This window comes from Artibeus jamaicensis, unplaced genomic scaffold (genome assembly GCF_021234435.1).
Source record: "Artibeus jamaicensis isolate MK-2021 breed Jamaican fruit bat unplaced genomic scaffold, CSHL_Jam_final contig_2170, whole genome shotgun sequence".
NCBI classification, from domain to species: Eukaryota; Metazoa; Chordata; class Mammalia; order Chiroptera; family Phyllostomidae; genus Artibeus; species Artibeus jamaicensis.
Window position 1 is genome coordinate 3,105,926 of NW_026521445.1, and position 72,089 is coordinate 3,178,014.

The window sequence follows — 72,089 nt, forward strand, 5'->3', positions numbered from 1 at the left end:
AATAGAAGCAACTTGTCCATGTCTAACAGGTTGGGCAAAAGGACTTTCACGTGTTAGGGGAACAAGGCAATCTAGTTCGAGATCCTGAAAGGGAGAGCGAATAGAGCGTTCTCTTTCTTCATAATTGTTCGCATTTAATGGCATTACAAGGGCACGTTAGCTATTCCGACAGAAAGCAATTTAATGAAAATGTATGCATATCGGTGGCATTGATATGTTAATGCTGGGAATGAAATATAAACCTTTGGGGAAACAAATGTTAAAGAGGACACCAAGAGGCTTTGTTCACCAACTCACTGGGACTTGGGCTCCAGAGAAGAATAACCTGGAATAAGTTCTCTCTTCCTGCAACCTACAGACTATGGTGCTGGGAGCACAGGTGGATGGAGAGATTGTCGGCTGGGATCTCCATGACCCGAACCACCACCTGAATTTACCCCTGTCCTCAACCCCAATCTGGGTCTTCATAGGCCTAAAAAAAATGTCCAATCCATTTTCAGCAAGTCTTCCCTTAGGCACCCCATGCAGACTGGTCACTCCACTTGGGTTGCGTCTCACACATGTTGATACCTTGCTTCAAAGAAGACAATTAGTTGATATATCGTTCCAGATCATTTCATCTGGGTATTTTTGTATTCGTGTGAGAATTCAGGTGCCTGGAATTGGTCCCTCTCATTTGGGAATTCAGGTATAAAGTCAATTTTCTATAATTGTTGGTGGCACTCTTCCCAGAAGGGGAACTCTTGGATGACATTTCCATCAGAGATGAACACTGACCAGCCATTTTGTTTAAACATTGCTTGGTCACTGCAATTCCGACTCGGTTGGCATAATTTGTATTGATTCCTTCCATATGTTTCTTCATCAATTCCCAGTTATGGCCGCTTCCTCCTCCTGCCCCGGCATCAGTCAGTTCTGGACACACGCACGTCTGCCCGGAGGCCATCAGTTCTGCTGCCAATGAGGAGTTTCACACTCACATACACAAAAACAAAAACAAAAGTCTAAAAGACACTAGGAAAAAAAAAGTAGGTAGGTTTTGACGTATTTCCTTAAGGCTTTTGGGTGTGCTTTCTATGAAATTCGTGGGCTGACTTCTTCTGGTTTGCAGATAGGCAGGACATGTGGCCACTTTTTATTTTCATGGCTGACTGGTCACCTTCTCATAGGAAACCAATGGCCTGCCTCTTAGAGAAACCTGGACCCCCTTCAGCAGCCCCCTCCTTACATTTTCATCTCTACCTGCAGATCTCAGGAGGGTGGTCCAGACTGTGAACCAGAAGAGCAGCGTTGAGGGTGCGCGTGATCCAAAGTGGTGATAGCAGGCGGCACCTGGAGCGGACTCCAAGGGCCTCGGAGCATCTTCAACGTCAGCTTCTATTCATTTTCCCGCAGGAGGAAGCACATGACATGCACCACCAGAGACAGAATAGATCACATGGGCCCATCCCCTCCTTCTCTCTCCCACTCTCTGGCGCAACCTCAAATTCCGTCCCCTCAGGAAGGTCTCATGAGTCCCCACTCAGCCACACCTGGAGCACACGGCACCTGTGGGACTGGAGCCTCCCTCCAGACCATGTGCTCTGAGGGGAGAGACGGGGTCTCCTTAGGATTTTATTCCCACAGTTTCCAAAATAGCATCAAAAATAGTTGTTCATGGGTTGCAGGCCAGTTCCCTGCAGGCCAGTTCCCAGCAGGGGACGCAAGAAAGGCAACCGTACATTGATGTTTCTCACCCTCTCTCCTTCCCCTCTAAAAGATAAGTAAATAAAATCTTTTTTAAAAAATAGTTTTTCAATAAATATTGAGCCATCTAAATAGTCAACTTTTAAGGGACTATGTCTTCGCCACCTACTTTGTGAAATAGCTCAAGAACACTGCCTCTGGTCCAGTAAGTGGAAAGTCAGTCAGAATTTGGGGTACGTGGAGGCTGGGGGTGAAGCGGGGGATGTGAAACACCAGAGGGATGGAAGAAATCCATCCCGTCTTTCCCTCTCCAATTCACCCTAAGCCTCTGATCATCATGAAAAGCAAAAGATTTTTTCTTCTTCTAAGAGAAGAGAAGAGGTGGTCCCTAAGGTCTGACTTCAGTGTAGGCGGTGGTGGAATGAGGATGGAAGAAGGACAGGCAGGGATTGAACCCAGCCACTTGCTGTCAGAGTGGACCGGGCCTAGGAGATTCCCTCAGTCCAACTCCCACACTCACCCGAGGAGGAAAGTGAGGTCTGGGGAGGGTGAATGGTTGACTCTGGGCCATAGAGCTGATCCTGGGCCAAACAGGGATTCGAATCCAGGTTTCCTGACCCCTGCTTCTACCTTTTGAACTCTCTAAGTCTATTAACTATCTCTCTTTCACTAACATGGTATTAATCATAAAAGGGAATGTGTAGAATTAACCCATTAAAAGCTGGAGATTCACTAGTCGAATTTTTTAACCACCTATAACCTCCCTATGAGAGACACAAACAGAGTGACCTAGGAGACTACAGTAAAGTAATACAAAGGGGCAGCAAGGCCTACTCATGGGAGGGTGCACTGCCAGAGGGGCCACCTCAGAGAACTGGTCAGCAACACCTGGTCAAGTTGAAGGTCACATTCCCTTGAATGCTGTGATTCCACTTCTAGGTACAGGAACTCTCACTCCCGTTCATGAGGAACAAAAATGTACATCCACGCGAATGACATTAGAAATGACAAATAAAAGACAGCACTGTCAGAGTTCGGTTCACCGGGAAACAGACTCGGGTGCCCGCGTGCAGGGGGGTGTTAAGCAGCACCCTTGGGAGCAATACCTGTGGGAGAGCGAGGAAGGAGGACTGGGCAGAGGGGGAAGTGGAAGAGCACCACAGTAGTAACACGGGCCTCGGCCAACTGCAGAAATTTCTAGAACTGAGATCGCCCCTTAAAGCTGTATCAAACCGAGGCGAGAAGTCCGGGCCTTTGTGTCCCTTATCAGCCTGCCAGTGGATGTGAGCTGCCCTGGGACCCAAGCAGGGGTGGGACGGTGGGAAAGCAGCTCTGTTTGGCTGAAGGACTGGGCTGTGACCCAATAGTAACCAACAGTTTCTGCACGGGGTTGGGGGGGGGTGGATGTCTTGGTCCTGAAGGAAGAACTTGGCAGCACACCATACATCCACTACACACCCCTCTACCCCCAAATGTGCAGCAGGAAATTTACACACGTTATGAAAGCTATTTGATTAAAGGAGAAATGATGTGCAAACAATAAACTGTCTAGACGTGAACAACAAGTGGAATACGATATACCAAAATCAATGGCATGTACCCCAAATCATAAGGAACTTCATGGTCTTCATACATTTGATAGACAATCTAATTGTTAATTATTGGACTAATTAAAAATCTAGAAAGTGAAATAGAAATAAACCAGATAAAGCAGAAAGAATGAAAAACCCAGAGATTAATGAAAGATATCTTTTAAAAGCAATGATCAATAAAATTAAGAGCCAAGCCTTTGAAAAGAACAAAAAGAAAATTATACTGGCCAAGTCTGGTCAGGAAAAGAAGAGAAGCTACAAGTAAATGGAGAAGGATATTTAAGTATGGCTTTTTTAATTATTAAGAGAAGTCTACATACAATATTAGGCCAATAAATTTGAAACAGATTAAAAATAATGATTTTTATAGGAAACTATAAATTAGAACAGCCTCAAAAAGAAATATAAACATCAATGAGCCAATAACCTTTGGAAAAATTCTACCACTCAAAGAACAGGAAACAACCAATTTATACCAAATGCTGCACAGCATGGAAAAAGCTGGAAAGCTACTAAACTCACTTTGTAAAGCTAGCGTGACTCCAATACCCAAAATAGATAAGTCCCACACAAGAAAACAAAGCTCTAAGCCAATATCACCTGGGAAAAGACACACAAGAGTGCTAAATAACTGCTTATTAGCAGCATATTAAAAATAATAATGAATCATAATCAAGATAATTCATCCTATAAATATACAAATGGCTCAAGCTTAAAATAGCTATTAATGTTACTTGTTGCACTAATATATTGAATGAAATATCAACATAACTTTTTCAATAGATGCCCCCCAAATCAATTCCAATTTATAATGTTGATTATTCATGTTATCAGTGACTACAGTGGCCTACGGTGGCTTAAAAGGCTCATAAAGACCAAGACAATCCAGCTTCCTATTCTCTCTCAACTTCATCTTTTCTAGGTCACTGGATAGAGGAAACAGAATAACACTAGCGGTCCCCACAGTGACTGAAATGTAGGGAGCAGAGTTTTAAAAATAGAAGAAACTGGAAAAAAAGAGCCCCCAAGATCTGCGTAAAAGTCACCTCGAGAGCACATGTCCAACTCCTGAGGGTGAGACTTCAAAAGACCTTACAGATGACAGTCCTGGGAGGTAAGGAAGTTTCCGAGGTTGTCTGCTGCAGGGCAGGTGCGCTGGTACTGGTCCAGCCAAAGTGGGCAGGTCCGGTCAGCATCTCCAGCTTTCGGCCCCACGGCCGACCAGCAGTTCACTGGGGGGGGGGGGACTGAAGGCAGCCTACACAGGGTCCCACTGCACTGTTTCTTACAACTCGCAAATCCACGAAGGTCTCAAAATAAGAATTGTAATTAAGAAAAACGGAAGGCAAAAAGAAATGTTCTCAAGTAAGCCGACGCTGGGGAAAGCTGAGCAAGTTCACCACCAGCATGTAAGGGAAGTTCTTTGGGCCAGTGATGGTCCCAGTAAAGGCACAGCTATGCGAGAAGGAATAAGGTAAGTGTGGGGGTGGATATAAAAGGCATTGGAGAGCAGGAATACGAACAGTATCTAAACTAGCACACACACACACAGACCACCACCACCACCACCACCACCACCAGCGGTCACCCACGTCTCAGCGTCTGTCCTAGAAAAACGCAGCAACACTGTGCACACACACAAGGAGACACATACAAGGGCAGTCCCTGCAGCTTTGTCAGCGATGGCAGTGAGTCGACAGTACCTGAATACCCATCAACAGGGGCTGGAGACGCACATTTTGCTGTGTACATACAGTGAAAAACTGTGTGATGGTTAAAAAGGCAATGGGGTGACCATATATTTAAGTGTGCTAACAGGGAAAGAGTTTTTAAAAAGGAAGCAAGAGAAATGTATACACAACGTGACACCACGTATATCACACGTTATAATTTTCTAGGGCACATATATGTGTATATAACGCTCTCTGTCAGTCCACTCTGCCAGACACTGTTGCCAGAGCTTGACACAAACGAACTCTTGACTGTGTAAAGATGCTATGACGTAAGTGCTAGTGAGAGAGAGAGAGAAAACTGAGACATAGCATTAAGTACCTTGCTCAAGTCACTCAGCGGGTAAGTGACAGGACTGGAACTGGAACCCAAGCAGGTGGCTCCAGAGTCCGCGGCACTCCAATTGCAGCCCAGAAAGGGGCCCAGACAGCGCACCCCACACTGTAACGGTGCCCCCTCTGGTGAAAAGGCTGAGTCCGTGGCGCTGGTCCAGGGGACTTCAGCCTTGTCTGCACGGGTTGAATGTGTATCAAGAATAAACTTGAGTATCTTTCAGGAGTTTATAAACAACTAAAATTGAAAAGCGAAGTGATGAACCTTACCGGAAAACAGTTAGAAACAAATTTAAAAGTTTAATTCATTTGGTGACAGAAGATGACGACTTTGAGTGGTGGATACACGATGCAATATACCGATCACGTATCAGAAATGTACACCCGAAATCTATATGATCCTGTTAACCAATGTCACCGCAATCAATTTCCATTTTAAAAGTTTAATTCAGTGGTGGCCTGCTTCTACACCCCAAAAATGTGCTCTCTACACAGAAATATATGTTATACATAAACACAAATAAAAGCAATTTGTAAAGCAGCTTCAGGGGATACTGTTATAAAAACGTGGGGGGGTGGGGTGGGATGGGAGAAAAAGATTAAAAAAATGTACTTGAAAAGTAACTAAATAAAATTTAATATTAAAAAAAATCTCATCACATTAAGAGATAAAATGTTTAATTAAATTAAAAAGTTTAATTTTAATTTAAGATAAAATGAAGAGATAGAAATTGGAAAGTCACAAGATAAGAATGTGGCGCTGGAGAAAGCCAGGAAAGAACCCTGCAAACATTGTCACAGTTACGCATTTGGGGACTCACACAGGTCTCATCCTATTCAAGAGCCGATCGTATTAACACATATTCAAATCCAGAAGGTAAGCTGTTGGTCTAATTGTTCCTTGGAGTGCACACACCGACAGTACATTAAGGTCACCCACCCCAGATCATTCCAGATCCGTGGAGAGTGCTGTACCTTCTGCTTCACTCTGCAGAGTGGCCCCCGGCCCTTACTTGCGATTTTGCTTTCCATGGTTGCAGTTACTCATGGGCAACCAAAATATCAAACGGGAAATTCCATAAATAAACAAGTTTTAGACTGTGCCCTGTTCTCCCACCATCCGTGGTATCCACAGTGTGTACACTCCCCACCAGCTAGTCACTCGTGGCTGCGTGGATGATCTGGTCAGCCGCCACAGTACCACAGTGCCCCAGTGACCCTTGTTTCACTTAGTAACAGCCCCAAAGCACAACGGTAGTGATGCTGGCCACTCAGAGATGCCAAAGAGAAGCCATAAAGTGCTCCCTTTCGGTGAAAGGGTATGTATATATAGGGAAATACATATATACTTCAGGCATCCACTCAGGGAATTGGAATGTACCCCTAGAGATAATCAGGGACTAGTTACTCTGAGCCAAACCTGGGAACTCAGTCATCAGGCCGGACTCTGACGAGGTGGTTGGCTGCAGAACTGAGCTGCCCAGTCAGCCATGCAGAAGCACTGAAGTACAGAAACGACCATGTGAAGGACAGAATCTGCTCAGTACCAGAGGATGCCTGGGAAGCCCCTAATGAGTTAACAAATGGAGGCAGGAGACCCCTGGGAGGGTTCATCAGCTCCACACGCCCACGGGCCTCCCTGGAAGCCCAACAGTCAAAGCGAATCAGAGGAGCCCACCAGTGCTGTTCTGGAATCCCCAGAGCACCGGCCGGCCAGCTGGCCAAGGTCCTGCGTTGCCCAGGGTGGTGGGGAGCTGGAGGTTTCTCACTCAGAGCCCAGGGCTCCGGAGGCAAAGGCTTGGATGGAACACACACAGCTGGAACCGACAGACCAATCACAGCCGGAATCTTGGGGCTGGATCAGACCTTGAGAAGTCATTTAACTCTTCCCCTCGGGCCCTCACAGATGAGGACAACCTCCCCACCCCCTTTTATTACAGTTACTATTATTTTAAAGGAAACATTCCACAAGCTCCCTCTGTCGGCAAGCGCTCCCTGAGCTCCAGCTCAGATTCTCCTCGGGGTATTTTGCAACTTGTTCTATCCCTAGAGCAGTTAGAGATGAAAGGCAAGTCCCCCAAAACGCACTAACACAGTCCCTCCGGCAAAAAAGAGATTTGCACTCAGTGTGAGAAACTAATATGAATCTGTGTTCTTATAAAACAGCTGGGTTGTGGGGACAAGGGGTAGGTAGAGAAGGGAAGGTATGTTTTAATGCTACAAAGGGAGGCATTTTTAAGTGGGATTATTTTATGATTCTTGAGGGTGAACTGCCATGGTATACTTTAGTGATTATTTACAGAAGAGCAATGGCTTCAGAGACATTTTAGTAGGTAAATCGAAAGCTAAATTACCCATTGCCCTATGTATCTGTAAATCATGAAAATGCACACTTTTGTGGGTTCAGCGCTCCATGACCCACCCAGAGCATGAGTTCTATTGGGATCTCCATGCAGCAGTTAGCAGGGGGAACTGCGGGCCTAGTCAGGGAGGCCAGCAGTCAGCATCAGAACACCCAGAGAAGGGTGATAAATGGAGATATGTGTTCAGAACAAACAGGAGAATCGAATACATCCAATTGCCAAACAGGTGTATCATTCTGCTTCCTGGGAGGTCTGTCTAGAACACAGCCAGGGCCCGGCACACAGGAGGTAGGGTAGGGTCCACCCTCCTTAGCTGAACACCCCAGGCACCAGACACTGAGGCAGACGCCCGACAAGAAGACATCCTGCCGGGGAGGCATGGCAGGTGCCAAGGTCTGTGCACAAACTAATTTCAATGTCACAGACCGGAAGAGATGGGCACCTCGTCTATATTCAGGCTTGGTTCTCACTGGCTGTGAATTTGCTGATGGCGGATGCCTGCTGGGGCTGAAGCAGGTGGTAGCAGTGGTAAGGGACCCAGTGTGAAGAGATTTTATCATCAAGTTGCAAAGAGTCTCATAGACACAGATGGTTTTTTAGAGATTATTCTATTCAGTGAATTTTGGACTCTGGGCTGAGACCCGTTTGCAGGTGAAATTAGTGGCTCTCAACCCACCACTTTTTAAAGTTTTCTCGTGAATGCCGTGGAATGGAGCAGAGTGGGTGGGTGGGTGCAGTGGCATGAAACCAAGCGCATTGCATTTAGCTCTAAGGCTAAAGTGCATTTAGCAAGGCTAATCACTGTTCAGTGAACGTTTGTCAGGTGTGTGTGTGTGTGTGTGTGTGTGTGTGTGTGTGTAACACAGAGAGAGGCAGAGACGAGAGAGAAGCAGAGAGACACAATGTGATGTAGACGTAATTTCCACTGTGCGTCCCAGTTAAAAAAACAGTGTAGTCACTGAACAAATCAACCCCCTTTGTTTTACAGGTAAGTAAATTAAGGACCAAGAAGAGGAAGAAGCCACAAAAGGAGCAGCGTCGTCTGAATCCTTTGACCAAGCCCACCTGCAGAGGCCACACCCTCTGGACCAAAAACTTCAGGGCACATGACAAATTTATTTATATGAATACTCCTAACAGATGGCAAATCAAATTACTTTTTTGTTGTGCACTTAACAAATTGTGCTCATCGAAAAGAATAAAACTGCACAAAACAGGACTTTCTCAGGAAAACCTCAGCTATTTGGTTTCTAACTATAGCCGATAACCTCTCAATTATGGTTACTAAAGTTATAACCTGCAGCTTGCTTTGCCAGCCCCGTAAAAAAGAAACAACCTAAACCTGCAATTTAGATATTTGGCCTCTAGGTGTCAGGCCATGGAGACACATTCTGAACAATAAGGCTCCAACATTTTCTCTTTTGATGAAAAAATAAAATTTGATATTAAAATTCGTAAGCACAACACAGCTCCAAAAAAATAGATGATTGTTTTAAAGCCAAAAAAACATTAAAAAGTCCTAAGATATAATTTAGTATTTTTCTCTCTGATCCTTACTGCAATTGTATCAGTTCACCCTAAATTTTAGCTTAATTGAAAGCCCCGGTAGGGGGTTTATTCTCAGGTCCTAGGTTTATTCTCAGCTCCAGGAGCAGTCCCCACTTCTGGGTCCCAGACAGAGCACCTAAGGAAGTGACCTGCCCCAAGGGTGAGGGGCAGACATTTTTTGGGAGGACTGGCTGTAGCCTGCTGGATGGTGGAGAGGCTGGGGTCCACTGGGGTGCCGGCGAAGCTCACCGCAGGGTGGGTACCACCAATGGCCTGCAAGTCACTGGCCACAGGGCAGGAGTAAGAAGGAAGCAGCACACCAGCACCAGGAAGAGAAGCCCCTGCCTGCTGCAGTGTCCTTTCAGCACCCTCTACTGGCAAGGGTAATATTACACCAGCTGTCGAAGAAGCACCACAGACTGGGCAGAGGCCTGCGTCTGGAGATGAAACAGTGAATGGATGAGTGCCTCATTTCTTTGGAATTTGAGGGCAGTGCCCCAGTAGTAATGGAGGAGGATTATTTCCCTTTTAATGATGACACCACGAGCTGTCATAAGAGTGTAAAGACGATGGGAATTACAGACTAGGTCAGCTCTGAGGGAGAGGTGGGGAGCGTGCTCGGAGGGGCTGCTCAGAGAACCTGCTGCTGTGCCCAAGCAGTAGGGGGCTCATGGGTCTTGTTACATTATTCTAGTCTACACCTCTTCTTTTTCCCAATCCTCACCCAAGGACATACTTAATTAATTTTTCTTTAGAGAGAGAGGAAGGGAGGGAGAGAAACATCAATGTCAGAAATATCCATCCGTAAGCCTCACACATGCTCCCTGACCGGGATCAAACCCCCAACCCAGGCACATGCCCTGGTGGAGAAGTGAATCCACGACCTTTCAGTCCACAGGACGATGCCCGACCAACTGAGTCACACCAGCCAGGGCTAATCTACACCTCTTTGAATGTCTGAAATAGTTCATGGTAAAGACGAATGAATAAGATAATGATGATTAGTTTTAGACATAATGAGACAAAGATTCAGAATTGCTTCTTGGAATTCCTTTTCTTTATTATCTTTTCCTTAATATCTCTTGTAGCTCTCTAGTCCTTGGATTGCTCCTTAAAGCCTTTTCTCAGGGTCCTTGCCTTGCTCATTCCCCACTCTCCCTGCATGATTTTTATCTAATTCCAGGACTTCCTTCTCTACACAAATGATATCCAAACGTTGCATTTCTCACCTGGATAGGGCTCCCAAGCCAGAACCCCTTCACCCAGCTGCTTCTGGGACACCTTGGGGTGAACACGCCACAGGCACCCGAAGCTCCAGATGCCCAGGCCCAACTCCTTCCCCTGTACCTGCCCCTCTGTCTCCTGCATCGGAAGCTGGCGCTGCTCTCCACCCCCATGGCTCAAACAAGAGATCCAGGAACCGCCCTTAATGTCTCTCTCATTCTCCAAAACCAGTCCTACTTCTTAGTGTTTCTGATTTGTCCTCTCCATTCCCACTGTGACTTGCCCAGTCGTGACCACCACAAGCCCTCTCCTAGGTCACCCACCCGTCTCCCTCTGCCTCCTTCCTGCTCCCCTCACCCCGGTGTCCCCCCTGGAGTCAGACAAAACCTGCCTATGGGGCCAAACGACCTGGCAGCTCACTGGGGTGCCAGTTTATCAGACACCCTGGAACATCTCTCACGTAGCTCAAACACAGGGTGCCTGCTAACTCAGGTTCCCGTGAGCAACTTACATCATGACAAGACAGGAAATGGTCCCCATTCAGCCAAAGTGGATGGTGTCCCGTATGAGCTGACAACGTAATGCTGCACAGTATTCCTGACAGTCACCTAGGATTCGCTCACAGAAGACTAGGTCACATCGCCAACCCGAGACCAGCCAAGAGCAGGCCTGTGAAATCACCCAGCTCTGCAGGAGGTTTGAGAGCCAGTTCTTCAGGGTGGAGTAGCCTCTCCTCGCCATCAGAGAGCAGAGACAAGTCCAAGCACCAGGATACCAGTGTTCTGTCTTACCAAATCTGAAGCCTCTTACTAAGCCTTGCAGGAAGTTGCTTCATTCAGAAAATGACACATAGAATTTTTTAAAAAGGCTAGACAGGGAAAGGAGAAAAAAGAACTCAGGAAAATAAAATGCCTTCTCTGTCCATGAAGACCCCCCCCCCCCAAAATTTTAAAAATTATTTCACTGAGATTGTGTAACCACATCCATGTGAGCTATGCCTGTGCACAATGAACACACCCAGGTATTTGTATTAGTTTAGACAGAAAAAATTAGTCTAAACACGTTAAATTGGGTCATATTGGTGGGGGGAGAACTAACGCCTTATTTTGAACACAAGGAAAGAGATACATGGTTTTTATTCATAGAAAGTCAGTTTCTCTTTATCTTCTAAAAGTAAATATTAGACAAAAAGTTTTATAGCCCCTTGAAGTAGTGTCTGATTTCCTGGACAGCCCTAGGCACTGTCGATGATCTCCCTCAGGCTGTACAACTGGCAAAGTAGAGTAAATGCCAAGTTCTTACCGCCTGCACCAGAGTCTTCATGACCACGCCCCCTCCACCGCTCCCCTGTATCACCAGCCTCTCCCCCCTCCCTCCAGCCTGTAGCTCCGCTCCAACCAGTCTGGACTCCCTGCAGGGCCTCACCTGGCAACTCCCCTTCACTGGCCCTCAGCCCAGGGCGCCCCCTCTGCCCTGGATGCCCCTGATTCCCACCTTCACGCCCCATCTCTGAACAACTCCTGCTGCCTTTCAGGTGTCAGGTAAGATTTCCCCTCTTCTTCAAAGTCTTTCTTGTTTCCCCCAAGAAGTCTTCGCTAGGTAGCCCTACCAGGTGATCACGCAGCACCTGCTCCTGTCCCATCGCAGCCCTTATCCCACTCAGTGATAATCGTCTGTGGACACGAGTGTCTTTCTCACACGTGTGTAAGCTCCACCAGCTCCCTGGTGACTTCAGTGTTGTGTCCCCAGCCTCTAACATAGTACCTGGCATGCAGGAGAGATGTCATAGCTATTTGTTGAATAAATGAATCCATTTGTAAACTGTCTCTTCTTACCATCAGAGAATAGAAATGAGTCCAGATACTGGAGTCTACCTAGATGCTTTGAATGGATGAAAATAAAAAGCTAGAAAAAATGGCCGTGAGATGGAACAATGGCAGGACAGCCAGCTGTGTGAGGGTCACCTGTGTCGGATTCTCTTCCCCAGACAGATTTCCCTTCCACCCCAGCATGTTACTGGGGTGCAGTCCTCACCAGCAACCTGTGGGCGTGTTGGAAATGCAGAAGCTGTCCGCCTGCACAAGGCAGCAGCAACAACCACGTAAATCGGGCGTAGACAAATGGCAGGAGACGCACTGCAGAGCCGAGGAGAAATGAATGCTGGGTCAGCCCGCCACTCCTGCAGACAACTGAGAGTTACTCCTGTTTGGGGTCTGTTTGCTCGTGTGCTTTTGAATACTGGCCATGCAGCCCCGCCAGCCTGGGGGGAGAGAGGGGCCGGCAGGGCAGGGCAGAGTCTGCCCTGCAAGGAAGAGAGTAAAACCTACTGGCCATTGTTGCGATCTACTGGGTCAAGGACCCGTAAGGAATCTTTCTGCACCAAGTTCTTTCATTGTTTCCCTCAACCCAGAGGAAAAAAATAGAGCAAGGGCTACCAGCTATTCTGTCTGGGTGCTAGGAGCTCCCACCAAGAAGCAATAAAAATTTGAATGACAAATACCTTGTTTTCAGAGAAAACAGAAAAAAGGGGGGAAAGTGACCCCCCCACACCTATGTATGTATGCCAAGTCACAAATTTTAATTAAGAAGATAAGAATTGGGGGGGCGAGATTGGGTTGATGTGTGTGTATGTGTGTGTGTTTTCTAGACATGAGCTCAGAGGAAAGGAGAGAAATAATTCAAGCACAGAATTAACATCTTCTAATAATCTTAGACAAAACCCGACTCTGTTTGCTTTGGTTTGTAAATTAGCTCATGATTAAAGTGTCTCTTCAGCCTTGCGCCATTGTCTTCCCAGGCCTGTGTGCTGAACGCCACCCTGACCCCAACGCCCTTGTAGCTCGAGCGGAAGACTCAAGAGCATGAGGGAACAATTATTATAAAGCGAAGTACTTGCAGTTTTGCTGCAAAATCAATGAACTTTTCAAGTGATTTTTATCATACGCCGCAGCTGTTCTGTTGGCTTTTGAGTGGTTAGCACACCGTCAGCCCCCGTGTTTTAAAGAGCCTTGTTCATCTCTAAGCCTCCCCTTCTTGAAGCACAGCCGGCCCCGCCCCGACTGGAGAGGCTGCTCCAGTGAAGGACAGTGGTCCCTTCTGAGCCTGGTTCTCGCCCTACCTCTGGTTTACCTGGCTCACCTTAGAGACAAACTCTGAGAAATGCCATCTTGCATCTTCGAACATCACAGGCTGATGGGGGTAAAAAGCACTTCAGGGATAAATTAGCCTCTGGTTTGCCAATAGGAATGTGGAGATAGCTGGACTTGCCTACGAGAACCCAACATACTAGGACTGACTGTAAAGATGGAAGGTCAGCGTCGGCTCAGGGGTCGTGGGTGACTCGTCCAGGCCTGCCGAGTGGGAGCCCAGGGGAGAGTGGGCAGCTGCAGTCCACAGCAGCTGACACAGGAGAAGGACGGCCTGTTCTGTGCCCTCCTCCTGTCAAATGGGCTTGCAGACCAAATTCTGTCCTTCGGCCACGAGGGGAGCTGAACGGCGCTGAGGAAGTAAAATCCAACCGGAGTCTTTGCTCAAACCTATTTGGTCCCTTCTCTCGTATTCACTGAGAATCCAGGTGACCCACATAAAATGGGGAAGCTTCAAGGTACAGGTTTACTTAAGATGACTCTAAAATGGGCCTATTTCATAATGCGAAATACCACTATATTTAGTTGTGCTACCAAATTAGTGAGAAATCTGAAAATATGTCCAGTGCCCCCTTCCCCCCTCTTTGTTCTGAATTCAGGGCACTGCCACTCCATTAGAAGAATCGGAACTCGTGGTCAGGCTTGACCTAGGCTGAGTGCTCTTTTGAGAGTGGAGTATTTTCTCCAATATACATGCCCTAGTTAACCTAATGGTTGTGATCAACAACCAGTTAACCAGTAGATATTTCTGAAGCCTTTGCTATGGGCTCAGCATAGAGACATGTTCTCTGAGTTTCATAAAATAAGGGTAAAATTTAATTCCCTATTGCAAGGGAACAGTTAAGGACTAAATGCCATGATACATACTCTAAGATGGACCTTGATTGGCCTCTCAGGGTGGGTCAAATTTAGATAAATTGACAGAGAGAACATTTCAGAAGAAGGGATGGGCCCAAGAATAGGGGGGATTGAGGCAGGTGAGAGCAGAGCGGTCTACCTGGATTACTTTAAAGACTTGCCTGAATTAGAGCACCGATGGTGAGCATGGGGCTTTAACTCCACCTAAAGGTGCTCACGGGGGGGAGGGGGGGAGGAGGGTGAATCAGGAAGGGGTTTTTTAAGATTATCCCCAAATCAATGTCTATACGTTCAGTTATTGCTACTGTCTCTTAACCTGGTGGGTTTGAAAAGAACCAGTGATAAACCAGAAAACTCCCAAGGACTGGCTGGCTGTTGGGATAAGAAAGTGACCATGATACCTCCTGGCTGGTGTGGCTCAGTGGATTGAGCGCAGGCTGCGAACCAAAGGGTCGCCAGTTTGACTCCCAGTCAGGGCACATGCCTGGGTCGCCGGCCAGGTCCCCAGTGGGGGCCACATGAGAGGTAACCACATATTGATGTTTCTGTCTTTCTCTCTTCCTTCCCCTCTCTCTAAAAATGAATAAATAAAATCTTTTAAAAAAATGACCACGATAAGAACACAGGTGTGCGAGGATTTTCCCTATATTACAGGTGCTATACTGAGTACTTAACGTTCTTTGTCTCATTTAATCCTGACAAGTGCCCCATTAAGTAGGTGCTATTATTAGCTCCATTTCACAGAAGAGGAAGCTGAGTCATGGAGACGTTGAATAGTTTGCCCGAGACCGCACAGCTGGTAGGTGGCAGAGCAGGGGCACTAATCCAATGGGATGGAGGCCTTTATAAGAAGTGACACCGGAACGCATGTGCACAGAGGAAAAGCCATGGAGACACAGCCAGAAGGCAGCCCACCTGCAAGCCAAGGAGAGGGGCCTCAGGAGAAACCAGCCCTGCCAACACCTTGATCTTGGGCATCCAGCCTCCGGAACTGTGAGAACTAAGTTTCTGTTGTTGACACCACCCAGTCTGTGGTATTCTGGTATGGCCACCTGAGCACACTGATACAGCCGTGTATTGAGATTCTGTGGGCACAGACAGAAATCTCTGAGCAAGGATGTGGCTGGTGGTGTGGGCACTGGAACCTAAAGCAACCCCACTGGAAACTCTGGGGGAGCAAAGGGAAGGGCCTCCATTTCCCTGCCAAAATTCTAGCCCAAAGGCCAATTTAAAAGTTTCAAGCCACACCAGAACGATCCTGTGAGGAGCGCCTCACAGAAAGAGAAGATGACAACTCACAAAGGACATCTGTGATGAGTTATATAAGGAAACTGCTTCCAATATTGTCCAATCACCAAGACTTCCCGAGTTGAGGCCACTGGGATTTCTATAGGGAGCCGTAGCCCAAAACACAGCAGCAGTGAACCCTGGGGGTCAGGGACAAAAAAATCAATACACGCACTGCCTTTGAAAGCTCAAGATGTTCTATAAAAGCTTTGAGTGAGGACAAGAAAAAAATAGAGTTCCTTTGGGTCTAGAGATTTTTTTTTCCTTTAAAAAAAAAAAAACAGATTGTCTGTCTGTTCCAAGCGATGGAGATTGAAAGTCATATTCTCTGTGTGAAGGATCAGAGAAAATATCTTCAAAATCCCAGGATTCTAGAGGACTCACAAAGGGTCCCGAGCAGCAGCAGGGCCATGTGGAACTCGTGTTCTGGCCTGTGAAGGTGCCAGAGCAGCACAGGGCCAGCGTGGGCACTGGGGCGGCGACCGAGTGTACGCAGCTGCCCCGGTTACGAAAACCCTCCCGGGCCCGAGGCCCTGTCTTTGGACACACGGGGAATTTGGGGAATAAGATAAAAAGTAAATGAGCTCTATACTTTTGAGGGTTTGGGGACTAATTTCAGAAGATTCAGACTTGCCCAGAAAACATCAAAAGGCTTGTTAAACAACGGATGCTCCCCGCCCACCCTGCCCAGAGACTGCCCAAGCCACCCACAGCAGCGCTTTGCAAAGTAGCTCTGCCGAAGGACCTGTTTTTATTGACTTCCACTCTCTCACAATCTTATAAAATACAAGTACATTTCTAGAAAAATTAAACCAAAAACAAATATAACTCCTAATTTTTTATTATTAGATTCAATGGATGTAAAATTACTATCAAATCGCTATGAAACGTTGTAAAGTCTTGGTCGCAATTCTGGTTCCTGCTGCACCTTGTTGAGGACTGGTCACACCCCGCCTGTGACCGGGCAGGGGTAAGCCAGCAAATCGGATTCAGGGTTTGTTCTAGGTCACAGTGGCAAACACAAGGCCCGTGAGCCAAACCCGGCCCTCCACCTTGTTTTATCCGGCCCAGCACTTTGTTTCTACCTGGCGGCAGCACCGAGCTCCTTGTCCCCAGTTAAGCAGCAGTTACATTTAGTCCCAAAATTACATCCAGCCCTTTGAAGGCAACCGCGAGGCTGATGTGGCCGCTGGTGAAAGTGAGTGTGACCCCTGGAGAGTAAGGCCCATTGTCAACGTGCTGCCCACTCCACACCCAGCACTAACCATCCGGATGCCATGATTCAGGGGCTAAACTGGCAGGAACGTTGCTCTGAGTCTCTGCCAGCCGAGAAAGTAGCCACTAGCCGTATGTGGTGGCCACTGAGCACTTACCTGACATGGGGCCACGCCAAACAAATGTAGGCCATAACTATAACACCCGTGATGGATTTTGAAGACTTGGTGTGAGAACATATGTACAATGTCTAATTATAATTTTCACACTGACTACATTTTATAATAAAATTTGGATATTAGTATCTGGGTTTCTAATCCTCACCTAAGGATATATTTATTGATTTTTAGAGAGAGAGAGGGAGGGAGAGAGAGAGAAAAAAAAAAAAAAACATCCATCAGTTGCCTCTTGTACACAGCCCGCCCAGAGATCAAACCCGCAACCTAGATATATGCCCTGATGGAAAATTGCACCCACAGCCTCTTGGTGGACAGGATGACGCTCCAACCAGCTAAGCCACTGGGCCAGAGCAGTGTCTACTGTCGTTGTTGTTTTTTAATATGGCTACTAGAAAAATGTTATTGCACATGAGGCTGGTATTATGTGTGCATCGGACAGCCGTGCCCGTGAGTGCTGGTACACTCATTTCCTCATCTATGTGAAGCCCTGACTCTGAGCTGTGTGTAAACCAGACACGGGCTTGCCCTCCAGGAGCTGACACTTGGCACACCCCGTCTCTGAGTTCCCAGAGTGCACATTCGGCTCTCACTACCACATCGCCCTGCATGTGATGTATCCGAGTAGCAGATACCCTGGAACAAAGCACAGGGCTTCTGTTGAATCATCAGCAGACCAAAGCAAGTGGAAAATAAAAGTAACAGCAGTAGCTACGACACCAACAATGAACAGCGCTCACCCTGTGCTGGGTTCTACACTTAGCAAACGTTGTTTTACTGAATCCTCATAATGTTTCTAGGGAGGGTGTGACAGTCTTCTGCACCAGTTGGCTAAGTACTCCGTTACTTAATAAAACACTCGTCTAGGTGTTGCTGCGAAGGCATTTGATAGCCGTGGTTAACGTCTACAATCGGTCCTGGAAAATGTGGCAATTCTCGTCTAATCAGTGCGAGGGCTTAAGAGCAAAATCTGAGGTTTCCCAAAGAAGAAATTTAGCCTCAAGGCCGCAACATCAACTCCTGCCTGAGTGTCCAGCCTGCCGACACGCTGCCCCATGGATTTGGGGCTTGCCAGCTCCCATACTTGTGTCGGCCAATTCCTTAAAAAATATAAATATAAAAAATAAAAACGTATATATTTTATTATATACAAAATGTGTGTGTGGATAGTAGTGGTTCTATTTCTCCAGAGATGCCTAATATAAGGAGACGGTTTTCCTCTTGCATTTTATAGTTGAATTAGTGAATTTGCTCAATATCTCACAGCCAACACGCCGCAGGGCCAGGCTCACACATTCCCACAGGAGGGCAGTGGGCGGGAGGGGCACCGGGAAGGCGTGGAACACTGGGACTGCCCACTGAAGCTGCCCCTGGGCACCGTGGGATGCAGCGCTGGTCACTGCGCTAGCCGGGCGGGCCACCTGCAGGGGGGAGGGGTGTCTGCTATGCATTAGAGGACACTGTCACCCTGGAGACTCAGTCTCAGTGCCCAGAACCAAAGGCAGTCAAACAAGAGACACCCCTGTAGGTACCGGTACGAAGTCCCCCTGAAAGGCCCAGCCATGGCACTCTCAGGGCAGGAGCACCCATGCCCAGCCCCTGATCTGGGAGGAGGACCTGGGCAGCCACACAGAATACGGAAGATGGTGACTACAAGTCCCACCTCCTCCATCCAGACAAAGGACGCTGGAGGGGACTCCAGTGCCTGCTCACCTGACGGGCCCGCGCTATAGCGTGAAGTTTATCAAGTTTGAATCTTGCCTGTCCTGTGCATTTGTGTGTTCTAGGAGAAGACCTGGTCCATCCTTACAAATTTCTGTGTCCCCAGCTGTCCGTTAAGAGCAGGAGTCCTTCAGACCTAGCAGAGTGCTTGGCACACAGGAGGAGCTACGTATGTGCCAAGTAGGTTTAAGGGTGGATCGAGAAGTGAATGAATGAATATGAACAAAGAGGCTACACAGACAAATGTTATACACCAAACATGAGTGTAAATCCCCAACCCACACACTTATGTCCAGGATCTATACACTTTCACTTAAGTAATTCCAGGTGGACAAGAAAGTAAGGAGCAAAGGAAAACTCGGGCTGTGGGCAAAGGCCTGCGGGAACGCACAGAAGCAAGTCACTGGCTCACAGGTTCCCCTGGCAGCCGGGAAGCCCAGAGAGGGGAAGACATGAGGAATGGCGGTGGCTGGAAGCCGGGGGAAGTCACACGGGCCCTTCCAGCCCAGGCTCCTAAGTTTGGAATGATGCTCATTTCTGAGCGCAATCCTCTCCAGAAGGCTCCAGGAGGCAGCAGGGTCTGGGAGATAAAGCTCGGCTTTGGAAGCAGAAGACCTGGGATCGTGTTTGTGCCACCACCACCGACTCACCCTCTGCCGGCCAAGGTGGGAGGAGGCATGGGGGCGGCAAGGCCCAGCTTCCTCTCTGCACGGGCTTCTGGGTCTGGAAAATGGAGATAACACCTCCCATTAGGAAAGGCTTGGGAGGGCTTTGTGCACCGTGAATGCAAAGGGCTACCAGGCGCTTGCAGCCAGAAACAGGCTCCTTAGCAGTCGGCCTGCAGCAAAATCCTGACTCCTGTCGCTTCTCAGAACTCCTTCCCAGGAGGAGGGGTGGGCCACAATGGCGAGGGTGTGGCTTCCTCAACAACTTCTCCTTTCCCAACACGGCACAGGTTAGGCCGGTCCCCTCTCCGACCTCTGTCCCTCAAGGGACTGGCAGCCAGCTTGACCCTGCCGTGTGACTTCCCGAGCTCCAGTCCACGGCCCTTCCTTCCACAGAGCAAAGTATACTGAATTGGGTGAAATTTTTCATTTGTAAAATGGGGAAATCCAATACCTAGATCTAGGGCCCACACACTCAGCTGAGCCACTTTGAACATGGTACTTCATTCATTCATTCATTCATTCATTCATTCAACGGTTATCACTGACCATCTACAAGCTACCAGGCACTATTCTAGGCACCAGAAAACATCAACTAATAAAGCCAAGGTGATGGGTATCATCCTAATTCATGCCAGCGGTTTTCACATGGGGGAAATGTCAAAACACCATATGCCATCTCAAGGCCATTAGCGGCGCCCAACCCAAACAAGACCAGGAAATGCCAAACTCTGCTGTTCCATCAGGGGTTGCTGCATGAGCAGCGGGTAACCTTCCTGCTTCCAGGATGTCATTTTTATAGGTGGGTTAAAGACATCTTTAAGGTCACGTCTAACCCGGCTTATTGTCCTTAAACATAGTCAGTAATTTTCTGGACTTAATACTAATTTTTCTTTGTACTACTCACAGGGCATCAAAACCTTGCTTCCCTGTGAAATGCAGCCTTTCCTTTCTCGGACCAAAAGCTTCTGTCTTCTCACTTCAAGGAGTGTCGGTTCACCTTGTAGGTTCAGAGCAGTTCTGTTCCTTTGGCGAGCAAGCACGCACTTACCTGGTCCTCAAGGGCTTGCAGCATGGAAGGACAGAGACAAGCAGCCACAGGGGGCTCTGGGCCATGAGGGCAGATGTCTGACCCAGACAGCAACAGGGACGGGCCAGGCAGAAAGTGGCAGACACATTTCTGCCAAACGAACTGCACTTCAGAATGTGCCTAGAACTGTGCAAAACCGGGAGGAGTGAAAACCCACTGGGCTTCAAGTCATCCCACCAAAGGTTAGGGTCTGACCCCTCTGCTGCCTAGATGTGTGTGGAGAACCCTTCATTTCTCAGAGCCTCGGTTTGCTCACCAGATGCTGATCCTGAATGCGCATCTTGCACCCCAGCGTGTGTGTGTGTGGCCCTGAACCCAGCTCCCCTCCAGCACATCGGCCATTTGCTGGGCATGGAGACCACTACGTGGAGGCAATGCTCACACCAACACAGACACCTGAATTCTAGCAATAAGCCCAGGCAACTCTTATTAAGGGAATGAGCCATCAACCCAACTATGAGAAAGTAGTTTGCCTCAAGCCAATCTGCCAAAAAAATTATAAAACCAGGGAGAAAACAAACTATTTAAAGGTAACAGAGAGAAACCAAGGTAATGAGGATTTGAGGGTCCAAGGTCCTAAAGAAATGAGAAACACATGTTGAAGCAAGTGACACTCTTCTCTGCTGCTCTTTCCTGTAAGAGCCTTTGCCAGCTCAAGGCTCACGGGGCACAGAGGCGGAGCCCCAGGCCAAGACCTGGAACACACAGCCCCTGGTGCTGGGATCCAGGGACACCAAGGCAGTAAGGACTTAAGAAACCAAGACTCTAAAGGAGAGAGAACATCCACGAAATAAGACTAAAATTCTGTGCAGCTTTGCTTTTAAAAGCGAATCCTGAGCAGCCCTGAATAAACAAGCTGGGAAATCAAGCAGAAAATAGCTGCTAAGTGGCTTCGAATGTCTTTTTAAAAAATTACTTTTACCAGTTGTGCAGAGTGCAAAGACTGAAATTGGAATATGGGCCCACCAAGGAGGAGTGGCCTCGATTACACACGAGCATTTGACACCAAAAGGAGAAAGCAGAATTTAAGCCATCCACATGGAGAGAGCCCACCTAAAACCTAAAACTGTCCTGACCATCTTATACTGATTGAAGCAAAGGAATCTGCCCCTAGCCTAATTGCTAGCCCATTTCAATCAATCAATCAATCAATCAGTCTCCTATGAAGATACATAACATCATCAGGACCCTCAGAATTTTTCAAATATATGTCCGGCATTTAACCAAAAGTTATGAAGCATGCCAGGAGATAGGACCAAAGCATTAACAATCTAAGGAAAAATAGACAACGAAACACTCACACATGATCCAGATATTTGACTTATCAGACATAGAACTTAATGATTGTGATGATTATGTTACAGACAATGTATCAAGATGGAAAGTTTGTCAGTGAATTATTTTGTATTGAACTTCTAATACATAAAAAATGCAATTACAGAAATCGGGGGCTAAAGAAATGCATCTAACGGCAGATTAATACATCGAAAGTAAAGGTTATTCCACTGGAATATAGAGGAGCAGAAAATATATTGGGTGACCAAAAAGATCATTTAGTTTTTTCCATACGATGGCTCTAGTAGTGCTTAGTTGTCTTCAAGTTCATTCAGAACAACTTTGTTAGATTGTATTGTGACAGCTGTGATATCTGCGTGCATTTAAAAAAAAAACTTAGCAAAGCTGGTGAATTTTTGTACAGCCATTTTAATATTGAAGAAGGAAGAAGGTACATAACATTTCCAGTGTATTATGCTTCATTATTTCAGGAAAAGTAAAAATGCAACTGAAATGCAAAAAAAGATTTGTGCTGTGTATGGATAAGGTGGCTGATCGAACATGTCAAAAGTGGTTTGCAAAGTTTCTTGGTACTCTTGACATTTTGGCCAAATAAGTCTTTGCCATGAGGCTGTCTTATGCATTGGAAGATGTTTAGCAGCACCTCTGGTCTCGACTCACTAGAAGCCAATAGCAGGAGATAGCCAACTTACTCAAAACATCCAAATCAATAAAATTATTGGTGAAATTGGAAAATGTCTTTCATTCTATGGAAATGAAACTAAACAGAATTTTTGGCTGACCCACTATAAAGATAGGCACACAGATGGAAAAAATTATAAATAACCCAGGGACCAAGAAAGAAGTCAGAATGAAAATCAGAAGACAATTTGAAAGGAAAGATAATAAAATACAACATTATCAAAACTTGTGAAATATAACTAAAGATTGTTTGAAGGAAATGTTATAGTTTAAATTTGCATACTAGAAAATAATGAAGATTGAACATTGTCTTAGCATCCTGCTCAAGAAGCTAAAAAATATAACAGCAAATTAAGCACAAAGTACAAAAAAAATTCCAACAAATGGACAAATTTTAATTTAAAAATACAACTTAGCAAAACTGACACAAAGACAAATGAAAAGTCTAAATAGCTTATATCTATTCATAAATTAAATTCATAATTAAAAACCTATAAAGCGAACTCCAGGCCCAGAAAACTTTCAGTTAACTTTTCCAAGCATTTAAGAAAGAAGTAACACCAATCTTACACTGGCATTTTTCCAGACCATTAAATAAAATTAGCAAAATCTTGGTAGTAAACCCAATCAGTGCATCATAGGAAAAATATATAGGCCAATGTCTCTAATAAACATAAACTCAAAAGTCTTTTTTTTAATCTTACTCAGCAAAAATATGGGCAAATACAATCTATCAACACCTAAAAAGTAAAATACATCACAAACAACTTATTTTAACCCAAGAATAAAATGTTGATTTATGATTTGAACATCATCAATGTAGTTTATCACATTGACCAAAAAACCCCACTAAAACATGTAATCATCTCAACAGATGCAGAAAAAGCATTCTATAACATCCAACATACTACATCAAAAGTCATACTAGAAAGAAAAAATTTTTTTAATCAACCAGGAAATATAAAGGGAACTTCCTTGATACAAGAAGGGGTATTCTCCCCAAAATCCTATCATACATTATAATTAATGGTTAAATATTAAAAGTTTTTACTCTGAAGATCAGGAACGAGATAAGAATATCTGTTACCACCACCACCATTTAATGGACTTCTAAAAACTATAAAACTTCTAGAAAAAAATACTAGAGAAAAATCATTGTGATCCTGAGTTAGGCAAAGCCTTCTTAGGTACAACAACAAAAGTAAATCTATAAAAGAACCAATTGGTAAATTTGGATTTGCCAAATTACATCTGCTTTTCAAAAGACACTATAAGAAGAATAAAAAGATAAGCCACAAGCTGCAAGAAAACATTTGCTTATATATTTGAGAAAGGACGTAAGCCCAGAATATTGTTTAAAAACTCTCAAAACTCAATAATAAAACAAATAATTTTTAAAGTGGGCCAAAAATTGAACAGACATTTCACCAAAGAACATCGACATACCTGGGAGAACTGCGGTTTGGTTCCAAATCACCGCGATAAAGCGAGAACTCCAACAAAGTGAGGCAGAATCTCCCTGCTGCAGGGGTGTCTTGCCTTCTAGTTTAAAAACCGCAACACCTGTGTGGCAATTAAGCAAAGCACAATAAAATGAGGTATGCCTGTTTATGGATGGCGAGCACATGACAAGATGCTCAACATCATTAGTTATTAGAGAAATTCAAATTAAACCACTACATGCCAACTAAAACAATAATAATAAAAAAGATAGGCAATACCAAGTGTTGGGGAGTATGTGGAAAAGCAATTGGAACTCTCTCCAACTAGTGGTGAGAATGTAAATGTTAAACCGCTTTGGAAAACAGTTTTCTTAAAGTTTAAATACACCTACCACGTGATCCAGCCACCCCACTCTCAGGTTTCACCCACGAGAAACCGAGGCCTGAGGACCCCACAGAACAGGCAGAAGGGTTCACCCCACCCGCCTAAACACCCACACGCTAGTCCCTGGCACTTGTGAACGTGTTACCTCACAGAGCAAAAGTGACTTTGCAGTAATTAAAGTCACGGACTTGCAGATGAAGAATTACTCTGGATCTTCCAGGTGGGCTCTGTCTAACCACGTGAGTCCTCAAATGCAGGGAATCTTTCCTAGCTGTGTGCGGTCCAAGACAGATGTGGCAACACTGCTGGCTCTGAAGACAGGGCTGCGGGGAACGCCAGCCAAGGAATGTGAATGACCACTAGCAACTGGAAACGGCCAGGAAGTGGATTCTCCAGTGGGGTCTTCAGAAGGGAACGTTAGCCCTGCTGACGCGTTCCTTTTAGCTGAGACTCCTGTCAGACTTCTGAGCCACACCACTAGGCTTGCAGTCATTTGTTCTGGCAGCAGTGGAAAACTAATACAGGTTTTTTAAAGCTGTATTTATAGTAGCACAAAACTGAAAAAAAAAAAAACAACAAAGTTCATCAATAGGTGAGTGGATAAATAAATGGTAGCATATCTACACACTGATATATAATCCAGCCATACAAAGGAGTAAAATACACTCAACAGGATCAATCTCTAAAACAATCATGCTGAAAGCCAGGCAAAAAAAAAAGATAAAAAGAGTGCATGCTGTATGATTCTTTTTATGTAAAATTCTAGAACACGCAAACTACAGTTACGGAAAACAGAGCAGAGGTGGCCCAAACACAGGGAGAGGGGTGGGAGGGGACCGCTGCAAAGAGGCACAGGGAAACTTTGGAGGGTGATTGATATGTTTATCGTGACTGTGGCTGTGCATCTGTCAAAACTTACCCGACTGTATGGTTTAAAATGTGCAGTTCATTGTATGTTGATGACACCTCAATGGAGCTGTTGAGAGATAAGTAGCTAAGTGAGGCTATTGGTTACAACAGTAGTGGGTAGTGCAGTTCTAGAATGGAAAATAAGAGAATGTACGCATGATGCTGAATGTGTGTAAAGAGCTCTTAAACTGAAAGCAAAAACTATAGAAGAGACTGAAGTCAACTGTATTTCATTAAAATGAAGAAGTAAAGCTCAGAAAAATACAGCATTAAGAGAATGGAAAAGCAAAAGAAGGGGAAGATATTCGATATATAAATAGTAAATAAATGTATGTATATGATGTGTCCAGAATACACAAAAATCAATAAATCAAAAAAGGAAAACAGAGGACCTAATTTTTAAAAAACAGACAAAAGTCTTGGTCTAGGACCTTTTAACAAAAGAATACTCATGTAGCCAGTAAACAGATGAAAAGGTGGTCATTATATCCTTCCTTATCAGAGAAATGAAAATTAAAACTTCAGTGAGATATAGTATACCCCCCCCCAGTGACACAGTTAAACTTGTAAATAGAACAGATAATACTAAATGTTAGGAAGACATCAAGTGATTAGAATTTCATATACTGAAGGCAGGAGTAAAAATTGGTTCAACCGCTTCGAAAAACTGCGTGGCCGTCTCTACCAAATCTGAGCAAACACAGTCCCTACACATCAGTAATTCACCCTTGGTATATGCCCCACGCAGGCACACAGTATGCCCAAAAAGGCATGTGCACAAATGTTCATAACACCACTATTCATAAAAGCCCCAAACCGTAAACAATTCAAATGCCTATCGGTAGTAGTAGAATAGATGAGCAATGGGAAATACGTAGACACATACACACAAAGCGAATGCAATAAAGTAATGAAAATGAACAAAACACCGCCGTGTTCTGCATGAAACACGAATGAATCACGCAAACGTAATGCTCATTGGATAAAAAATAAACAAACAAAAGCCTCCCGAAAGAGTGCATGCCGGATAATAAATGGCGACGGAAGTAGAAATAGCAGCGACCTCTGGGGAAGAGGAGGTGAAGGTCAGAAGGGGTCCAAGGGGACGTTCGGGGAGGCTGAGCTGAGACGCTTCTGCCTCTTGCCAGGTGTGGTGGTCATTACACAGGTGTGTTCTGTGTATGAAAAAAACGATCCTATTGTACAACCATGAATGATGCATGCATGTTGTACCTGAATTGAATGTGTGTGTCTATGCACTGTAACTTAACTTAAACTTCTACTAACTGTTATCATTTAAAACATTTTAAAGAAGTCTACATAAAGTTCTCCATCAAGGTCCAGGTGGGAGCTATTGCACAGCAGACGCCCATCCTGACCAGCCAGCATGAGCCTGCCCTCCCGCATGTCAGCTCTCCAGGTCAGATAATCAGCATCTTCACCAGAGGGAATCATTGCAGCCACGCCATTTTTGACTTGAGATGCTCCTGTCTTTATACCTAATTGAACCGGAAGGCTCTCCTCCCCCTCCCCCCGCTCCCCAGCCCCTCCCCACTTCTGCGTGCATTTCACTCGCTGAAACAGTGAAGAGCAGATTCAGGTAGAGAGTGCAGGCAATTACAAAAGAGATACTTGTAGAGGCATCACTGCCATTTGCGCCACTTGAAATATTATCCCTTATGAGTTTTCTCACTGAATTAGTGCCATTTAATGTGCGCCTATGGCCAAGGGGAAAATATAAAATTGATCAACGAGAACAAGAAAATTACTCCAGAGAATCTTTGTGGCTTTGTGAATTGTTGCTTGACACTGTGGTTTTACCAGATATAATGGCATGATTTACACTTTACAACAGGGCTTGGGGGATGCAGATGCAAACATTTTTACTTAAAATACCGGGAGCAGATGGGGAAAAAAAAATACAGACTGGACTGGGTCCAGACGCTGAGGATGCCGCGCATATTCTGACTCCTACATGATGGCATAAATAACACCAATCCCTCATCGTCCACGGAAACGCAAGAGTCCTCACCAAGGCAATCCACACACCAGATAAACATGAAATAATTTCTGTGTGTTAAGTTACTTTGGAGTCTCTCTGCTGTCGTCTGTGCTTCTGCTGGCTTCTTCTTTCAGGGATAGCTGATGCCCCAGTTATTCATGACATTGCACACCAAGTCGTGAAATTGCACCGTAAAGACAAAACTCCAGGGGAGCTGGGAAGCTAAGAAGTATCCCACTTCTCAGCCCCGCCCCCATATGCAAGTCTGCCCAGCCGTACATTCCACGTTGAAGATGAGCAATTTGACCTTTCGGACTGATAAATGAGATTGTGATAGGCTACCAAGATATCCAGACCCAGACCGTAGCATCAGAGCTTCCTCCAAGGAACTCTGTGACGTTTGACAAGACTTACCCCTCATCAAAGTCTTGGCTTCCTCACCAATAAACCTGGTGGGAGATGGTCAGACGATGGCTGAGGCCAACCTAACGCTGAGCAGCCTCTGTTAAGTTGAAGCAGAGTCCACTCTTCCTCTACGACCACTACCTTCCCCGGGCCTGTTGGCCTCAAAGTCATCATTTTCATTTTGAAAGCTTCAGCATTTGAGTTCTTGTTGAATTCCAATTTCAGGAGCAGATGGCAATGGTTATAAAAGCAATAAAGAAATTAAGTAACCAACAGAGATGTTAACCAAGAGACGAAAGCAAGATTTGCCAGAGATGAACTGCAACATAATCTACTTATAATCAATAGAAAGTTGGCTGTATTTCTAATGATCTGGGTATTAGTATGATGCTCATGTCCTGTGAGGAGGGACCTAGAAAGCGATGGGAGGACCATGGTTAGAGTTGGGGAAGAACTTCCTGAGGGTCGTTCAAACTGGAACTCGTCACAGAGTTCACACTGGGCCCCGTTTTATTGCGCCTGCCTGTCTGTCCAGTTTTTCCCAGCTCTGTGCTGGTGAGGAAGAGGTGACAATCAAATTCTGAAAAGAATTATAATTATTTTAAAGGTCATGTGACATGTGTAAATAAAAATGGAGGGAGAGAAAAAACAGGGTCAAAAACAACTTAGAGTTGTCTCCACTCTGCAAAGGACAGGAGCCCATGCAGCATGGAACCTCCTTCCCTGTGGGGGGTCCTTTGAGATCCGACCCCCTACGGGTCTCGGGAGAATAGTGACTGCGACAGGAGGCAAGTGGAAAATGAAGGCGTTTGCTGCAGGTCTGACGCAAACAGATGATTCTCATTCCCGCTAGACTGAGAGTGTGTCCCAGGCAGCTTGTTTCACAGGTTCCTACATGGGGCTTCCAGGGATCTGAGACCGACAACCTCTTCCCTGCCTTTCTGTGCTCTTTGCCGGAGTGAGAGGTGCCTCAGTCACTTCTCACCTTGACCTCAGGGCTATGCAGAGGCTACTGCAAACAGGGACTTCTTAGAGGAGGAGGAGCCCTGACTGGGCAGCTCTGATGAGGACAGAAGGGACGGCGGTACCATAACTCAAGCCCTCGGCACAGGAGCCAGAGAGCGCCTTCTTTCTCACCTCCGTCCCTGGGTGGGGTTGGATGGGCGCAGACAACTCAGCGCCCCAGACTTTCAGGGAAGACTGGGAAAGCTGTAACAGATATTAACAAATTACATGATACTTGCCAAAAAAAAATTAGGAAGTTGTAGCAGATCACAGGGTAAACTGGTTTCAGCAGATGTCATAGCTAGGGTCAAAACATCTGGAAAACGAAGCTCTGGACACAGGAAAGGTTTCCCGACCGTATTCGGTCCTGTGTAACTCGGACAAATGGCTGAGCCTAACCGGGCTCTGTTTGCAGCGGGACTTTCCCCACCAACTATGTAGGTATTTTACCCCCACAAACAGCATATGCTACCAAAGGATTTAAGAGAAATAAATATTTGCAGGAGTAAAGGCAAAGCAAAAATATAATTATAAAAAGAAAAATCATAAAGTTTCAGTAGCATTCACACAAAATATAAGACATGTAGTCCAATTAAACCAATAGAGCAGGGGTGTCAAACTCATCTTCACCGGGGGCCACATCGCCCTCACAGTTGCCTTCAATGGGCCAAATGTCATTTCAACTCCTTCACGGTTAAGGAGAAGTTACATTTACGCAGTCCCGAAATTATGTCGGCCAAGAATCCTGAGACTTTGCCTCTCACTTGCACAAAGCTTACCTTTCATTCACCACTGAAACTTCCATTAAGCAGGGACTATGCCCAATAGACATATGATCTATAGGGCCTCTCGCTGTAATACACACATAGTAGGGATTTTTTTTTAAATGTTTTTCTGGGAGTATAGAATAAATATGTAAATTTCTATTCTCAGCTTAATACTTTAGTATTAGCTATCAGCGAGTCTTTAAAATCATATTAAACTTTGGCTACAAAAAAATACACAAAAGTAAAATTCATCACTGTGTTAGCCTTCGAAGATTCCATTTTGCTCTGCTAACCTCCTCTGTAAATAGCAGCAGCCATGGGCTAAATTAACCAACTGTTAGATGGTGAATCCCAGTATCGTGCAAGCACAGTTTATTGACTTGAGATAGACATTAAGTCATTAGACATTATTAGCCATGTGTGTCCAGTTGGTCTCAAAATTTTGAGCTGGAATCTTTTGTTCCAATAAAATTGACATGGAAGGGTGCAGAAAATACAACCGAGCTTCTCCAGTGGAGGGGTTAGGGGAGCCAACAACTCACTTCCGTTGGCACCAGCATCAGCCCCACCTGCCTTCCCAAACATCCGCACGTGCCAACCACCCTGTCCCTAAGGACCCGAGCTGGCCAGCCTCCTCTCCCAGGTTATAGAGGAGGAGGGGGGCGGCCGTCCTGAGACGTGCCCAAGGTCACACAACCTTCAGACCACTGACAAGCCCTGCGCTGGACAAAAGCGCCTCTAGAACATGGTACCAGGTGAAAGTGAGCCAGGAGAAATCGTGACGAGTTACGGAGGTCACCACGCTACTCACACACACCCAACTGGAAGTTCCAGGACCCCAGGTAAATGCGGGCAGGGGCGGGAACGGGCCGCAAGGGGGCGTCCTCTCCCACGAGGGGAAAGTGGGGAACCCAGCCCCAGAAGAAGAAAAGGAACACGAAGGTGAGTGAAACGTTCTGACCCAATCTTGGGGGAATCTTTACTCCCGTTTAAGGATGCCTGCCAAGCCAGGTGACATTCCTCCCTCGACCCAAGCTTCTCCTGCAGAGGTCACAGGGAGCCGCCTCCTCCTCACCTTCCCTGGGTCACCGTCCTCCTCGTGCGCCATGGCCGCCACCACCACCACCACCACCACCACCGCAGCCGCAGCGCAGGCAATCCTGAACAGACCCCCCGACCTCCCACTAATTAAAGACAGGTAATGAAACACGTTCAGGCGGGCGAAGGTTGGCACAGGCCTACGGCATTGTGTGTCCACCTCGGCACCGAAACGGTTAGAGACCATCTCCCTCCACGTCGCCTCCTCTCATTGTGGTGGAGAGCTCTTGAGAACGTTATTAGCTGGGTGCGCGCCTTGCCGTTTTTCCACACGAGGCAGATGGGTAATTACGAAGCTAATAGTCTGATTGAGAGAAATCAGATGCAGTGGTTTGCCCAATTAGATGATACATTAGCTTCCTTCTTTGTAAGCAGCTAATGTGTGAAGCAAAGTGGTATTTGCGAGGGTCAGAATCCTTAAACAAGTGCCGAGTTGCAGATTATTGTAGCTCTCTCTTTTTTTCTAATGGAGGAAAAGTGCTAAGTCTTCATTACTAAAAGCATAGAAAATGCAAATCAGCTTCTGAAACAAAAGAGAGAAGGGACAGGCGAGAATATTTGGTGTCCGATGTGTCAACCTACAACATCAATTACATTGAAATGCAATGCATGGCAGCCTAATCAAGGATAGTATAATTGTAATAATTGCGTGCTTTTGTTGGAGGGCTGCTGCTGTTGTTATTTGTCAACCATTTGTTCCTCTCTATTGTTAAGGGGGGGAAAGATTTTTTTTTTAATGTAACTGAGAGATTGTGTAGGTAATGGGTAAGCGCGCGGCCATCCGCAGAATGAGTGTGAGGGTCTTGCGACATGGCAGCCCCTCCAGGGCCCTGACGAGGAGTTGCTGGGACAGCAAGGGGAAAAGCCCGCCAGTGCGGGCTTTGGTCTCCGTCTGTGTCCCCAGTGTCATGGGGCAGAGGCGAGTTGAGTGACAGGCCTAACAAGAAAGCCTCCGGGTGGAACAAGCCCCCCACATTTCTCTCCCCAACATCAAACAGAAAAAGACGGGAAGGACAGAGAGAGATGAATCAGCTACGCTTTCTCCACCTCGTCCTGCTTCTTGAAGTTTGGGGCTAAAGAAAGACTTGTTTCGGTTTTTGTAAGTGACCATGACCATTGCCCACAAAACTCCCATGGGAAGGAAGGGGAAAATTCTGGGTAAAAATAACAAAATGGAACATGCAGCCCTGGCTACTGTGGCTCAACTTGTTGGAGCATCATCCCATAAACCGAAAGGTCCCAGGTTCAATTCCCAGTCAGGGCACATACCTGGGTTGCAGGTTCAGTCCCTACTTGAGGAACACATGAGAGGGAACCAATCAATATTATTCTCTCACATCAATGTTTTTCTCTCTTTCCCTCCCTCTCTCTTTCTCTCACCTCCCCCTTCCCCTCTCTCTAAAATCAATAAGCATGTTTTCCAGTAAGAAATGAAAAATAGAAAGAAAGATGCAGTAGCTGGGATGCCAGCCAGGGTAGCACTGTCCCCAAGGTGCAGAGGGGACCCCAGGGACTACGGCTCCTATCTGACTTAATCCCACACCAGCCTGGGGAGACAAGCTTCTGCCGGGCCTCACTGTCCCCGGTCTATCACTGGGCCCCGACTCAGCCCGAGCACCCACCGGGTGGATACCAAACCCGGGACACTCTCAAATCCTCAGCACCCGGAAAGAACTGTCTGAACGCTTCTAAGCTATATGAACACATTTGGTCTCCTCCGCCTGTCACTGCCTACATTTTCATTCATGTGCGTAGATGTTTCCTAAAACCCACTTACAGGGAAAGGAGAAGAGAGAACAGTCAGCTTAATAGCCAACTCTAGAAAGAAAAAAAAAAGAAGAAGAGAAAAGACAAGACAAAACAAAACAGAGATGTTTGAGGAAAGCCAAAGTTGGGCTGGAAAATTCTTGGGAGCAGTTCTCAGCATCGGATCAGATAAGAGGTTTATTTTCTCACTTCAATTGGTCTCGCCAATAGGTTGAAACCGAGGCACAATGGAAGTGGGCTAAAACATTTAACGGAGCTGTTCAACCTCATTCTCCGCAGCTAAAAAAGAACAATCCAGGCCGTCTTTCCGGCGAGGAGGCTCCACGGGCTGGAGGAGGCTTTGCGTGTATCCCTGACAATCCTGTACATACTCCAAAACTCACACTAATTAAAAGCAAATAATCAAATACATTCAATTTGAAAAGTTGGCAAATTCACGTGTATTATTGCGTTAGCACCTTGGCATGGAAACGCTCACATCGTGCTAATCTCGTTGTGCAGAAGAGCCCTTGAGTTCGCTTTTCGCCGAGCCGTGCCCCTCCTCCCCTCCGCCTCTCCCCTGGGTCTGCCTCCCTCCACCCCAGCCCCTTCCCCTCACCCACCGATTCTCCCAATTTAACAGCGAAATAAGAAAGACACTGGGCCTCTACACAGGCTTCCAACTGGATCTGACAGAGGTCTGCTAGAGAAAAGACGTTCTTCCCCTCGCTGGCCACTTGTTTATCTACCTTGAGAGAGAAGGTCAGCGAGATACTGTAGTTTGTACATGAAATTTGCAGCAGCGGCCTTGGCGAAGCCATTCATTCGCAGTCCTCTTCCCGATGCTGCCCTCCCTCCTGGGTGCCCTCCTTGTCAAACGGCTGGCCGAATGAGAACTATGAGCTGACAAAACAAGAAGAAACCTTCAGATCCAATGTCACTGCCTCTGGGATGTGAGTTCCTTAGGGGCTGGCTGAGGGACGAGAGGAAGGAGTTGCCCAGAGAAATGCAAAACTCCTGCCTTCAAGGATGGGGATGCTTAGGCCCCAGCAGGCCCGCAGGGCAGCAGGCCCAAGAAGGACCAAACCCCTGTGGGTGGCAGAGTTCCACCCGAGTCCTCCCTAGACCCTGATGGGCTGCACCTCACTTCTCTATCCCAACCCAGGACACCGGTCCAGAAAACCAGCCAGCCTGGGAAGGCGCTCTCTTCCCATAGTCCTTAAGGTTCAGTCTGCAACTGCATCTCCATGCAGTTTTCACCCCATAACCAAGTGTGGCACATCTTCGAAGAGTGTTAGCACTAAGAAAAGGTGGGGGTAGAGGGAGGTGATGGAAATTGTACAAGATTTGGGGTCAGGAGATCCGGGCTCGAACATCAGCTCTGTCACTAACTCGCTGTGTGACTTTGCACCAGTCATAACCTCTCTGAGCCTCAGGTTCCCCCTCTTTAAAGTCAGGACATCACACAGGTCTCACCTGGTTATTGTACGCAGGAAATGAGGTAACAATATGTAAGTCCCAGCACAGTCAGCAGTCACTGCTGGCTGATGACTGCTATCATTTTTATCACTCAAAAAGGGAGTTGAGGTCAAACGAGTTGCCCAGGGCCCCCCCAGCTAAGTGCAGCCCCGCCTGGGCAGACAAAGCCGGACGATGTGGCAACGGGGGAGCAACGCTGTCCAGCAGGCTAAGGGAGTACCCGCAGGAGCACCCGCAGGAAGGCGCCACCCCAAGAGGTGAAGGACGGTGCACTGCAGCCTCCGGCAGGCAAATGAAGAGGTTTATTTTTAACAACGAAAACAGGCGCACTGGAGCCTCCGGCCAGGAGAAGCAGGGGGAGGAGGCGCAGGGAGTCACACTGTGGCAGATGTCTTGGCTGGGAGAGAAAGTTCTAGAGAATACGCTGTGGGTTGGGGACCAGGGGCTTGGGCTCAATTCAGAACAGCCCAGCTCCCTTCCAGATGGAGCCGAGAGCAGCATCCAGAGGGGATCCCCCGAGACCCCGGCACACAGGCCTGGCAGCCGCGCTGCCTGGGGCTGGGGGAGCCAGCACGCTCGGCCCGGTCTTAGAAGCAGAGCTGGTTCCCCTGAGAGAGCTGGAAAACCCGCACCCCCAGGGAGGAAAAAGAAGATGGGATTTCTCCTGGGGTCGGAACAGGACCCCGCCGGCCCGAGACAATGGCTCCAAGAGCCTCAACAACCCCACTCCTGTTGAGGAGGGAACTCAACACCCTGGAGATCGGCGTGTGAAATCTGCACTGGGGAAGAGAGTCCTCATTTAGCAGAGAAAGTGCTGCCCTAGCTGTGTGTGAAAGCTTTTTTAACACCGTTCCCTGCTCTCCATATGGCGAGCCTCGCCCAGACGAGGAGGAGCTGATGAACAAAACGCCAGCAACTTGAAAGTGAGAGCGAGCGAGTTCCAGGAGCCCAGCTTGGAGGCAGCCCCAGCAGGGTGCCCGGGCGCGGGTCCAGAGGGGCAGGGTGTCCGGCCACCTCTCCTTGCACCCCCGCCACCCTCCTCAGCCCCCAAGTGCTCCCCTCCAGGGCCAAGTGTATTTCCTGCCAGTGGATGAAATCACCATCGCCAAGAAATAAAATAATAACAACCACTTACCATGTGCTCACTGCGCGCCAGACAATATACTAGGTACCTGCACATAGTATTTCAGTTCATCCTCCCCCAAACCCTATAGGCAGGTTACGGTATGCCTATCTCATGTTGGGAATATTGAGAGTTGGGGAGCTGGTCTTTTGCCCAATGTCACAGAGGGAGATTCAGAGGCAGAATGGCTATTCAGCGAAGGTCTAGTTCCTCAGGCCCACTCTCCCCTTCTCCAGAGCCAGCCCCAGAGTGGGAGTGGGGGGTTACTCCAACGGAAGCTGGGTGGGGTAGGGGGCTCCAGCTGCAGGCAAGGGGGAGAGAGTCAGTGGCAGAACCCCTGATGGTTTCACACCAGAGGGTTTGTGGGGGCCACAGAATCAGTGACTTGGAGACCATCAGGTCTGGAGGGGCACCTGACGACCCATAACCACCCCCTTGCAGGAAAAACAACATTCTGATCGTGTTGGTAAAACAGACAGGACCAGACCAGCACATGTTGGTCCTGCGATGCCCTAAAGACTCCCATAAAAGCAACAACCTCTCCTGTCTCCCATCTCCCCTTCCCAGCCATGTCTAAAGTGGAGGGACCCCCACCAAAGCGGGGTTCAGACTCCCGGTCTCTGCAGGGCCTCCAGCTACCTCTCCCCACTTTGTGCCCAGATCCTGAGCTCACGTAAATGTAGCAGCTCCTGACCGCAGTCCCCACCGCCCACCCGCCAACACCTCTCCAGCCACACCGCTGTTGGCCTCCTCACAGGGTCCAGGGGCTGCGGCCGCGGCCTCTTTCCTTCCAGCCTCCCTGGCCCAGTACAGCAGGATGCAATGAAGCTCGATGCAAAGATGTTTAGAATGTTTATCCCAGCGACTGTATTATTTACAGCAACTCCACGCTGTGCCCGGGGCATTGCGTGGTTTGAAAGACGCCATACAAACTAAAATTGTGCGGTATTGTTTGTTCCTCCACATTCTGTGGGAGAGAACCAATCTAGTAATCACTGTTTTTGCTCCTCAAATCAGGGACGCTCCACTTTGTGTGCATGGTGGCTAATCTGGAAATAAAGAGTCATAGCAAATGTATAAGGCGCTCGGGAAGCAGCGGGCCTGGTGGATGAAAGGAAGGCAGCGGGAGGAGGAAGAGACAGCAGAGGTGAGGTGGGAAGAGCTGCATGGCGACCGGGAGCAGGCACAGCACCCCGTCTCCGGGCTGTGGGAAGTGCCACATCCTATATCCATTCTGGCAGACAGAACAGGTCCCAGGGCGCGCTGTGCCCCAGACCTGCACAGGGCCAGCTGCAGTCCGCCGGCAAACCTCCCTGCCGCTGGGTCTTCACCCCAAGGTCAAGTTCTCTGGAGCTGGGGCTGACCCATCCAGAACATAAACTAGGCAAGGGGAGTGGGGAGGAGAGGAGAGGCTCACACCAGGGGTGGAAATGAGCACCCGCAGACCAGAGTTCCTCTTCAAGGACGTGGTGGGAGGGGAGGGGAGGAACAGCGCCCGGAGCTCTGAAGCCACCAGCTGGTTCGCAGCACTGCTGAGTGCTGGAGCTAACTCTGGCCCCTTGACCTACATGCTGGATGGACCTACACAGCTTGACCAGCCTGTGTTCAGTCCCAGCTGAGGCACGGACTTGGGGGTTGGGAGTGGTGGCCGGATTATCCCCCAGGAGGCCTGCACGAATATGGTCCCTTGGGAAAGGCAGTGACTCTGGCCTCACAGTCCACTCCACCTTACTGGAAACAGCGCCACCCTCACCTTCTCTCCCTTCCCCTGCACCTGCCACTCACCTACTGATCCAGCCACACTGCTCACAGACTCCTTCCCTGCCGAAGGTGGCAGCTTGGTCACTCCCTAACTATCCCCTTCAGCCGGCCCCAATCCTATCTACTCTTCGACGCCCAGTTCAGACGTCCCTTCCCTACAACGCCTTCCACAACCTGCCACGCTCCGTGCAGGATGACTCAGGCACCATGAAGCCCCAGGTCCTCAGTCTGTATCTCCACCAAACCGCCCCAGCATGGCCCGTGAAACAGCTGGGTGTGGGTCCCACCCTGCCAGAGGGGAGTGAACTGCTGGAGGACAGAGCCCCGGTGTGGCCTGGTTTCCAGACTCCTCGTCCCCAGCGTCCGCAGAGTGCCCGGTACACTGTGCATAATCCCATCACCGGGTCGTCCCTGGAGCTCCAGGCTCCGATCCCAGCAACATGGGGCCAGGTGGGCAGTAAAGGGAGGTGGTCATGGATAATCAACTCGTGGTCCAAGACTTCACTGGCTGAACTTCCCCCTTCCAGAGGCTTCCTTGGAACTCTCCAGGTTGTTCGAAAGTTAACAGTTCCGAAGTAGTTCACATTCTCTCCCTTTGCCAAGTTCGAGCATGTTGTCTGCCGAGTTAAATTGCGACTGAGTCGCCCAGCAATTTAACTGGTCTGATGCGCGAGCCTCATCATCCATTACCATGAGCATTTAGAAGCGAGGTAATTACAGGCTGCATTCCTGGAGCCCCAGGCTTCGTGGCTACAATCCTGGACTTTATTATAATAATGGCGATGGGGAGGGGTCCCAGGGATTCCATTTCCAGACTGTTGAGATGGGCATTAAAGACCCCCAGAGGAAGAAGGGAAGGGCGATGCCTCTGCCCCTCTCAAGGTCAACTCCACCCCAAGGAAGAAGCCCTGGGCTAAGGGAACTACCCTCACCCTGACGCCCTGCCCACCTTCTCCTGAGGGACCGGGCATGAGGCTGCCCAGGGACAGAGGGGGTTCCCCTGATCGCTCCTGTCCCCAGCCCCAGTCCTGTCCCCCTCATCACACAGAGACACCCACTCCCTTAGCCCATTGCCCAGGAACTCAGGCACCGCCACCGCCATGGGACAAGCTGTAGAACAAAGGAGGCCGTACCTGGATCACAACGCAGGAATGGCCAGCACTAAAGGCGCATTACTGAGTTTGCCAGGTCTCACTTTTACAATGCAAATACCCTACTAAGGAAAAACCCATTATATCACTAGTAGTATGATTAAATGTGTATGAATTAGGAGAGTAGCTTCTTTCCACCTCACTGGAAGGGCTTCAGCTTTAGGAAAAGCATTTGATTCCCAGGTGGCGTGTAGGAATCAACTCTCTGGAAGAGGGCAAAAATGACAGCCCAGGTTTGCTCACATTCAGCCTTGAATTAATCATTTTTATTAATGAATTAGTCAATAAATGAATGGTTAAGTCAATGAATGAGCCATTGGAAAGGACGGGTCCTGTTTTGCCACCACTACCTTTTCCAACGGTGAAGGCCAGTCTGGGGCCCTCCAGCCTCATTTGCACACTGAAGTACCAACAGTCCCAGGACCCCAGCCAGTGGAGCATCCCGGGGGGTGGGGGGGAGCTGAAGGTCTGCTCCTAAAGCCGGAGGTGAATAAGGTTTTCCAGGATGGGGGTAAGAAAGACCCCTCATCCCCCGGGGCACCTGCCCAATCCCCTCCCGCTTCCAGGTACCCACTGTGAACCATGGTCAGCCTCAGAAGGTCTTCTAAAGGTCGTATTTTCTCGTTTCTTCTATATTCATTTCCTCGGGCAGCTCAAAACAACAGCAATGGATTCTCTCGAAGTGCAGCAGGCCAGAAGCAAGGTGTTGGCAGGACGGCCGCCTCCTGGACAGCCTGGAAGAGGAACCAGCCGCGCCTCTCTCCGAGCCCTCAGTGGTCCACGTCGCTTCGCTCACGGACGTGTCGCTCCGATCTCTGCCTCCACTGTCACCATGACTCCTTCTCTGTGCCCTTTTCTGTCTCTTATAAGGACACTTCCTAGTCCTTATAAGAGATAGAAAGTTCTCATCTCAATTCTTACTTTAAATTATACCTTCCAAGACTCTATGTTCAAACAGGGTCACATTCTGAGGTTCTAGGGAGACACGAATCTTGGGAGGGACACATCCAAACCACTCCACCTTCTTAGAGCAAGAGAAGAACTTGGTGCGATCATAAAAGGGGTAATCGGCGAGGAGAGTTTGCTGGGGTGAGAGGCCTTGGGCACGGTCCCTCTGACTGAAGCCTCCTAACTCTGCTCTGAACACCTCCCCCACCCAACCTCCAGGCCTCTCAAGGTCACAGCATGGATGCCAAGGAGGTCATTAGGTCAGCTTCACTCACTACATTAGGACACTGAAAGTGAAGACCCCTGGGCAAGACCAACCAACCACAGGGGACAGGCCCCTGGCTTCAGTCTTCAGAACCAGCTTGGCCAACGTCACTTTCAGCTTCCGCTGTGATCTCCGAAGTATCCAGCCGAAATGGGTTCAGACCCTTAAAGTCCATTCCTGTCCACTTTTGTGAGCCGTGTGGCAAAGCACAGACCCCAAGGTGGCATTAATGATCCTCGCCTCCTGGGAGTCACACCCTCACAAAGTCCCTTCCCACACTGCCTAGATCTGCCCTGTGTAACCAATAGGAAATTGCAGAAATGAAGGCATGTGACTGCTGAAGGTAGATCATGAAAGATATTGCAACTTCTCTTTTCCTGCCTCGGTTCATCTGCTTTGGAGGAAGCTAGCTGCCACGTTGTAATCATACTCAAGTAACCCAGTGAACAGGTCCACGTGGATGGAGACTGAGGGCTCCTGCCAAGAGCCAGCATGGACTTGCCAGCCACCTGAGTGGGAGTCCCCGGACCCAGTCAGCCACCATCTTCACTGAAACCACAAGAGAGAGCCACCCGGCCAGGCCACTCCAAGTCCCTACCTCCTATAAACCGTGTGAGATAATAAATGTGTGTTGTTGTTTTCAGTCACTGCGGTCTACAGTATTCATTGTGCCTTAATAGGTAGGTAACACACATACTCAGCCATACTTATTCATTTGTTCATCATTCGATAAATATTTACAGAGTAAACAGAATGACACAGCCACTCTTGGGGAAGAAAATCTGAACATGATCACTTCTCTCAAGGAGCTTGTAACAGGAAGACAAGATTTATAAATCCGACTCAAAAAGCAATATGGACCAAGGGCATGAATTTAAGAAAAGGTACCAGGATCGCTGTGGGTTCCAAGGGTGTGCTTCTCAATCAGGACCCTCAGTTGCCAACAACAGAAAGCAACTCCAGCCTCAACAGGAAAGAGATGTATTGGGAAGCCAGCTGAGAGCTCCTAGGGGTGCAAGAGAGGCAGCCAAAAGGCAGAACAAGGAGACCAGGGAGCTGAGGGGCAGCCAACCCGCCCCAGGCGCAGTCTTGTCTACGGCCCCTGGTACCCCTCCTGTCACTGGTCACGTACTGCCATGGCTGGACCCTCACTGCTTCCATGAAAAGGCAGAGGGAAGCGTCCAGTTGCCAAGACTACATCACCTGCATGTGCCCAGGTACCAGGGAGCAGTACAGGACATGCCAGCCTCCACTTCAGCTTCTAAAGGGGAAAGCAGGGACCCCCACACAATTTGACATTGCCCTCCAAATAGGAAATATATTAGGATGTTGAGACACCACAGCAGAGTGACCAGGGTCACTTGGGGCAGAGGAAAAGCAGGACACAAAGGGCCCAGGAGCTTCCTCTCATTCCTCTTCTTCCTCAAGCTAGGCCTTACCACACTCGGTGTCCTCATCAGAGAAATGGCAGGAAGGCACCTCCTCCCTCTTTCCTTTTCATCTTGCTCACCATAACTGGGAAGCCTTCTCTCTCCCCTACCTGTACCTCAATCCCACCCCATCTGCCAGTTGCTCTGCAGACCTAAGGATGGATGGCTGAGAATAGAATTCGTCTCTGCAGACAGAACTTAATGAGGACGTCCCTGATAGGTAGCAATGCCCACTGTGGCCTGCCAGGCACAAACAAAGGGGACTTAACTAGTCTCGGCTCCTGCAATAATAATGCGAACCAGTAATGCAGACCAAATCATGGGGCGCGGCCCACTGTCCCGCCTCCCCAGGCTCCCAGAGGTGCTTGATTGCAGCAGCCACCCTGTACCTGCCATGAAACCCTGTGGGAACGTTGGGATTGAGCAACGAGAATTATAAACACCCACAAAACATGTAAGGAGGCCAGTATGATGGCAGGACTGCGCCAATCTGCCAAATAACCAACTCCCCAAGCCCAAAATGCCTGCCACACTCTCTTATCCTGTGCTTATTGGAATAGCGGCCAAAAGCCAAACAGGGACTGAAGGGCCCTTTCATCTGACCTAGTCTCTGACTTCTCCGAATCACTACCCCTGCACGGCTCAGCCAATCCTACCGCCACTTCCAGCAGAGATATAGAAATGCGCCCATTTTTAAAGGCCCAGCTCCCCCAGGAACTCCTCTTTGACCTAAGCCTGGGTCCTCTGCACTTCCCACTGGTGCTACCAACTCCAGCTGTTGACTAATGCTCCCTTGAATATTTGCTATATTATCAATCCACCCATTCAGTCCTTGGGCCAACCTCTACCAGCCTGGATGCCCAGAAGTGCCCATCTCTCCCATCAGGGCACAAGCCAATTTCCTCCTCCCTCCTGGCTCAAAGATAACCTTGGCCGAGGTCATAGAGCTCTGGGAACCCCAGTGTCTTCCATTCTGTTTCAAGCCTCAGCAACCCCTCCACCAAGACGACCTGGAGCACACAGCAGCATCTCTAATGTTCTCTCCAGAACTTTCAGCAAAAGCCCAGTGGCCCACGATGCCCTAGGAGACAAGGGATGTCATCCGCTCAGGGACCTGAAGCAACTCAGAACACCTTCCTGGCACAGCTCCTCCCCACAGTGAGCCTTCACCTCTGCCTGGCCCCTGCCTTGACCTTCCTCCTCATTTGACTTCCCTTCACCACCCTCCCAGACCCTCTGAAATTTGGCCTTAGCACCATATAAAAATGTTCTGTAGGAAAACAGGACAGGGTTGAACAGCAGGCAAATGAGAGGGGTGAGAAAAGAGGTCAGGGGGTGACAGCCCTGTGGGGGAGAGGGGCTGGGGAGCGACGTGCTCAGACCCCATTGTCACTCTCCCTCACTTATCGGTCTGTCTGAACCCCTGCCCTGGTCCTGTCATCGTGCAGGGAGCCTTCACGGACAGAAGGACAGCCCTGCAAGGCTGCATCGTCACATTCCTCGGCTCGTTCTGTTCCAGGGACTCTGACCCCTTCAAATCTGCATCCCACCTTTTTAAAGCATCTACTGTGTGCCAGGCACTACTCTAAGGTAGAAAGCCATGAACAAAACGGACAAATTCCTCACCTCGGGGAGCTTCTATTTAAGCAGGCCAAGTTTCACTCACCTCAGTTCAACCACCATTTATCAAGCATCTGCTATGTACCTGGCGGATGCAAAGCAGCATAAATCCCACACTCAACTGGTGACAAGGAGTGTGTCACCAGGGAAAGGTGAGAGCAGCGTTGGACAATTGGAAGGTGCTTTCAAACACTGCGAATGTGTTCCTTTCCACCTTCTCCTGGGGACGCTTCTTTCCACCTCCTTGAAACTGAAAGGATAGAGGACAACCCAGTGGTGAATTCACTTCCAGAAAGTTAGGCCAGCCTTACAGAGGTAACAAACCCCCAAATCGCAGTGGCCTAACACATTATTTGTTGCTCTTTCAGAGTCTGTTGCAGATCAGTGGGTCTCGCCTCCCTCTGTGACACCAACATCTCCACGCGGGGCTTCCAGATTGGCTGCAGCCGGGGAGCCCTCGCATCCCTGCTGCTGGCTTTGGCCTGGACGTGCCATCCATCACTTCGGCTACAGTCCATCAGACAGACTTAGTCTCGCATTTCTGCCTCACAGGGAGGGCACTGAAAAATGCACGCGCTCAGGCAGCTGATGTACGCGTGATCTCCACCTCCTCCATGAGCTCGCAGGGCTTTCCACTCATCTTCAAGGTCAAACTCACACTGACCAACTCAAGGCAAAAGAAGCTTCCTCCTCAGAAGAACGTCCACAGAGAACCTTCTAAAACACTAGAACAAACAAATCTGAAAGGAATGATGTTAAGTGAGCGACATGTTCACCATGAACTTAAGTAATGGATCAATGGGTATTTATTAAGCATCCTCGGTGTCTCAGAAAAAACAAATTTCCGTGGTCTGTGTCCATGTTTGATGCAGGTCAAAGCACCGGGCAATGGGCAAGTTTCCTAGGTCTTTAAATTCCAGATAATGATTACGTCTCCCAGAGCCGTTTTCTCTGGTCTCAGTTCCTTTCTGTCCCTTCTGAGTTCTTCACGTTCACAGTTATGCAGGGGAAATGAGCAAAACCCTTTCTGTCTGTCTGTCTATCTCTTACATACACACACAACACACAATCCATATCTCGGAAGCCCCCAGACAGGGTGGGGAACTCAGATGCAGTCTTTAGCTTCAAGCACTAACATGAGACATGGAAGTTGAGCTCCCTTCTAGGATGTCAGGCGCATAGAGAGGACCTTGAGGGCTGGGACCACCTGGTGAGCAGAGGAGGCTCAGGGCCAGGGCTCCCTCACCACCGGGGGTGCTCCAGCCAGGCCTGGCAGGTCAACTCACCTGGGTTAGAGTCCCAGCACCAGGTAAGGTTGAGCAAGGTAAGGGCCTCAAGCCTGTTTGTGGGTTTGTAGAATGAAGACAATGATACCCGCCCAGGAATGACGGCAGACTAAATGTGACAATGCCGTATGGCACTCGGCCCAGGGAAGGCGCCGCAGTGGGGATCCGTAAGCAAAGCTGCCTCGTTGTCCCCTCTAAGCTGCCGTTAGAATGACTTCGTGCTTTGGGAGAGGGCTGCGAGACATTGGGGGGGTGGAGGGAGGAGTGCTACTGTGGATGGCTGTGTGCTTTCCAACAACCCCTTGGACACCCGGACACTTGCAGTCCATGTAGAAGAGCTGTGATGAACCAGCGAATTCAGGGAAGTGACCTCATCCCACGGTGCTCTCCACCCTGAAGATGACACAGTCACCTTCACGCATGACTGTGAGCAGCTCTAACTCTCTAGGAGCCACCACCCACCTTCCTCTGACCTCAGGAGGTTGGGGGACTGCCGACCAGCTACAGAACTCACTCTGTTGGTCACATGCTCCTCATTGATTCCCCCAGGTCCACAAAGTTTCTTCCCAGATCACCGAAGCTAAGAAAAGGGAAAAAATACGACTGAAAAATAACTGAGCAAATAGCCCATCGTCCACTATCATCCTCAAACTACAACACCAGGTTTGAGGACTGGACCTGCATGGGCGTCTCCAGTCTGCTTAGGGGACTCCTAAAAAGTTCCAGAGGGTCACACAAGCCGACCTCACTGTGGAGCCAGTGGAAATTCCCCAGCCCCCTTCCTGCGCACTCTGGGTCACAGGCCCCTCCACCTGAGTCATCCTTCGTAACTCGGCAGCTCTTGTTTTCCAAACAGTGTGCTGCAACCCCAGACACCAGACCTGGGGACCTCAGGACCTCTCCTTTGGACTCGCGTGCCAGCATCAGGCCCCTTGGATGTTCTCCAGCCCCAGCAGGTGAAGAGTGACCCTTGACACAGCCCTCGTCTGGGTCAGAGGAGGTATTCCCACGATGACCCCACACTGTCCGTTTCTGCCACATCCTTACTCCCTCCAGAGGGCCCCTCGCCTCCCACCCACTCACCGCAGGCCGCCAGCTCATTTGGCCATCATTCGGCCTGGCCACATGTTCTTAAGGAAGAGAAAAGACGGGCAGAGGGAGCCTAGACTGTCCAGCACTTATCCCAGAGAACCAGATTGCTGCTGCTCCTGCTGAAATTAATGGAAACTGGCAGGGAAATCTTTTGTTTTTCCAATCCTAGGTTTTGCCAGGCAAACACAAGGACTGTGTTGAAAATGGCTGCTGTTGAGGAGTCGCTTTTGGTGTGGTGTGAACAGTGGTAAAGCGCCACACTGCCCTCCACCCACGCACAGCACACACGCACACACACACACACACACACGCCGGATCCTCTCCAGCTCGAAGGTGCTGGCTAATTTTTTTTTTTGGTTAATGCAAATAAAACATTAAACAGGGAGCCTTTCAGGATCACTGCCACGGACAAGAACCAGGTGCCAGTTTCCCTTCTGTCCGACGGCAGCGGCGCCAGTACGACATTTCGTGACTTGGAGATGCCGACTGCAGGTTCCGTGGAGTAAAGACAGAGAACCCGGGGAAAAGCCCTGTTGCCCTGCAGAGGGATTTTGTCCTCCGTATCCCGATTCTCATCCACCCGGCCTGAGGTCCAGCGCCCACCCGGGCAGCCCCATGGGGAGTGATGGGCAGAGATAAGCGTGGGGAGCATCAAAAGTGCACAATTGTTTCCCAGATGAAGAGAGACTCCTTTTGCACACACCCTGAATAGGTCAGAACTACCACCATCTCCGCCCCCCTGGTTTTCCCACCTGGTTTCATCCCGCACACAGGACTGAAAGGAGGATTGGGTTACAACCACGGGCTTGAAAGGCAGCGTTTGTCCCTCTTGGGCAGGGCAGCCGCAGCCTCCACCTTGCTCTGCCACGGTCTGTCCCAAACCCATTGTTTTGGGGCAGAACAAGGGGGAATCTGCTGAGCCGCCCCAACAGAGGCTTTTGTTGAGACAGAAACTTTGTGTGGCCTAAAAGGAAGTGAATTAAGTAGCGATGTGAACGGAACACGGCATGCGGTTTCCACCCGTATCGCTTGAGAAGGGACAGCCCAGGGTGGGGTGGGGGAGACCCTGGGTGCCATTTTTGGCACCAGCACACCAGCAACCTTGGACATTGTGGTCTTGCCTTTCAATCCTCTTTGATGATGCCAGTCCTCACTGATTGCCACTTTCTCTAAACTCCTAGGGTATTATCTCAACCACATGAGTTAACGTTCAGTCAAATGTTGCTTCACACACTTCACACACTGCCCACCGTGGCGGCCACCTCATCCCAGTGAGATGAGACAGTAAGAGTCTCCAAGGGGGAGCCTGTGTCCTTTATTTTTCTAGAATATCCCACCGGTCCTAACATAGCAGGGGTTCACTAAACATTTATAGAAGAAGTAAAGGGAAGGAGGAAAGAAGAGGGGGGAGCCAGGGAGGGTATAAAAGTGTGGACTGACGAGCAAAATGAAGGCACTGGTAGCGATGTACTCACTGAACAAGACCAAGGAGAGTGTCGTCCGCACTAGGAGGACCCACCTAGATGCCCTTTACTAGGCAGGTGTCCTGTCCTCCAGCTGCTGTGAATATTAGCTCACAGTTGTCCCCCTTCAGCAGAAGAGCAGCCACCCTACCCCCACGTGACATCCCTCACCCTAAAGTCAGCCCATAGCCAGTAACCGACAACTCAGGGCACAAAGGCAGCCCCTTTGGCTCAGAGCGGGCCAACTCTGTGGTGCAGTTGATGCCCAGAGCTCTCCGTGGACCAGGCTGAGGCCGGACTCGGCAGGGACGGCAGCCTTGCTCTGCAGCTTCCCGGGGCTCCCCCGCTTCCCTCACCCCCTTCTCCTGAGGGTCCTCCCTCCATGAGCCACAGACACCCAGATCCCTGTCTCCGGCTCTGCTTCGACAGAATCCGACACAAGCAGGTCAGGTCAGGAGAGAACAGAGGGGTCTCTCTCTTCCCACGGAGCTTCCTCTTGAGAGGCAGGGCGAGGCTGCCCCTCCGCTGGCCATCACTGACTTAGTGATTCTGCGCGATGGTGTGTGTCCGGATGGCGTCGCAGCCCCTTTCCCCAGATCAGCACTTACACACGCATTCAAATAAACTACCACCCCCATCCTGACGGACTCACGTGGGGGAAGCAACTAGTTCACTTACATTAAGAAAATGAAATGAAAAGACACACGAACAAATATGAGCCAGGAGAAACCTTAAACAGCTTTGTAAGATACGGGAGCTGCACCAGGAGGGTCCAATTGTGATCAGGAAACAGATGGCGTACCCAGGTTAGAATGACATAGGGACCATTTTTAAAGTGTGGGCAAGGCGTAGGGCCATCATAAGGTGTAATGCCCAGGGCTAGTAACACAGGGGCCTGCAGGGACCGGGCCGGGTGGTTACAAGAGCAAAATAGAGAGATAGAGGCAGACGGCCTGGGGCGCCCCTCAGGGAGCGAGCCTGGGGGAAAAGACCCTCTTCCTCTCAGCCTGATACCAGGGCTCCCCGGTGGGAAGCCAGAGGGCAAGAGGGACCCTGGGGAGGTCCAGGGGCCAGCCTCCCGGGGCTGAGAACAGAGTTGGACAAGGTGATAGTGAATCTGGAGGAATAAAGAAAAAAATATCCAACATTTGTTTAAAAATTATATTTTAAAAATATTTCCAATTGACCCATGACCTGCTCTCAATGCAGAATGACCCCTATTCTATTCATTTCCGATGTGTCAATTTCCAACTCTTCAGACATCCTAGACCCCGCTATGAGTTCATAGGGAGGAAATGGTTGACCAAGTCCATTATCACGCATCCACTTATTCATTCAACATCACATGTCTTTTACCACAGTAGGAGCTGGATACAAAGATGAACAAGATTAATGGGTCTCTTAACCATGGAGTCTACGGTTTTCCTCTTCCTGCCCAGCCTGGGCACCTCACCCACCTGAGGAAATTAGACCCTCAGTTCCTCTTGTTGCTCCTCACGTCACGTTAGGGCCTTTGTACCCTCAGTGTCCCAATGGGATGTGGTGATCTGTGTGCGGTGGTGAGTTGAGGGCACAGCGCAGTCCAGCGGGGAAGCTTCATCTGAAGACGTCGCGGTGAGGCAGTGAGCTGCCTCCTGGACACGGAGACACCCCCCGACTGCAGGTCCAGCCGAGCGGTCAGTGTCAGCGTGGGCTCCTTCAACCCTCCGAGCTGGAGGGGTCTGGAACATTCGGTGTACTTTGTGTACTTGCCTTCCTTCCCTCCTGGACTGTTCGCACCTTGACGTTGTCTGGCAGTGTATTTGTTACCAGGATAAATGAAGGCCCAGGGCCCACTCCTGTCATAAGACCTATGTACAGAGCCACCTCTGTGACCCCCTCCCTAGCTCCTTGGGAAGTATTCGATAAACATTCATTCAATTACACTAAACTTTTTTATTATCCACTGGGGAGACAAAACACACACATACACACAGGCTCTGGAACAAAAGTTAGAGCTCAGGAATGCTGGGAGCAGCCATGAGGCAAAGCCGAGGGGCCAAGGCAAAAGGTGGTCTAGACAGGCTGGTCTCACTCGGGGCAGACTACCGGGAAAAGGGGACGTTCCATTCATTACTGACGGACCATGGGAAGGAACAGACTCCATCTCCTCCTACACATCCGTGAAAATCCACATTGCCAGTAAACAAAGACAGTTCATCCCACTGATCAGAGGGCCCACTCTGTGCCCAAGGTGGAGGATAACCCGGCTGCCAAGGACCTGTGAAAACAGCTGGGGGCCGTGGAAAGAGCTCTGGGCTTTGTGGCAGACAGACCCGGCTCTTCATTCTCGCTCTGTCACTTACCGATGTTTGATCTGGAGCAACCCACTTCACCCTGCTCCAACTGGGTCTTCCGATTTGACAAGATGGGTCTGATGCCTCCCTCAAAGTCTGTTAAGTTCACAGAATCATCTACGTGAATGTGCCCAGACCCGTGCCTTCTGTGGAGCACATGTTCAAGAAAATCGAGCTACACTGACCAGAAAGAAACTAGAGAAGAGCCAAACAGGAGACAGGGCCCCTGCCTGCTCTTATCTCAAATAGCCTTTTAGGTTCTTATTTTAATTTGGTCACTAAAACAAGAATAAAACATAGGCAACATAGATGTTTCCAACAACATAATAAATATACACAATATAGAAACAATATAGGAAACAAGTAATTTGGTGTTGGGACACCTGGGTTCCAGTCCCAAAGCTGTTGCTAATGAGTATGACCTTGGGCAAGTCACTTAGCCTCTCTGGGCCTCAGTTTCCTCATCTCTGAAAGGGGCAGAGACAGGGGTATCAGGCAGGGAAGAGAGTTAGGGAACGGATTAAGCTACCTGACTCATGAATCGTCCAGACTAAGAAGTGCATGTCACTACAGCATGAATTGATGGGTGAGCACCTGTTCATCCTTTCTTTCTTGTGACATAATGAAAAAGTAAAATAACTACAACTGATTTCACACTCAAGAGAAAGGTCTCAATGAATTTTCACCTCCCTGCCTCCTGTTGCTTGTGGTCAGGCCCCAGAACCGTGGCCTCCGGGTCTCAGGACGGCCTCTCTGGCAGCGTCTCAACCTCCCAGCAGGGGCTCCCCCACCCTCCCTTTTTCCCTGGACCCTACATCCCTGTCACCTGGGTAGCAGCTTCTGAGGAGGAAGGAGAAGACAAGGTTTTGAAAAAAACAAACCCAGAGGACTAGAACGTCCAGGTCCTCTACCCCTGCCCCACCCCCTTCTTCTAAGAATCTCTCAGCGGAGTCAGCTGACCCCAGGCCCTCGGTGCCCAGTCCTCCTCCCCATGCCTGTAATTGGAAGAACACAATGCACACGCCTGAAGCAGAACCTCTCTGCTAAAAATACCCTGCATTCCTGGGTGACTACAAAAGCTCTCTCCTCAAGCCCCATGGACAGCCAAGCTAAAAACAGTAACTGGCAGCTTCAAATGGCACCGGCAACGAAGGTAGAGGAGCTGGGAAGCAGCATGCCACTCCAAGCCATCTGCCCTCTTGGCCCGTCCCGGCTCCCCCGCCCCCGCAGCGATGGGCATCTGAGTGCCGCTCGATGGGCTTCTTGGGCGATGGGTAGGTGAGGGAGGCGGCCTCCTGCATCCTCAGGCCCACAGGCTGGTGCAAAGTCACTGAGAAGAGGGGAGAGTGACAGGGGAAGGCTGTCAGAGTAACTTGGGAAAGCCATACTGCCCACCGAAGACAGGAAGTCAGTTTAAGCAGTCTTTGAACTTCCACCTCCTTAACTAAAATAAGAAGTCATCTACGGCAGGGGAAGAAGAAAATGCTGGACTCACTCCAAGCACTATGGCTAGGGCTCACTTCCTCCAGGAAGGTGTCAAGATCAACACCCCTGTCCTACATGGACCGGCTCAACTGCCTCCTCCGAGAGCCAGCCTGGCCCCGCCCTCCAGGACAGAGCGGCTCCCACCCACGTGGACCAACAGCTTGACAACAGGAAGTACTCACTGTCTCCTGCCTTGTAGGTGGTCAGCACTGTTTTTTGAATGAGTGAAGGACCAATGAAGTTTTCCCATTCGTATTACCTCTGCATAGCTGAACAGTTCAGTTAACAAGACTCTATGTGTTTCATCTATGACTTCAGACTAGAGTCTCCTTGGGGGCAGGCACTTGTCTTTTCTTTAATATATGGCCCTCACGGCCCAGTAGTGTTTTTGGAGATGCCAAGCACTAATGCGCAAACCATCCTGGGAACTCTCAATATACATTTATTCAATGTGGAGGCAAGGTATACTAGGAATCACTCTTACTTAACTGTACATCTGATTTCTAGAAGAACTGAGGTGGATTATATACTCACAGGAATTAACAAAAATAAGTAGAGCCCTGACAGGCATGGTAGTTCCATTGGTTGGGCATTGTCCCCCAAAGTAAAAGGTCACCAGTTCGATTCCCAGTCAGGGCCCCTGCCTGGGTTGAGGGTTCGGTCCCCACTCAGAGCGTGTAGAAGAGGCCAATCAGTGTTTCTCATATCAATGTTTCTCTTCCTCTCCTACTCCCTTCCTTCCCCCATCTTTAAAAATAAATAAATGAAATCTTTTTAAAAAAAATAAAAGAAAAAGAAGTAAGGAAACTATAAGGGAGGAAAATAAAATGAAGCCAAGGGTGAATTATAAATGAAGTGTCACCCTTAAAGTACACATTAAGAAATGGACTGTGATTTGGTTCTGAATTGCCAAGAAAAGAAAACACGAGCAATTGCACACATTTCAAAGTCTGAATAGATACAGAAAAACAGAAATACCTGCACACATCCATGAAGGAATCATTTGAACCTAATGTCACAAACGTGCATCTTGGGGGAAGTACAAGAGGCCCAGCAAAACCAGTCATCCCCAGTAATGAAAACGGAGGTCAAAGTGCATGTCCTCCCATGAGCCACGGGGTGCCCTGTTTCTGCGTAAAGCATGGCAGGTCATGACAAAAGCAATGCTCAGTCACGCACCAAGAAAAGGGAGTCGGAAATGAAAGTCAAAGGCTGATGGAAAGTCCTCTGCACATCCATTACTTTCTGCTACCGTGTTCCTTCCATCCGTATGTCCCCTCTCTCATAGCCGTGTCCCTCTTTCCTTTGAGCAGACTCAGTCCAGCAGGAGACACCAAGGAACCTCTGTTGGGACAGGAGCTGGGCTGGTGTGAAAGTCCTCCCAAAGCCTGTGTTCCACGACCGTCCTCTCCTTCCCCTGGCCCCGCCCTCTGCTCCTGGGAACCCAGTAGCAGCCGCGCTGCCAAGCTCCTCCAAGCGTGAGTCCACCGGGTTATTAAATGCGTTCCTGGTTGCTTTGTTCCATCTCTGCCTTGACCTCCAGGCTTTCAGATCAGCCGCTGCCATTGCCCCAGCTTACTGTGTGTGGTTCCTGACTCCTGAGCCAGCCTCAGCACCCCTCAGACCTCGGATTCCGCCCCTCCCAGGACTCCCCTTCATGCTGACACACCACCCCTGTCCATGGAATTCAGGTGAGTTGGAACCAATACTTTGTCCTGCAGACTGAAAGCACCACAGGAAAAAAAAAAAACGTAACTGGGAACGAGCAATTTCTTTAGTGTGAGTGGAGCCCTTTGAAGGTTTGAGGGGAGAAGAAGAAATTCTGATTTAAAAAAAAGGGGAGCAGGTCAAAAATGAGAAAAGCAGGAGGGAGAAGAGAGAGTAGGGTGTAGTCTTCTGCAAAAGGCTGACTGATGTCCGTGCTGGGTCGTCTGAGTGACGGGCTAATAACCACAGAGGTGGGGAGGGGGCAGGACAGGGAGGGGAGGGAGACCTGCTGTACCAAGGTAACCGTCTCACAGCACCAACACCCTGTCTGATGTGTTGGACACCCTCAGCACCCCTTTTCATTGATGGAGACAGATTTTACAATGGCTCACTTTAATTCTCCATCGTGGCGTGTAAGCACTGACTTACCACTGAGTGCCCCGACCCAGCCATCAGCAGAGACCTGTGGCCTGTGTCTTATTCATCTATAAGCCTATGTCTTATTCACCTTGCTCCCCAGAGGAGGGCAGAGCACCAGGCCTGGGCACTCGGTAAACACGTGTGGAACATGTGCGTGGCCCAGACACGTGCCATCAGGCAGACAGAGTACTTGAGGTGGGCACCCAGAGTATGCCACACCCTATGCTGGGTACGGAGGACAGTGTTCTGTTCTCGAGGCCCCAGGAGCTTGAAGAAAGAGACAAGGGCAACCGCAATGAAACGGGCTGCCTTCACAGAGCCCTCACCAACTCCATGCCCCATGCCAACGTTTTGCCCACGTGAGCTCATTCAGTCCTCGTGACATCACTGAAAGGCAGACGGCACCCCCAGTTTATGGACTGCAGTCATCAAACCTCCTGCTTTCATGGTGGAATCAAGACTCAAAACTGCCTTCTTCAGACTGCGGAGTCTGAGATCTGCACCACCAGCTCGCCAGATGTGCTGTCTCCCTGCTATTCCCGTCGGCCCCTGGCCCTGGCCCGCCACGTTCCCCCTTTGAGCCTGTGCCAATGGCATCGCCCAGCCCTGAAAGAGCTACCTGCCTTCCATCGAAGTTTCTCTCTCCTGAAATGCCAGCCCTGACTCAGCTCTGAGCCTTCCTTTTAGGGAACATCTGAGCTCTAAATGATTTCTTTGCACTGCCTTGTACTGCTTTATAACTCGGCTGATCCTCAAACAATGTTGGTGTTAGGGGCACCAACCCCCTGTAGAGTAAAAAATCTGTGTGTAACTTTTGACGCCCCCGAAATTTAACTACTAAGAGCCTACTGCTAACCAGGAACCTCACCGAAAACAGTGACAGTGGACTGGCATATATTTTTGTATGTTATATGTATGACACACTGTATTCTTACAGTATATAATACAAGCTAGAGCAAAGAAAATAATAAAGAAGAAAAATACATTTATACTAATCTACTACACTTATTGATACTCTACATTCACAGCATCTTTTTTTTTTTTATCCTCACTGAGGACATTTTTTTCATTGCATTCAGAGAGAAAGGAAGAGAGAGAGAAAGAGACATCAATATGAGAGAGAAACATCTATTGGCTGCCTTCTCATACGCACCCCAATAAGAGCTCAGATCTGCAACCTGGTTATGTGCCCTGACCAAGAATCAAACCCATGACCCTTTGGTCTACAGAATGATGCGCCAACCAACTGAGCCCCACCAGCCAGGGCGATGGTGCCTATTTTAGGCTACATGGTTCATCTGCAAGGTTTTTCAAATTGTCAATTAAAAAAAAAAAAACCTACTTATAAGTGGACCTGCACAGTTCTAGCTTGTATTGTTCAAAGGCCAACCGCACCCTTAGATGCTTTGCCACTTGTTGCCGTCATTGTTGCTATGCTGCACGGGCCTTCCTGGAACCTGTCTGCAGACCTGGTCTGCAACAAGCTCCCTTTGGACAAGCGTCTTTTCAGGGGTCTGCTGGATCCAGCTCCTGCTGGTGCTGTTTGCTAAAGCTTTAGGAAGTTTGCAAGCCAGCTGTTAGAGCATCGGTAGAGAGGGAGTGTGCACTCGGAAATCAGCCGGGGACACAGTCTGGATCCCCACCCCAAGAGCTGGTTGGTGGACATTCAGCAGCACACCACTGGTTTGAACTCTTGCTCGTCACCCAGTTCCCTGACCAATTTCTTGCACGTAGAATGTGTCCATCATCACACTGAGTGTCAGCATGCAGTGAAACCTTATAAACATGGGGCATCGTCAGAAGTGTCAGTGACTAGTACCCAGAGGAGGAAGGCTTCCTGCAGGAAGGAAATACGGAATCCATAATCAACCTTCCTCGGCCCTACACTGTCCCCTCCACCAGCCCTTTTTGGAGCCGTACTGTGCCAGACTCTTTAAAACAAACATGATCATGGTAAATCCTTCACAGAGCAATCTGAGGCCAAACGATTTAACAGCTTCCCGAGGTGACTGGAAGTCACCTGTGGGAGCCCAGACCCAATCCCAGGCCTTCGGGCTCTGAGGCCGGCACTCTGCCCACTTCGCCATACTCCCCAGACTTTGGCATCTCAGGTCCTGAGTTCCAGGTTCCCCAACATCTGCTCTCAGCCAATGACAGCCAGGGCGGGAGCAGCTGTGAGAAGCTGTGGCGGGGGAGGGGACAGGAGACAGGCACAGCTGCTCTGCTAGAGAACCGGGAAGAAGATTGCCATTCCCGGAAGCCTCGCCAGCCTCTCTGCTGGTGAGTTACAAGCTGCCACCGCGCTGACGCCCTCTTCCTCAGCAAGAGGGGCAGCTGCGCTGCTCGCTTCTGTGCCTGTGTTTTATGGAGCTGGGAAGGATGGGAAAATCCCTCTCCCACCAGCATGCAGGCACAGAAATAAATAATTAAAGCCCAAGTTTGCCAGACTTGCTGAAGCATCGCCACAGAAAAGCATCTCTTGCAAGAGAATGCCATGAATAGCCTGGTACACACACACCTCTCAGAAACCGCACTCCACTCTGCACACATCCCATTTGTACCTGGCCTTCCAGGCTGCGAAGATGCCAGGGACAGAGGAGGAAGCCGAGGCCCCACAGAGTACTGCCTTCCTGCGCGCTAAAGGAGGTGGAAGGCAACGCACCAAAGGGGGCAGACAAAAGCAAACCATGCACCACACAGAGCGTGGTGGGGAGCGAGAGTTTAGGCAATGGTGCGCTGCTGAATGTTGAACAGCCAGCTTCCCAGAGGAAGAAAAGGCCATTGTTGATTTCTGAGTGCACACACTCTCTCACCGCGGCTGATTCCAAGCTTCCAATGCTCTAACAGCTGGCCTGCAAACTTCCTAAAGCTTTAGCAATGAGTACCAGCAGGAGCTGGATGCAGCAGACCACTGAAAAGACGCTGTCCAAGGGGAGCTTGTTGCAGACCAGGTTTGCATACAGGCTCCAGGAAAGCACTCGCAGCACAACCACCACCACCAACAGCAAAGCCTCTACCTGGAAGGAGTTGCAGACAGCACACAGAGAGCCTACCATGAGGCCACCATCTACCCAGCCTCACTCCCTCAACCTGCCCACAGCCTCGTACTTTCACCCTCCCTCCTCCATCATGTCTGTCTTCTGCTACGTCTAATACTTCCTCCACGCTCTGGTCCCAGGGCCCTCCCTACTCCTTAGAAACATCTGTCCATGAATATGCCCTCGTCCTCCTAGACCGCAGCCTCTCCCTCTCTACTTCCTTCCTTTCAGCTTTTGAACACACACTGGTATCTTCCTCTTTCATTACACAAAATTCTCTTGACCCCTCTTTCCGCCCCCATCTCTCTCCTCTCCTTCACAAGCGAACTTCCTGAGCACCTTGCCTGCTCCCCTTATCTGTCCTTCCTCATCTCCCACTCACTCCCCATTCCCCTGCCTTCTGGCCCCATCAGTTCTCTGAAAGCTCAGGGAGAGGCCAGCAAGGACTTTCTGCAGACCTGACCATCTCCTATCCTCACCTTCATCCCAAGGACCGAGCAGCAAAAGGCATGAACACACACTCATGTGAGCAGTGCAGAACACGCCCGCTATCCAAGAACTTCCAGGAAGAATGCTAGTCCAATTGCAAAGGCTGGTGGGTCTTTCTGCTCAGAGTCCTTGAGATCGGCTGTGAAAGGCAGCAGGTAGGAAGGACGGCATTAAGTTGAGAAGGAAATTAAATACCACACAAGAGCCAGGGAGGAACCTGAGGTTGGGAAATAGACAGAGGCAGGGGCAGGTTTGAAACCGGCCACCCTGGGTATGAGAGGGGGAGAAAGAAAAGGGGATTCTTGGTGGAGAAGCAATAAAAATGCCTTTAGGAAACTGTTCTTGGACCTCAGGAGATATTTTAGTGGGTGACTGAAGTATGCGATGTTGGTCCTCTCTCTATCTCCCCCACAAAACTCTCAGTAAATGCCACAGGCTCACTAATGCATTAATATGAGTGGATTGAGGGAGGGAGAGCTCAAAGAGAAAAATAAGGGGACAGCTGACATCTGGGTTACACGAGCTACAGCAGGGAGGAATGACAAGTGAATTCAGCAAAAAATGTTTTATTTCCACATCTATTGTCAAGTCTAATTATTGGTTGAAATTAGAGGTTCTGCCCTGATCATGGCCATGAATAAATAAAAATATGTTTGAATTTCAGCAGATGTCATTGAATTTCACGTATCTTTCCCTTCTCAGAAAGGAAAAGAAAGAACACAGCTAGTCCTTCCAAGTGCCGACATCCACACTTGAGGCACAGCAGCTTGCTCTAGAAATGACCTCCTGGACCAAAGAAATGAAGAGCACATCGGGACTCCTGAATTTCCTTCCTGGCGGCGGAAACTACACACATGGGTATCGTGTCCCAACTTGGCAAGATAACGTCCGTTTGCGGAAGCAGGTTCCCCTTGCACACTGCACATGTGCAAGACCCCCGAGTCGACCATGTGATAACGTGTACCGCAAGAGCCTCCGCCAGGCCAGGACTGCAAGGGGCATTGAAACAAATACAAGATGCATGAGACGTGGCCTTTGCCCTGGAGGAGCTCATCAGTTAATGCCCACCCACATTTGGGAGGCTATCATTCAGGCATAAGCAGCCACGTTCACATCCAACTTGGTGATAGACAAAGACATTACTCAGGTCCTTTCCCTTTGAGCTACCTGAGATTTAGCTGGACAAGCCCTGAACCTCCTCCCATCCTTCGATCCATCTCTGCTTGCGCCATGCCAGGTTGGTCCTTCTGCTGCCGCGCTTTGCCAGCCTGCACGACTTGAGGCTGGCTTCAAGTACTGCGCGCCTCGTTCTCCTGCCTTCCCTGCTCACCCCTTCGGCGCTTGAGCGTGTGTGGTGCTGCCTGCCTAGCAGGGGGAGTTTCAGCAGCACCACAAGCACATCCCCGGTTCTGCTGATGCGCCTGCTTGAAAATCTAAATCCGAGTGCTCAACGGAAACAGGATCCAGACTACAATGTGGGCGGGGCTGTTTCTGCACTGGGGGGGTGTGCCAGATGCACCTCTGCCTGCCTGCCCACCCACCAAAAGGCATGCTTCCCTGTGGCCAAGCCCTGCTAGGGTTTTCGAGGCAGAATTCACGAGGTTCAAGGGTCAAATTCCTGGAGGTGATGGAGAGAGGCCATGTAGCCCAGTTTCCTGCCCTCAGCGACAGAATTTGGAGCGGGCCACCTTTGTAGTGAAAAGGATTTTCCTTGTCAAGTGACGATCCAAGCAGAACAGTTAATACATACTCAGCCCCACCTCTTAGACCACGCTAGAAAGAAAAATAAAGCAAAAAGATAAATAACATAAAATAATTCTTTGTTATCTTCTATTGGGCATGTATTTGGTGCTAGGCACTGCACACAGTCTACCATTTAATTCTCATGTTACTGGAAGCTGGCACTATGAAATCTACCTGTTTCACAGATTTGAGAACTGAAGCACTAAAAGGTTAAGGCCAAGGATGTGTGGCCAGTGGGTGGCAGAGCCAAGACTTGATTCAGGTTCAGAGCTTCCGTCACTGGTGTCCCTCTACTAGACTGGTCTGAAATGCACTTCCATCCTGACCAAGAAAATTCTCCCGTGTGTAGCTCATCCACAACCCACCTGGCAAACATTCCCCAGGCCTGGGCTCCCCTCTCCTCCCGTTAGTTCACTTGGGAGGGTCTGGCCAGTTCATCTGCAAGCAGTATCAGCCTCATGCCCTCAGCACGGAATGCACGGGCTCTGCCGCAATCAACCTCTTGCCCTGGACACATTCTCATCCCACCCATCAACCCCCGTCTGCGTGACGCTGGTGTGCGTGATGCTAGTGTGCGTGACTTCCTTCGTGTGTATGTAATCGGGTCAATCCAGTATCTGCCATGAAGCTGATTTTGTACAAGGGCAAAGGCCATGTTTCTGCCTTTCTCTGTCTCTCTTTATTATTCCAGGACTACGAATAGATGATGTTCAATAAACACATGCAAAAAGTCAGAATCTAGTTATGGCCCCCATCCCAGTGAATCGGGAATTGAGGATAGGCATGAGATTGCATCAGACAATTATAAGGGGAAAAAAAAAACCTGGAATGACCTGTAGCTATGTATCGAATATCCCCAAATAGGTGCATTTGCATCTTCTTTTTCCTTTTCACCAAGTTGTTGGAGCAACATGGACTCATGATCCCTCACCCCTACACATGCTGCAAACTCTTCACCTCCCCAGTGCAGAGTGTATTCGGTTGCAAAACTAAAAATCAAGCTCAGTGTAGCTTTGCTCTGAATCCATGATTCCCAGAGGGGAAGAAGCAGTATTTCCGAGCAGAATATCGAGCCCTCAAAACATGAGGTCCATAGATTCTTTGCAAAGTGCTTGTTTGTGTCGAGAAAATTCCAGCCCAGTGAGAAACCAGATGGGTGGACGCACCAAATACTGAAGACAGGCCCCAAGGCAAAGCAGACAGACACGCTCTCTGGTGTCCTCTAAACTCAGGAGTGATCCTCCAGCCGCTAACGAGCAGAGCAATGTCCCACCAGAGTTCTCCAAATAGCAAACTCTTAGTCTGATGATTGTTTCTATCATTTGCCATATTTTCTGTCCAAAAGCCTCTCTAGTTCCTACATGGTTAGCAGCTTTTATAGCCCAAGATAAGTGTCCATCCCTTTTAATTTTCATTGTTGCATCTGTTTTGCCATTTCTCTGCAGCAGGTTGTATTACAACGGAAGGATTAATGAGGAAACGGATGCAAACATTTTTATTTCAAACAGCAGCTCTCAGACAAGATCTGGAAAACGGAATCAAGCCATATGATTGTAAAAGAAAAAAAAATGCCCGCCATCCCGCTATTGGGCATGGTGCCACTATTTGTGAATAGCATGTAAATACAAACAACTTAACCAGGGTGGGGGAGAGATGTACATTTTTCATTTGTGTCTGGCTAATCATTTTTTTTTATTATTAATTTGGCCCCTTTTATTTCACATAAATGTCATCTCAAGCACCAAACATCAACAAATAAGATCGTTTATCTTGCTGGGGAAAGCAAAACATTGCATTGCCATTCAGAGAAGGCAGCTGACGTCCCTACCGCACCACTAATAAAGAAGGCCTTCGGAATGAAAAATAATCATTTTCTATTACTTTCCACCATGCCTCTTCCATAAACACAGGGCCGCGGGTAATTACATTTAGCGAAGAAGCATGCTCTGTGTATTACAATTTCCTGAGATGAACAAAACCCCAGCCCGGGGACGGAGACGAAGAGCAGGAAGGAGCAGTGGGGCGACCAGTCCTTGGGTTTCTCTCTGTGCCATCAAATGGCAGAGGATGAGGGGAAGGGTCAAGAGAGGGCAAGGTTTGCATGAGATTTTCTCCTTCCTCTTCTTGGCCTGAGTGAAGAGGAAAGAAAAGCAGTGATGGGTTGACAGGGAAGACAAGGGACACCAGTCTCACTGCAGCCACCAGCGTGCACAAGGCCGGCAGTCAGGGGACACACAGACCCAGACGGACGCACAGGACGGCCACGTACCCGTGCGAGTGCATGTGCCACGTTGCGGGCAGGGAGGTGGCGTGGCCGCGCTGATAAACCCGCCGTAAGCCCCCCGACTCCACGCTTCCCTGTGGCTGGAGCATTTGGCTCGCCAGCCCGCACGGCCTCCTCTGCCAAGCGAGGCACTGACTCCACGGGAGAACCGTCCTGTCGATCTCCGCAGGAATATAAGACCCTTTTTTTCCAAGGAAAATGTTCCCCAACTCGGCAAGGGAGGTTGGCAGTACATCTCCAACTCTGGCCTGTCTTTTTAATACCCCTACAATAGCTCGGTTGGACTGAGACCAGCTGTTGGTACATTAACATTTGTAAATGCTTAAAACAGCTACTCCTTGTTTTCTTGGCAACACGAACTGCGGAGAGGGGAGAAAAAGCCAGCTCCAGCCACTTCCATTCAAACATTAAGAACCACTGACTGCCAGCCTTGGCATTCAGCGGCCATTGTGTGCACAGCTCTCTTCAACAAGTTTCCCGTCACCCACTCTTCCTCCGCACACTCCTCCATAGAAAAAGAAGGGAAAAAATCAGCAGAGGATGCTCCCCTCCCCTCTGTCCTCACGGCAGTTCACAAGGACCACGGAGTTCGCCCCCCTCTGAAAGAAGAGAGAGGCGCTGAAATGAACACTCTTTGTTCCGGTCCTTTCTTTTATCCAGTTTCGTTGCCTGTCCTCCGCCCCCGGGCTGTTATCATTTTACAGGCGCTGGCTAAAGATCGGCACCTTCCAGATGACCGGGAGATTTTCCCAGGGTGACTCCTCCCCCTCTTTCTGCCCGAAATGCGTGTGGTAAGGATGCCGCCTATCCCAGGTCTGGCAAAGGATTCCAGCGGAGGAGACAATTTCGGGGAGACCAGGACACGGCCAAGACCCCAATCATCCCCTACAGATGGCGACCGCTCTAAAGAAAGGTCCCTGATCTTGGTCCACCTCTCATCTCATCAGAGGCCTCAGGTTCTCGTTTGCAAGTACAGGCGCGCTCCCAAAGTCAGGGCTTTGCTACGCAGAATCGATGAGGAATTGCCTGAAGAGCATGCGAAGCCCCTTCCGGCTCCCACCAGGGTGGCTGTTGGCAGGGGCGGCCTCCAAGGCCACATGCCTGTCTTGTGTCCTCGCTCCACACGCCTCCAACGGCGGCAGCCCAGGAGAACAGGCGCTGATACGCCCAGGGCTGCGGTGGCCGGGACAATAGGCTTCACGTGCCATGTCCCAGCTCCCGTGCCCTTCTGTTCGATGGAACTCCCCCACCAAGGGCAGTGATGGCTGCATCTGTCCTTGCTCCTTTAGTGGGGCTTCTGGGCAAGGGAAGGGGAGGTCTGTCAGCGCCACACGCACGCCTGGAGTGAAGCGAGAGCAAGGAGCCAAAAGTGGCGGCAGGGCTGGAATTCCGCACATGAGCTCGGAGGGGAAGAACGGGGCCTGAGCCCGGGCCCACAAGGACAAAGGTTTTTAGGGGGTAATTTGGCCCGAGATTAAGAAGCCCCGTCCAGTTTTGTGGACGTGGTATATAGCCAGTGCTCTACACCGGGGGAGGGAACCTGGGACAGACGATGCAGAGCAGGAGATAACTGGGTGGGGGCATCAGCAGACAGCGAGTGGGGCTGGACAGCTGCCTGGGTCCCTTCAGTTCTGGACGTCTGTGTCCTTGCCTTCCTTTTTTTTTGTTTTGTTTTGTTTTTTCGTTTCAGCTAGTATGAGGTCGGGGATGCCCCATTCAAAGGACATCCAATGTACAGAAACACAAACACTGAATTTGGAGGTCCCTTTCGAAAGGAAACACTTTGAATACTTTTGATATCAGAGTTACAAAAATCAATTGAGGCTCCCCTGTTCAGGAAAAGATGGCACGTTCTCTGGACGGACTCAGGCTTCCCCTGTGTCTGAGGCAGCTTTCAGTTCCCAGGCCCAGCACAATGCGGGGCACACAGTAGGCTTGTTATGGATAATGTTGGCAGAATGGGGTGTGCAGAGCGGGGTCCCTGCGAAGGCAGCACAGGTGGCAGGAGAACACTGGAGTGGCGGGAATAGGTCCACCCGAGACTCGAAACTGACCACAGGCAATCTGCAAAGCAGGCTGCCCACCTGCAGCTAACCAGAAGCCAAACAATTATAATAAAAGTGAAAAACTGAAATCTATGGGTTTTACTAAACTCTTCAATGTCCTTATTAATGCAAAGAGGGGAGATGCTGTAAGAGTGCCTCACACCCTGGTCATCAGTCTGTCGTACTGGACGCGGCACCCCAACGGGCCTGCTACAGACGTACCCCCTCAGCAGGGCCTGGTCGGGGATGTGGGGTTAACCTCTTCCCATTTGTTTGCCCCCGGCCCCAGCTGCAAGCTCTTTGCAGGCAGAGATGCCCAGCTTGTGCACAGTGGACTCCTGGGGCCTTGCAGAAGGTGCTCCAGTATGAGCCGTTTAATATAAAGGTGGTTTTGGGGGGGGGAAGAACATGAGCTCTCTGCCCCTGGATCCCTTCCCCTCCTTTTGTCTGAGGACTGGGAGCATCTAAGGAGAAGGAGGGGAGGAAAGGCAGTGACACCATCTGACACCAGAGAAAACAAAGCAAGAACCAGCGGAGGAACGAAGGGCAGCACCACATCCCGGCCCTCAGCACTTGTGACAATTAGCCACTGAGCACTCAGCTGGTCTGCTCTCGGCTCTGCTGAGCCGTGGAGGAGGCCGAGAGAGTCCCCACACTACATGCTTACTCCTTGCCGAGCCCCTGGGCGTGAGTGATGAAGAGGCCGCCGTGGAGAGGGCCCAAGAAACCACAGGCCACCGTGGTGAGTGGCCACAAGCAGGCAGGCAGAGCCACTGGTACCAGCACCGCAGCGAGGAGAGGAGCGGTGGGCAAGTGGGGGTTGGGGGCACAGCTCTAGCACTTCATGGATTCCGTCCTCCTACAACCTGCAAGGAGGCATGAGGTCCCCCACCCCGCCCAGATAAGGGCACCGAGGGAGACCCAGAGGGACCAGTGACTTGCCCATGGTCAGGCAGCTAGTGAAGACTGGCTGGATACCACGCTCACCGCCTCTGCCCTGAACCAGTGGTTAAAGGGAAGCCCCCCACAGAGGTCGGCCCCTCAAGAGGACAGGAGCAGTGACACAGAGCCCACAGTGTGTGAGCAAGTGAGAGAGGGACCTCGTGGGAACCCAGGGTCATGCCCATGTGCACCTGTGCTCTGAGTCCCGCCACCGCTGGTACAGACCTGCCTGCTTGGCATTGGGGGGGGGGCGAGTACTGCCCACAGCAGCGCCCAGGTCCACGATGCCACCTGCTCCCCGATGCCAGGGACACATGCATTTTACAAATCCCTTCTCTCTCAAGTCAAATCCCTTCTCTCTCAAGTTCTCCGCCAGTCAGGAGAGATGCAGTACTGTCCCTCTGCCTTCTTTATTGTACCTCTAAAGTCCTCCACCAGGTCAAAGTTATCAAATAATTATCACCCAATCTCCACGGAAGGCAGGAGAACAGGCACAGGAGCCAGATCACCTGAGTTCAAACCCTGGCTTTACCACTTAGTAGCTGTGTGGCCAGGGGCAAGTTTTGAAACCTCTCTGTGCCTCAGTTTCCTCATCTATACAATGGGAGCAATAACAGCACCAAGCTCCCTGGGTCGCTGGGCAGATTAACCCACCACCTGGTTCCACAAACAGCTCAGCTCCTTCCCTGCGCCCCACCGCACAGAGCCCAGACGCTGCCTCTCTCGGTGTTTATTCACTCGTGACCATCCCTCTGCCCCATTTTCAACATTCCTGCTGCTGCTGTCTGTCAGGGCAGACGCCCTACTTGGGGATCATGCTCCTACCTCCAGGAATGTGTAACACGTCGACAGGTTTGGGGCGCAGGTAGAACCCGGTCCTGCCCACACGACATCTGGACCCATCGCTTAGTCCCCAGGAAGTATAAAGCCCGACCCAGGAGGTAAAGCATGTGACTTCGTGCGCATGCTCAGAAGCTGCCTGCTGGGTTTACCTAAATCCCTGCACCAGCAACACCGAACGTGTGGCGCTGAGCAGGTTACTTCACAGCACTTTGCTCGACTGGCCCCGCCTTTAAAGCGGGCTAATGTCACAAGGCACCTCCTGGGGTTGCTGTGGGGACTGAGGGAAGATGCGTGCCTGACACCCGCCAGTGGCAGTCAATGCCAGCTCTTCTCAATCCCCTCACTTTCCTTGTCTACAGACAGGGGGTGGTGGGACCTGCCGGAGGGACAGAGCGGTGCAGAGCTGCGTGAGGTGGCGCATGCGCTGTAGAGCACAGAGAAAGCCCTCCCTAAATGACAGCCCCTCCCTACCCCACGCCTTGCTCTGTCTGTGCCTGAGGCTTCACCTCGTCTCCACCCTTGGAAGACCTTACCCATCGCTCCCACCCACTAAAACCCCACCCCCTCCACGAGCTTCCCAAAATCCATCTAAAAACACCCCGGCCTCTCCCAGCACAGACGCGGAGGTCCATCGCGGAGGTTCATCGGGCTCTTTGCTCCTCCCCCCTCCCCCCCTCCGGGCCACGTGTCCTGGGCCTGCAAGACCACTAACGCTTGAGAAACACTTCTAATCTTTACTATTTTCCTTCCTGTGTGCCATATACTATGCTAAGATTGTATTTTTTTAAAGATTTTATTTATTTACTTTTAGAGAAATGGGAAGGGACGGAGAAAGAGAGGAACAGAAACATCAATGTGTGGTTGCCTCTCACATAGCTCCCACTGGGGACTGGCCTGCAACCCAGGCATGTGCCCTGACTGGGAATCAAACTGACGACCCTTTGGTTCCCAGCCCGTGCTCAATCCACTGAGCGACACCAGCCAGGGCTAAGATCTCTATTTTTATATCATTCAACCTCCAGGTGTTAGACTGCTTCTGTGACAAGACACCATAAACGGGGTGACAGGAACAACACGTTATTGTTTTCTCACGGTTCTGCGGGCTAGAAGCCCCGCATCAAGGTTTCAGCTGATTCAGCTTCTGGTGAGAGTCCTCCTCCTGGCTTGCAGGTGGCCCCCTCCTCATGGAGTCCTCGGGTGGCCTTCCCTCCAAGCGCGGACAGAGAGAGGGAGTGTGAGCTCCCTGATGTCTCCTCCCATGGAACACTGACCCTGTCAGGTCAGGGCCCCCCACCACGGACTCATTTAACCTGAGTGGGGAGTGGGGAGAAGACAGACATTCAGTCCACACCACTGCCCAGTGATTCCTCCGGGTGTGCGTAGAATTTACCGCTGAGGGGCATGGAATCCTCACCCCAGGCCACTCACTCAGTAAGTGAGCTCTCAACCTGCCCCCGAGCTCCAGCCTTACGGGTCCACGCTCAGGAGCAGGCCCCCTGTGGGCCACAGCAGCTGGACACGGAGCCGCCGAGAGCCCCCGAAGGGCTGGGAGACGCAGGGTAAAGGGGGCTCCCCTGGGGTGGGGGCTCTCCAAGGAACCTGGTTTCATTTCAGACTTTCAGGAAGGTTGCACACAATACCAAACAAAATCCGTTTTGCTTACAGAAAATATCTTTCACATATTCATGCAACAGACACTTGAAGAACACCTGCTAGGTCTCCAACGTCCTGTTTGATGCCCACCGTCCACGTGGAGACATGGACCTCGCTCTCGGGGGCCGCTCGGTGCAGTCTAGAGTCACAGCTGAACAGCCCTCCGCAGTGCAGGGTGCGGGGTCTGGTTGGTGTGGGGTGGGGTCGGCAGTGGCTCTCGATGACAGAGGCTAAATACCAACCTGAACGGTGAGGATAAACTAAACGGCTAACCCTGCCGTGTGACTGGCTCGACCATAACAGAGTTGAAATATGCTGAGTCCTGCCTTCCTCCCAAGTGGCCTCAGTTCAATCCATTTTGCTGGACACTCATCGACTATCTACCAGGGGCAAAGCCCCATGCTAGGCAGTGGGCAAGCACTGGGGAACAGATGGAAAAGAAAGGTCCTCCCAGCAGAAAAATGACTCCAAAAGCAATGAAAAGGGCTTCGTCTTGGGTTCTCCTTAATGGCTGAACTCTGAGAAGAAAACCAACCTCAAACCTCAGCCTTGACCTTGACTTGGCCTACTGAAGTTCACCAACCCCTCCTGCCCACGCAGCCAGAGCTGGAGAGGTGAGAGGAAAAGACAGAAGGTTTTATTATTACGACTCAGGCGACGCCTGCCAAGTTCTCCCCACAACCACTTCAAAAAAAAAAAGATAGAATGAAATGGAATTGGAAAAATGGAACCCCCTACATCCCAGAAATATTACTTTCATGAGCTGTATGAATTATTTAACAGACAGCTGAAAAGACCAAACTCAGCAGAAGAATACAAAAAACCAGCTTGGTACAGACACCTTCCCCGAAGCCCATGACAATGAACTGTATTTTATGCCACAGATCAACATGCCACAGAAGGAGGCTTCGGAGACAGGTGCCCACCGGGATCATTAGCCCCTTATCTCTCAACCCTTTGCCACCAGAGTCCGGATCTCCGAGCCTGGGCAACCCAGGGGGAGAGAAGCTGTGAAGTGTGTGTATTGTAAGTGTTGGTTAAACAGCCCCTCCGCATTCTTATTTGCTGGAGGTTTTAGGGAGCAGATGCAGGACTGGCAGGGCTTGGAGCTGGCGATGTTGTTCTAGCTCTCGCTCCGAGCCAACAGGGAAAGAAAAAAAAACCACAAACACAAAAAGCTGCGTTTGGTGTGCGCGCCTGGGTGTGCACGCCTGCCTCTGTGCCGTCCACTCAGCCAAGGTTCCTCGGAGTCGAGCTGACCAATGCAAAACCAGGCTTGGGGCCAGGCCAAGAGAAACACAACTTCTCCTAGGAACCGCACAAGGGTGTCTCTGCGCGAGTCCTCGCTGCAAGCCTCCTCTCCCGCACCCGCAAGGGGGCTGGGACGGGGACGCGCCCACCGCCTGGGCTCTGTGCTCTGGTTGCCGGAGGAAGGGCAAACAAATGGAGAACCAACCATAAAGGCGGCCAGCAGCAGTGAGGCAGCGCGGCAGCTGCCAGGCAATAACTTAGATAGTTACAGCTGCCATCACCTAGTTCATGCAAGCTTTTTAATATCTTTTGGCAGCTCGTGGTGTCACAGCACAAAGGGAGAGTTGGCATTTTGCAGCACACTTTGTCTGACATAACTGTAGGCAGGACCCAGCTGATACCTTCCGGAACGGGGACGGGTTTGCTCTTAAGGTGCGTTTCGGCAGATCAGGCAATTTTCTCCCCGCTCCTGCCACCCCACTGCTCTTGCTCAGGGCAGGCAACACCACTACATCACACAGCCGGAAGGGACCAGATTAATGGGAGGACTGGGGGGGGGGGAGGCGTGTGTGGTGCAACAGAAGGTTGGCCCCAGAAACACCCAGATAAAGAGGAGAGGAAAGCAATGCACAGAAGACACGGAGCAAAGACGGAAGGGGAAAAAAGCAAAAGCAAAACAGACCCTGGGCTCTATGGCCGCCCCCACACCTTTCTGGGAGGCTCCACTTCTGCTTCCCCAGGCTCACAGAATTGTAAAGAAACCCGAACACCGCCTTCTTGCTTCCGGCCAGTCACTCTTCAAATTATTCGCCGCTTGCCGACCCCCTTTCCACATCCAAAGGAACTCCCTTTGCCCCAGGCACCTCCCTGCCCTGGGGACTCTTCTGAGAGCCACTCACTAAGAAAGCACTTCAGAGAAGCACTGCCCAAGGGCAGGGAGCTGTCCTGACGATTCAGGGCGATCCCTCGCCAAACTGGGCGTCCTTATTCGATGGATCCAAAAGCCTTGCCAGGCCTCGGAGAAATCGTCTTCTCGAAGATCCCACAGCACAGATGGGCATGAAGGGAACACACGGGCAGAGGAGGGGGCAGGAGATGAGCACAGGGACACAAGGGGACAGAGGAGTTGGGAAGACACTGCCCAGGCCGAGTTGTGAGTGGCGGAGACATGCAGACACGCAGGGAGAATCCCCACTTCTCTGCTCTTAGCACCTGTGGTTCCACCCCACCGTGCATCCCTCTGTACCCCCCTCCAAACAGTGGCTCTGGTTGCCTGCTGGGCACCTGGGATGAAGCTCCAAAGGCCGGGCAGGAGAAAGAGATTATCAGGATGACAGTGGGCTCCTGTGGGTTAGTGTCTCGGGCTGTGGAAACCAAGTAGCATACCCTGGGTGGCGGAAGCAGCAGCAATTTACTGTCTCACAGCCCCCAACGCTGGAGGTCCGTGACCCCAGCGCCAGCAGGGTCAGTTCCCTCTGAGCACAGTGGGCGGAGTCTGCTCCAGGCCTCTCTGGCCACTCAAGGTGCATGCTGGGAATCTCTGGGGCTCCCCGGTGTGTAGTGGTACAGCCCTGATCTCTGTCTTCCTCTGCACATGGCAGTTTCCCCACGTTTGCATTTGTCTGTGTTCCAGTTTCCCCTTTTTATAAGGACGTCATTCACACTGGACTAGGGGCCCACCCTACTCCAGTATGACCTCTCATAACTCACAGCATGGGCAACAACCCTATTTCCAAATGAGGCCCCATGCTGAGGTGCCAGGGGTTAGGACTGGAAGGACACAGTTCCAGCTGGGTACCTGTTAAGTCCGTGTTGTATAATTTTAGTTATTATTTCTGACCCTTTAACAATTCTGCAAAGTAAACATCATCGTCCCCATTTTACACAGAGTGAAGGTAGGACGCAGAAAGGTCAGGGGACTTTCTGGAGGTCAGAAGACCATAGGGCCACCTGAAGGGGACACCCCGACCTTCGCTGAGACCCTGGGATTTGGTCATGACCACGCTTCTCCCCTAGGACTGATGGGAGGTCTATGTCCCCCGCAGCCTTTACTCAGTGGGCCACCTGGTTCCCGCTGACTCCAACACAAATCACTCCCAGGCTGCGTTTTCTCCAGAGCGCATGCGGCAGGCGGTCTGTGCATGCACAGTGCCCCGTGCATGGGAGTGGGGGCGGGAAGGATGAATGCGCTGGACGGGGCCTGGCTCTCTTACACACAGGCCACCCCTGCTTGGCAAGAGTCACTCCCTTGGGCCCTAAAGTGGCCCTAAAGGAGACAAAATACTGTGTTATTGGTGATCATTTGTTCACGTAGCATTCAGACTTTGGTTATTATTTGTTAAGTCATGGTGGGGCAGTACACGCTAGTCGGGGGTCAGTAACGTAAGCTTCCCATTTCCTTTTCAACGTGCCTCCAAATTCTCCCCGCCACCCCTGCTGCTGCTCAGGGAACACGGCTCACTGGGACACTGACCCAAGCAAAACACTGACAAGTCACAGGCCCGCCTTGGGCCTGCCCATCACCTCGATATGCCAGTCCCTGTCCTGCCAATTTACATTAATGAGCTCAATTAATCCTCCCAACAGTCCCATAAGGAGAGCCCATTATCATCCCTGCTTTATCGATGAGGAAACCGAGACTAAAAATATGAGACTTGCTGTAACCCCTTGAACAAAGCCAATTAGTGTAGGGAACTCAGTGATTTCCTTACTGGATAAAGCTTTCCATACTCAGAGGGAGCTTTGAACTAGGAGAAAGCCACAGCGTGGTTGTCTTATAGGAAATGCAATGCTATTGTTTGGAGACAGCACACACCTCAGTTAACCTCAGGCAGCAGTCCCTGGGTCAGCCAGGCAGAGGTTGTTTTATAGGAGTTACACAGGGTTCCTTCTGTCCTGTTTGTTCTTTGCTTACCAAACACTACTTCCCCAGACGGTGTAAAAGTATATATCAATGTCGTTTAAAGTCTAGCTTGTAGTACAAAGTCCAAATACATGGGATTTTCCTCTACACCCAAGATCTGTTCTCAAGCTTAGGGGTATGCCCTCACTCTGGAGGTCAGCATCATATTGAGGTATCAGCCTCCCTCCCTTCCTCCAAAACGAAGCAAGAATATTTTTATTTCCTACTGCCCTACCCCAATCAGAAATGCAGTATCTCTTGGCCCTCTTGCACTGCATGATTTCAGCAATTTCCAAAACAAAATTAAATACAGCCCTAGCTTGAGAAATGTTCCATGTCCTGGAGTCACGGCATTTAGTATTATTATGCATTTATTATTATTCCAAACAAATAAGAGTGATAAAACATCAGCTGGAGCCACCCCAGGACAGAAGGAACTGGAATATCTAATAAAAACCATCGTATTCCACAAATAGAAAGTGTTGTAAATGCAGAAAAACAATGGCAGAGGACATTCTGAACCTTCCCCCCAAACAGAGATCACCTGAAATAACAGAACAACTCCAAATGTCCAGTCGGACTGACAGGAGAGATCGGGCCGAGGGAGCCCCGCTCACCACCTCGGTAGGAAAACCACAAAGGGCCCAACACCACGCCTGGCACACAGCACGGCCTCATCCGTAGCCCCCTTCCCTTTCCCGTGGCACTCGAGGGCGCTTCCTTCAGTCTGAACTCTGCAGCTACAGGTATCACATTCAGGAACTCTGCTCTCACAAGAAAACACCCAAAGGACCCCACATTCAGAGAATCTCACTATCCCACAGAGAGCCTTGAAAGCTACATTTCCACCTGAGCAAATGTTTCACTCCAACTTGGGACGAGTCAGGGGATGTTAAAAACCAGGAACATTCTGAGATCGCCCTTCTCCGAGGAGCATGTGGCAGGCTAACTAACCGTTGGGCTGCTCTGTCTGAGCTGCTGCTCCCCAAAGCAGGGTGGTTGTGACTTGCACAGAGGCTGAGGAGCCCACCTGTGCTCAGGTCCCCGGCTACTCCGCCGCCTTCCTGGATCCCCCTGCATTGGCCAGCCCAGCCCCGGGGGAGCGGAGCCTCACTCCTGAGATGCCTGACTCTGGGACTGCTGACTTCTCTGGTTACAAGGGGAAGGGTTTCTTCTCAAATGGTTCACTTTACTTAGACCTGTTCCCAGCAGGACAGCAGGCAGGGTCAAGGTAGACCTAAAGCCTCGGGGGACCAGCCACACTGTATTCCTGCCCGCTCACCTCCACACTGCTCCGCCCTCAACTCCCACCACCGATTTTGGCTTGGGGGGAAGAGCAGAAAGGAAAAGGAAGGCCGTGTAGGAGCTGAGATCCAGAACAGTCTGCGTCACCTGTGAGATGGGCAGGAGGCAGTGGGGCCAAATCCTTTTTATTTTTATTCACAATAATGTAGGTAATCCTTGCATAAACTCAGGAAAATTTCCTTCTATCGTGGCATTCCTAATTAGTATTAATAAATTTCTAATGGAAATAATCTAAATATCTAACTTGGAAATTGGCTAAATAAATCCAAATAATTGAATACAATACAATAATTTAAAACGCTATGTACAAAAATCGCGAGGACTGAGGAAATGTGGGTGACAATATTTGATTAAAAACAGGATTCATTTACATACAGTTTCATCACCACTGTATAAATATAGAAAATGCGGGCAGTACTAGATAACGTTTTGTCTGCCAGAATCTCCTCTCCTCCCCACTTCCAGCTTTTCTGGGGACTTCACTCACACTCACACTCACACACACACACACACACACACGCACACTTGCACAGAAGAACCATTATGCACAGATGGCTGGCTCCTGGCCACAGCCCATTGGTCCAGGGTGGACATCTGACCCCAGCTAGGACAATCCTCTCCTTCCCCAGTAATTCTGGAACGGGGACTGAGGGAATCTGTCTCTCCCGTAGCAGAAACAATAAGTCGGAGTGGCCGGGAGCTGCAGATGTGGGTGCACGTGTCCTGCCCTGGGGGACAGAGACCCCGCAGTAACCCACAGAAAGAAGAGGCCTGAGGACCAGGTGCTCTGAGGGAGAAACAAGAGCAGAGAAGGAGGGTGTCCTGACCCTGCCGCTCCCATTGTTCCTGAGGCCTGCCACGTTTCTGCCCTCAGGGTCCCCGAGAAGAACAATCCCAGATCCCTATAATCAAGCCTCCTTTTAGCCCCAAGCCGCTGGCACTGGATCTCTGTCATCTGTAACCAGAAGAACCCTAACCAATGTGTGCTCCCTCAAATACCCAATTCCTTACACGTGCCTCACATACCTCAAAAGGTCATGGGGGCATTTAAGAGCAACTGATTTCTTCCTGCTTTTCTGAACTTCCCAAATTTTCTACTATGAACATTTTAAATAAAGATTTTATTTATTTATTTTCAGAGAGAGGGGAAGGGAGGGAGAAAGAGGGAGAGAAACATCAGTGTGCGGTTGCCTCTTATGTGGGTCCCCCTACTGGGGACCCAGCCCACAATCCAGGCAGGTGCCCTGACTAGGAATAGAACTGGTGACCCTTTGGTTCGCAGGCCTGTGCTCACTCCACTGAGCCGCACCATCCAGGGCTCTGCTACAAACATTTCATCCTCAGTGCCCACCCACAAATCCACCACTCTAACTCATTTACACATAAACATCATCCTTTGCACATCCATTAACAAGGTTAATGGAAAAAATTCATTAACAGAAAATACATATTTATTAAATATAGATATTCTATGTCTAATAGGAAGAATATTAAAATATATTCTATATCTAATATAAAACCTTCCTATTAGACATAGAAACCGACACCCTGCAAAATGTCAGTCTTTGTGACAAGCCCCCTGGAGGCCTCTGGTGTTCTGCTGTGGGCTGACCTCACTGTCCCCACCCCTGCCTTGCCCTGGCCCCCAAGTCATGCC